This window comes from Hordeum vulgare, chromosome 7H, assembly GCF_904849725.1.
Source record: "Hordeum vulgare subsp. vulgare chromosome 7H, MorexV3_pseudomolecules_assembly, whole genome shotgun sequence".
NCBI lineage: Eukaryota > Viridiplantae > Streptophyta > Magnoliopsida > Poales > Poaceae > Hordeum > Hordeum vulgare.
The window spans coordinates 390,329,410-390,401,498 of NC_058524.1; the positions used below are offsets into that span (position 1 = coordinate 390,329,410).

General features: G+C 44.1%; 1 protein-coding gene and 1 pseudogene across 1 annotated transcript; one reads left to right on the forward strand and one right to left on the reverse strand.

Moving 5' to 3' along the window:
- Positions 1–23,665: 23,665 nt before the first annotated feature.
- LOC123410613 (peroxisome biogenesis protein 2) lies at positions 23,666–29,082 on the reverse strand. The gene is made up of 8 exons (XM_045103556.1): positions 28,974–29,082; positions 28,185–28,298; positions 27,923–28,079; positions 26,214–26,350; positions 26,037–26,137; positions 25,646–25,763; positions 24,873–25,039; positions 23,666–24,059 (listed from the first exon to the last, which is right to left on the reverse strand). The coding sequence occupies exons 2-8, from the start codon at positions 28,293–28,295 to the stop codon at positions 23,954–23,956; spliced, it is 897 nt and encodes a 298-aa protein (XP_044959491.1). The 5' UTR covers positions 28,296–28,298; positions 28,974–29,082; the 3' UTR covers positions 23,666–23,953.
- Positions 29,083–64,001: 34,919 nt separating this feature from the next.
- On the forward strand, positions 64,002–66,088 carry LOC123408945 (annotated as a pseudogene).
- Positions 66,089–72,089: the final 6,001 nt, after the last annotated feature.

Genomic DNA, 72,089 nt, shown 5'->3' on the forward strand with positions numbered 1-72,089 from the left:
AACCACTAGCTGGTTGGCTGCTCCGCTAGAAACTGACACTTGTCATAAGAGCAACCCAATTCCTCAGAGCTTTCGAGAGTAAATCATCAGTGAGGAAATACACCACCCACCGAAACCACAAACCAAACCTAGTGATTGAGCATCACTGAAGAAGTTGTTCCTGTGTGGGACTGAAGCCTTTTACCTTTGAGGACTGTGCATCCTCCAGAAGGTTAGGCGTCATGGTCTAGAGCAATCCAGCAGTCAATTGTGGATCGCCGGGTGACCGAGTTTGTGAGGGTTTGGAAGTCTGCCCTGAAGACTTACCACGAGTGTTGGGCGAGGACTGTGTGTCCTTAGCTCAAGGAGAATACGGTAGGGACTGTGTGTCCCGGGACTGGGTGTCCTTTGGTTTAAATACCAAGCCGCTCCAAACCAGATGTACAACTGTCACAGCAGTTGGAACTGGGTCATCAACAACAGTCTTCACCAAGAATCGGGTTCTAATTCCTCAACTCTTTACATTCTCTGTATTATGTGTTGATGACTTTCACTGTGACTGTTTGAAGAATTTGCTGAAGACTTTCTCTGAATTTCCTCAACCCCAAATTCTTCACTTAAGTAAATCATCATCTGTATTCTGCGTGCCTGCTTGCTGTGCAATCTGTTTTCATAATCTTCACTCTGTAATACTGCTATTGTAAACGATTGCACAACTGATCCTTAACTGTTTCCGCTGTAAGTTAGTCATCAGTGAGGAATTTCCTCAGTGATGAAATTCTAAAAATCTCCTATTCACCCCCCCCTCTAGTCGATATAACGCACTTTCACCTTCAACCATTCCATGGCTAGCATGGAACATTTTATAATCAACTTTTGGCAACATCCCCTTCCAAACAATCAACTTTCTAGGGGGAGTTCTTGTTTATTTATTTTTGTATTATGCAGGACCACGCATCCTTTCTACCAGCCTCTCTCATGCAATGACAAGTGAATAAACACTCAGCATGAGAGTAACCTGCTTAGCATGGAAGATATTGACTGCCCCGATCGCTCCACGAGTGCTATGCGCACACAAAATGGATGTTTATTTGAAGGATTTAGAGGTGGCACATGCAAATTTACTTGGAATGGAAGTTAAATACCATATATAGGTAGGTATGGTGCACTCTCATGGAAGAAACTTGGCTCAAGGATTTGGATGCACAAGTAGTATCTCTACTTAGTATGAAGTTTAGGCTAGCAAAAGGTTCTAAACAAGCACCACATGTTGGAGGATCCATAACAATATAACTTCTATGCAAATATACTGAATCATAACCATTACGTTGTCTTACTTGTCCAATTTCAACTATTTGATCAAGTTTGAAAATAATTAATGGGTACTCACAATCATCAAAGGTGTCCAAGGTAATATATTTGTATGTGAAAGTTCTCTTTCTTATACTAGACATTCATGAATTGCTTGTATGACAAATATTGTTGTCGTCAAACTTCAATAGCTTTTACTTTCTAAACCAAATGTGAAACTATTACTAAGCATTAAGCACATTGATAATTTCAGATTTATGATATTTCATTCATTTACAATTTACTCTTAGGATATAAGTGAAGCACAAGAGTGGTCATCAAACTACTCTTGGCAAGATATAAGTGAACTTCATAGAGAATTCTTCAAATAATACAGAGAGACCAATATCTAAGCTCAAAATATATAAGTGAAGCACGCGACGCATTCCATAAAGCCATACTCAAAAGATTTCAGTGAAGCACATGAGGCATTCTATAAATCAACCAAGGATTATCTCATACCAGAGTGGTGCATCAAATAAAAGGGAATAGTAAACACAAAATATGCTCCAAGATTAGCACATGTGAATGAATGAATACTTAGGATCAACATTGGCTAACCGATAATTGTTGACGAAGAGAGGTGGGATGCGTAGCATCCCCAAGCTTAGATGCTTGAAACTTCTTGTAATATTTACTTGGGATGCCTTGGGCATCCCCAATCTTGATCTTTTGTATCCCTTTCTATCCTCTCATATCCCGGTTTCACCTAAGTCTCAAAAATTCATCCACGCAAAGCTTAAAAAGAACTCGTGAGATAGGTTAGTACACATAAGAATAAATCAACACTTCATGTGCTGCTAAGACAAGTTGTAAAATAATTTCCAAACATTAGGTACTGTGTAATATCATTTTCCACAATTTATATGTACCAATATAAGCCATGAAAACTCTAGGATAAGTAGATAACAAAACTATGACAACAATCTGTCCAAATAGAACAGACTCAAGCAATTCATTTAAAAAGTGTACTTATGTATGTACAAAAATTCTAAAATTTTATGACAAGATAAATAATTTGTATGAAAGTACTGTATCAAAATTTCAAAAACTTTGCATCTTCTAGTAAAATCTCATAATTCAAAAACTACAACAAAACTTTATGTTTTTATACAGCACACCTCACACATGCAATTCAAGAATTCTAAAGGCAATTCTTGGAACTTTTTATTGAAAAACTAGATTGTAAGTAACATCAAGAAAATACTAAAAAAAAATAATTCTCCAAACAAAACACATATTATGTGACAAATAAAAATATAGCTTCAAGTAAGATATACAAATAATGTTGAAGAAGAAAGAGGGGATGCCTTCAGGGGCATCCCCAAGCTTAGATGCTTGAGTTTTCCTTTGATATTACCTTGGGGTCCTTGGGAATCCCCAAGCTTAGGGTCTTAACGCTCCTTATTCTCCTCATCGTTATCTCAACCAAAACGTGAAAACTTCAATCACACAAAACTTAACAGAACCCTCGTGAGATCCCTTAGTATAATATGCAAATCATAAACTTTAGGTACTGTTATAAATTAATTCATATTTAATTATTGCATAAGGCACTGTATTCTAACTTATCCATGGCTTATAATTCCCGATATAATCCATAGCATCATTAAAACAAGCAAACTATGCAAGCAAAAAATAGAATCTGTCTAAAACAGAACAGTATGTAATGATCAGCACAAATACCAAACTTCTGTAACTCAAACATTTCTCAAAAATTAGGAGGACCTCGGGAATTTTTATATTAATGTTGTGTAAAACATGAAGATCAAAAATACATTCCAGTAAAATCACAAAAATTCTGCATTGGGCGTCAAAGTTTTTGTTTTTGCACGTATCAATTCTACTTATCATCCAAATCATCCCAATGGCTTTACTTGGCACATTATTGAAATAAGAGACATAGAAAATGATTACTACAGTAGATTCATCATGTGAAAACACAAAAACAAAGAGGATAAGTGTTAGTTTGTCCCCCAACAAGCGCTTATTGGCATACACGAAAATATGAACCCCATGCTATTGCTTTCCGGCAACGGCACGAGAAAAGAGCTTGATAATTCCTAAGTGCAAGGAATCATCATAGAAATTTTCAAAGATGGAAGTGGTAAGTATGGAGTGTCGAACCCACAAGGAGCTAAAGGTAAGATAAATATTCTCTCAGGTCTTATCTACCACCGATATTACTCTACATACACCGAACGTTTGCTTCTATCTAGTAGCGAGAAATAAAATAGCGTTGTGGGTATAAAGAGGATAGCTTTGCATGATATTGGAGAACAAAAATATGAAAATAGTCGCTGCCTAAATAAAGTTAGAATATATTATATTATATTACAAATAGCGAGTGTTGAATAATGATTGTATGGTGTGCGCAATCATCCTAGGCAATTGATAACAAGATCGGTAATCATTCTTGCAATTTTATATGAGGGAGAGGCATGAGCTAACATACTTTTCGTAATTGGATAATATGAACTTATGATTGGATCTCCAGCAAGCATCCACAACTACTAGAAATCATTATGGTAAACCCAACCACAACATTAAACATCAAGTCCTCATTACTCCCATACGTAAACAACCCCTTTATTCGAGTGTAAGCTTGCGTCACTCTAGCCACCCATTTTAACCAAATCATGAACATATGGCAACACTCTCCAATGTGAATCCTTCGCGTGTGATCCTCACGGAAGTCACCTTAGGACAGCACCAAAATAAAACATACACTCAAACCAATCTAGATCATTAATCAACCCAAAGGACAACATGGATCTACTCAAACATCATAGGATGGCAATACATCATTGATCAATAATATGTGGCATGAAATACCATGTTCAAGTAGGGGATTACACGAGGGTGATGGAGAGTGGACCGTTGAAATGGGATGAGGAAGGTGATGAAGATGGCGATTTCGATGAAGACGATCACCGCGGCGATGGCTCCCCCGATGGCACTCCGGCGCCACTAGAAGAGAGGGGGAGTCTTCCCTCTTAGGCTTCCTCCTCCATGGCATCTCCTCATCTAGGGAGAGGTTCTCCCTCTGGTCCTTGGCCGCCACGGCTCTGAGAGGGGCGAGAGCCCCTCCGAGACTGGATCTCTATCTCTGTTTCTCTCCTGTTTTCACTTATGTTTTCTGACCCTTCATTGTTTCTTAAATATACGGAGATTCGTAACTCGAATCGGGCTATAATTTTGAGGGGATTTTTATCGGAAAATTATCTTTCTTGTGGCTAAAGTAGGGCCTTAACCGACTTAAGGGGGGCTACAAGGCATCAGGGTGCGGCCACCCCCTTAGTTGTGTTATGTTGCCTTGTAGGAGCCTCGGGCATCGCGTAGCGTTTATTCTTCTTCCCAAAATTCACATATATTCCAAAAAAAATCTCTGTAAAATTTTATCGCGCTTGGACTCCATTTGGTATGGATTTTTTGCGAAACAAAACACACACAAAAAACAGGAACTGGCCCTCGGCACTGGATAAGTAAAATAGTCCAAAAAAATAATATAAAATGTTGCCAAAAGTATATGAAAGTTGTAGGATATTCACATGAATACTTCATAAATTATCGACACGTTGGAGACGTATCAATGACCAAGACACCTCTCTGATCAATAACCAATAGCGGGATGAGGATGCCCATATTTGTTCCCACATATTCCACGAAGATCTTTATCTGTCGAACCACGACGTGTAGCAACCCGACTCAAAACGAGTCAAGCTTCTGTGCATATGTGCCATCCCTGGATCAGTATGCTGGCACACAGTACATCAACGTATATATCAAAGTGCATCACATGTAAATAACGTAAAATTGATATATACCTCAAAATCCCAGCGGAAACAGTCAGGGGAGTGGAGTCCCAATAAACACCAACGGCAGGTTGAGTGCAGATCGTAACCCTGAATCGTACTCTTACTCGTCGAAAAAAGTATCTGCAACATAAGACGTTGCAGCCGTGTAGGAAAGCATATTGAATATGTCGGCAAGTCACAAAAGAGAGGGGTGAAAATATCCTCTATACTATATGCATATATGGCAGGTGGGTTGTAGTTTAAGTTTTGCGTAAAGCAAATTTTTCCTACAACAAGAGAGGGGCTAAAAGCAAAATTTACTACATGGTTGCTTGTTAATGAGAAGGTTCCACCAACCATTTCTCATACCCAAGTTATCAATAATACCCACACCATTAAGTTTTTGGTGTTGAGAATTCCTGATAGCTTCAGTTCCTTTGGCTCAAATTGTCCATGACCGTGGACACGGCTAATCGATTAGGTTTGAGTTCTGTGCAGAGTTTTGCACACGTTCCCCACAAGATTTGATCCCCTCCGTTGAAGTCCTCGCACTTCAGGGTGTTTGAGAACCGTATGATCAAAACATCGTCTTCCAAAGGGTTCCTCTGAGACACTGTCGATGCCCATCCAATCCTACTGTTCTTCTACATCTCGTAGCACCGCCCGTCCAGAGTCACCACAATGTCCAACCAAGCCAGAGCCCATAATGACTAGTGGTTGTGCAGGTAAGCCCCGGGTCTTGAAGAATCCATCCATCTCTTTGTGCCTGGGTGAAGCTTTCTGCAAGATGTCATGGCGCTTCCCCATGCATCCCGGGTCATGCACTAGCTTCCCTAGGGTGCCCATCTGAACTGTCCTTCACCCAGAGGTATATTGCATCATGAGATCTTGAAAGTCTTGAAGTCTTCAGGTCTTGATTATTAAGTTCTCACAACACTCATGATAAACACTCAACCAAACCTCATCTACTAGGAGCATAGCAAATTAACGTCCCGGACAAGGTAACAAGGGTTTATGAGTGCCTACCACATGATACTACATCAAGAACCTTGATGGGGTTACAGTCCTAGGATAGGGTCACAGGCATGCCCTATAGGTACTACCGAAAGACTACCCTTCATAAGGGACAAGGCCCTTAGTTAGTTCCAACTGAATTAAGGACTTCCCTTCATCCAGTCGGTGACGATTCCTCCATCATCCAGTCGGTGACGATTCCTCCATCATCCAGTCGGAAATGAGCATTCGGAGTGTATCAAACGTACCGACTGGATTCCACTCTATACATCGTAACCCCCCCCCCCCCTGGAGGGCAACAGTCATACGCTTTCATGTACCTTTATTAGCATTTAAGGCATACGTTACCTGTAACATAGACATTTAATCACCACTACTCTACCCCTGCGCACCGAACCGTTGTGAAGGGCAGCGCACTCTATATAAGTCGCCCTTCCCCACTGGTGCAGGGATTGGCAATTCACTGTAATCCATATTCCACTCAACATCAAGCTCCCAAGAGCACTGAGACATAGGGCTTTTACCTCCACCGTAGAGGGGCCTGAACTCATACAACCTCGCCATAGCTAAGGCTCTGCCCATCCTTTCGTACCCCATACATCTACTGTCAGACTTATACCCACGACAGTTGGCGCCCACCGTGCGGCAGGCGTCTAAGCGACTTTTGGCGAGTTTGCGACTACATCTTTTCATCATGTCGTCCGGTGGAGATTTGTGCATGGGTCATGAGATCCTCTTCGGCGCTCTCTCCTTCATCGTCGACGATTCGGCATGGCTTCGGGATGCTCCTCTCGACATCGAGGCGCTCCCCAGTCGCGGGGCTACGCACTTCCGTGCCGGCACCCGCGGCATCCTTCTTCTCCAGCAGTCGGCTCCGGTGTCGACCTTCGCCCCCGTCACGCGCCACAACAAGCGGTCTCACCGTCCGCGGCTCCAGCGTTGGGTGCAACACGCCCAGGCGCGCCCGAGCGCGTCTTCACAAGTGGCGGTCCTCAAGTCGATTGTAGTTGCGCCGCCGTCCCAGTGCTCGGACTCAGTTCCGACTGAGTTTCCTTCCGAGTACGTGGGTCGCGGGCCTGCAGCCGGAGTGCACATGGCCAACTCCCATGAAAGCCCCTGCCAAACCGGCCGGAACGAGCACGAGGTCGGCGAAACATCCGGCGCTCGCCGTCAGCCCCGCCGTTCTGCCAGTCGGCGCACTCGTCAGAGCAATGTGGAGGTGTTCCGCACACCCGTCCTCAACCTGGCTGCGCCGCCAAGATAGCCGATTCCCTCCAGCCGACGGATTCAGAGGCTGGCAGAGGGATCGAGCAGATCCGTGCCCTGCTGCACACGGTGCGGCACCAAAATTCGGCGGTCTCCCAGTCGCACAACAGGATCCACAATAGTTTTGTTCGTGCGAACACGCATCGGTTAGTTCGCAGCCCCGGTTCTCATCAGCGACACAGGGGAGGCAGTCGTTCCATGAATCCCGAAGATCGTCGCCGTTCATGCACCCCTCCGTAGGGTGGGCCCTACGGGCCCCGACATCATGATGATCGGCGTTCGGTCGGTGACACTTATGATCCAAGGCCTGACGCAAGAGGATATATCGCCCAGAGGAGGGTCGATAGGGGCCGGGCCCACCGCGATGGTCACGATGTAGACCGTCCGAGTGGAAGCAAGACCATCGTCTCTAGCCCCGAGTGCTTCAGTCGAGCCATCCGTTCGGCTGACATCCCTCCCAACTTCCGATTGGCTACGGGGATCAGCAAGTTTATAGGAGAATCCAAGCCAGAAACATGGCTGGACGACTACCGAGTGGCAGTCCAGATCGGCGGAGGAGACGACCAGGTCGCCATGAAACATCTCCCCCTGATGCTCGACGCCTCGGCACGAGCATGGCTAAACTAGTTGGCTCCTTCAAGCATCTATAGCTGGGCAGATCTGGCCCGAGTCTTCATCAGGACCTTCGAGGGGACGTGCAAATGCCCTGCTGTCTCGTGGAGCTCCAGCACTGTGTCCAGAAGAAGAATGAGCCCCTGCGCGATTTCATCCAGCGTTGGACAACCCTCTACCACACGGTGGAGAACGTCACAGAACACCAAGCAGTCTGCGCCTTCAAGGCAGGCGTGCGGTACAGAGATCTGTACCTGAAGTTCGGTCGAACAGGCGACATCTCCACGAGCAAGATGATGGAGATAGCGGCACGCTATGCAAATGGCGAAGAAGAGGACCGCATTCGTAGCGGCAAGCACAAGGCAGCCGCCGATGGAGATGGGAACAGCACTCGGAAGCAGAAGCGGAAACCTCCGTCCACTCCGCGGGTAGAGGCCGCAGCCGTTACCAATGCCAAGTTCAAGGGCAAGGGGAAGGCTCAGTTCACCCCCAAGAAGAAGCAGTCCGGAAACCACATCCTGGACCAGCCATGTCAAATCCACACGAAGATGGATGAAGAGGGCAACGCCATATTCCCGAAGCATACCACTCGGCAATGTCGCCTCCTGATCCAGGGGTTCGGCGAAGCGCAGCCGAGTGAAAAGGACAATGAACAGGATGAGGAGGACAAGGAGGATCCGTTCCCCCAAGTCCATGCCACGCTGATGATTTTTGCTGACGTTGAAAGCAAGAGTCAACTGAAGTTGGTGAACAGGGAGGTGAACATGGCCACCCCGACCAACCCCACGTTCCTCAAATGGTCTCAGACTGTGATCACCTTTGACCAGTCGGATCATCCAGCACACGTACCCACCCCAGGGAGGCAGGCCCTGGTCGTCGACCCGGTGGTGGAAGGAGTCCGACTGCGCAAAGTCCTCATGGACGGCGGCAGCGGCTTGAACATCATGTATGCTGACACTCTCAAGGGGATGGGCATTCCGATGTATAAACTTAGCGAGAGCAGCATGCAGTTCCATGGAGTCGTCCCTGGACGAAAGGCCAAGTCACTCGGCCAGATCGCGTTGGACGTTGTCTTCGGCTCCGACAAGAACTTCCGCAAGGAGAAACTGACGTTCGAGGTGGTGGACTTCCAGAGTGCGTACCACACGATTCTGGGCCGCCCGGCGTATGCGCGTTTCATGGCCCGTCCATGTTACGTGTACCTGAAACTGAAGATGCCAGGCCCAAAAGGTGTGATCACTATCACAGGCAATCGGCAGCGGGCCGAGGAGTGTCTGCAGCAGGGATCGAGGATCGACGATCAACAGATGGCTGTCCTCGAGCTCGACGAGTACAAGAAGAAAGTCGACCCCGATGACTTGATGCGTTCGAAGAAGCCAGCTTCGGAGTCCGCATTCCAGTCGACGGGAGAGACGAAGAAGGTCAGCATCCACCCGACGGACGACACCGCTGCTCCGACGAACATCTCCACCACCCTCGATCTTAAATAGGAAGCCGAGCGCATCCAATTCCTCCGTGAGAACTGGGACATTTTTGTATGGAAGCCCGCTGACATGCCAGGTGTACCCAGGGAATTGGCTGAGCACCGACTGCATGTGGATCCTGCTGCTCGGCCTGTCCGAGAACGCCTGCATCGGTCCGCCGCGCACAAGAGGAAGGCAATCGGAGAAGAGGTGGCTAAGCTTTTGGCAGCCAACTTCATTCGCGAGGTACACCACTCCGAGTGGCTCGCCAATGTTGTCATGGTGCCCAAGAAGGACAAGTCCCTCCGAATGTGCATCGACTTCAAGCATCTCAATAAGGTCTGCCCGAAAGACCATTTCCCGCTCCCCCGCATCGATCAAATTGTCGATTCGACTGCGGGTTGCGAGCGTTTGTCATTCCTTGATGCCTTCTCGGGCTATCATCAGATCCGTCTGTATGGCCCCGATGAATTAAAAACAGCCTTCATCACCCCATTCGGGTGCTTCTGCTACATCACTATGCCATTTGGTTTGAAGAATGCAGGAGCAACCTTTATGCGCATGATCCAAAAATGTCTCCTTGACCAGATCGGTCGAAATGTGGAGGCGTATATGGATGATATCGTAGTCAAGTCACGCAAAGGTTCCGACCTGCTGACTGACTTGGCAGAAATATTCGCCAACCTTCGTAGGTACGATATCAAACTCAACCCAGCCAAGTGTTCATTCGGTGTTCCGAGCGGAAAGTTACTCGGTTTCTACGTTTCCGAACGAGGGATCGACGTCAACCCCGAAAAGATCGGGACCATCGTCCAAATGGAGCGGCCGGTCAGAATACACGATGTTCAGAGGCTCACAGGTTGCCTAGCGGCTTTGAGCAGGTTTATCAGTCGACTCGGCGAGAAGGCACTTCCTCTGTACCGACTCATGAGGAAATCAGATACTTTCGAGTGGAAAGACGAAGCTCAAATCGCATTCGACGACCTCAAAGTTCTACTTTCCACCCAGCCGGTTCTTACTGCTCCGCTCAGTAAAGAACCCCTTCTTCTATACATCGCGGCTACAAATCAAGTCGTCAGCACTGTTCTCACAGTCGAACGCGAAGAAGAAGGCAAAGCATACAAGGTTCAACGGCCAGTGTATTATGTCTCCGAAGTCCTGACTCCTTCCAAGGAGAGGTATCCCCACTATCAGAAACTTATCTACGGGATTTACATGACTGCGAAGAAGGTGGCTCATTATTTCCAAGACCACTCAGTGTCTATCGTTTCTGATGCTCCGTTGTCGGAAATCCTCCACAATCGGGACGCATCGGGCCGAGTGGCGAAGTGGGCGATGGAGATGTTATACTGTGATATCAAGTTCGAGGCCAAGAAAGCTATAAAGTCTCAAGCTCTGGCTGACTTCATAGCAGAATGGGTAGAACAACAACAACCGACCCACATCTACTCGGCTCATTCGACAATGTTCTTTGATGGGTCCAAGATGTTGAATGGCTCCGGCCCTGGCGTTGTGATCATATCACCAAAAGGTGACAAACTCAAGTATGTGTTGCATATACACTTTGATTCCTCCAACAATGAGGCAGAGTATGAGGCTCTCCATTATGGATTACGCATGGCCATCGCACTCGGCGTCCGTCGCCTGATGGTCTACGGCGATTTCGGATTTGGTAGTTAATCAAGTGATGAAGGAGTGGGACGTAAGGAACCCCACCATGACCACATACTGCAATGCGGTGAGGAAGCTCGAGAAAAAGTTTGAAGGTCTGGAACTCCACCACGTTCCGCGACTGAAAAACCAAGCAGCTAATGAATTGGCGAAACTTGGATCCACTCGGAGACCAGTCCCGAGTGACGTCTGCCTCGAGCACCTTCACCTTCCCTCAGTTAAAGAAGATCCTTTCACAGAAGAACCAGTACAACCAAAGAGCTCAACAGATCCGACTGAAGTCGAAGTCCCAGCTGTGGTTGATTTGATCATGGAGATTCTTGCCATCACCCCCGATTGGACTGTGTCGTTCATTGCATACATCCTGAGGCAAGAATTACCAGAAGACGAAGTCCAAGCCACACAGATCGTCCGCAGGTCAAAGTCGTTCACTGTCATTGATGGCCAGTTGTACAAGGAAAGTGTTTCAGGCATCCTTCAACGATGCATCTCCCCTGAGGAGGGACAGTTAATCCTGGAAGAAATTCACTCGGGAACCTGCGGTCATCACGCCTCCTCAAGGGCAATCGTCGCGAAAGCATTCAGAGCTGGCTTCTTCTCGTTGCAGGCGAATGAAATGGCGAAGGATATGGTCGACAGATGCGAAGGCTGTCGGTTCTACTTGAACAAATCCCACAAGCCAACGTCCGCGTTGAAGACAATCCCTCTTGTTTGGCCGTTTGCAGTGTGGGGATTAGATACAGTCGGTCCATTCAGGACAGGCCAAGGGGGATTCACACATCTGTTTGTGGCAGTCGACAAGTTCACAAAGTGGATTGAAGCCAAGCCCATCAAGAAGCTCGACGCCCTTACAACCATCAAGTTTGTGAGGGACATCATCTCCATATTCGGGGTGCCGCACAGCATAATCACTGACAATGGCACAAACTTTGACTCGGACAGATTCAAAGGTTTCTGTACAGGCCAAGGTATCCGAGTGGATTTTGCATCTGTAGTGCATCGCCAAACAAACGGGCAAGCAGAGCGGGCGAATGGACTTATTCTGCAAGGTTTGAAGCCTCCACTCCTGCGAGAAGTGGGACATGCTGCCGGCGCATGGGTCACCGAACTGCCTTCGGTGTTGTGGGGTCTCCGCACAACCCCAAATAGATCTACAGGGCGATCCCCGTTCTTCCTCGTTTATGGAGCAGAGGCGGTCCTTCCGAGTGATTTTCTTCACAATGCTCCACGAGTTGAACTCTTCTCCGAAGCCGAAGCAAAGCAAGGAAGGCAAGACGGAGTGGATCTTCTAGAGGAAGAGCGCGAGATGGCACTGACTCGCTCAACCATTTATCAACAAGATCTGCGGCGCTTTCACGCACGACACGTCAGGAGTCGTACATTCCAAGCAGGCGACCTGGTGCTCCGAGTGGATCAGCACAGACCTCACAAGTTGGCTCCCGCCTGGGAAGGACCCTTCATCATCTCCAAGGTGCTGAACAATGGAGCATATCGACTCTACAACCTCGACAGGGAAACGGACGAGCCGCGAGCATGGAACGGAGATCTCCTGAAGCGCTTCTATACGTGACCGTCGACTGAAGCAATGTAAAGAACAAGTATCGTTGAAGTAATACAAAGCAGATTGAATTTTTTGCAGATTCTTCCGCGTTCGCAGACTCCGGTCTCAAAAAAACAAAAAAACAAACTTTCTCCGAGTGTGCACTAAACATCGCACTCGGGGACTTAGCTGCGATCCAGAATCGCCTAAGTACCAATTTTCTCCGAGTGTGCACTAAACGTCGCACTCGGGAACTTAGTTGCGATCCAGAATCGCCTAAGTACCAATTTTCTCCGAGTGTGCACTAAACGTCGCACTCGGGGACTTAGCTGCGATCCAGAATCGCCTAAGTACAAATTTTCTCCGAGTGTGCACTAAACGTCGCACGCGAGGACTTAGCTGCGATCCAGAATCGCCTAAGTACAAATTTTCTCCGAGTGTGCACTAAACGTCGCACTCGGAGACTTAGCTGCGATCCAGAATCGCCTAAGTACAAATTTTCTCCGAGTGTGCACTAAACGTCGCACTCGAGGACTTAGCTGCGATCCAGAATCGCCTAAGTACAAATTTTCTCCGAGTGTACACTAGACATCGCACTCGGGGACTTAGCTGCGATCAAGAATCGCCTAAGTACAAACTTTCTCCGAGTGTGCACTAAACGTCGCACTCGGAGACTTAGCTGCGATCCAGCATCGCCTAAGTACAAACTTTCTCCGAGTGTGCACTAAACATCGCACTCGGGGACTTAGCTGCGATCAAGAATCGCCTAAGTACAAACTTTCTCCGAGTGTGCACTAAACGTCGCACTCGGGGACTTAGTTGCGATCAAGAATCGCCTAAGTACAAACTTTCTCCGAGTGTGCACTAAACGTCGCACTCGGGGACTTAGCTGCGATCAAGAATCGCCTAAGTACAAACTTTCTCCGAGTGGGCACTCAAATGTCGCACTCGGGGACTTAGCTGCGATCAACGATCGCCTAAGTACTCATTTTCTCTGAGTGTGCACTAAACGTCGCACTCGGGGACTTAGCCGCGATCAAGAATCGCCTAAGTATTAATTCTCTAAAGGTCGCACTCGGAGACTTCTCTGCGATCAAGAATCGCCTAAGTAAACAGCTTCCTTCGAGTGTATCTTAGAGATCCACTCAGAGGCTTAGCAGACCCTCATTGAGACTCATGTAGATGTCAAGACAACTGACAATTACATGAGTAGCAACTCGCTCCGAGTGCGACCTTACGGTCGTGCTTTAAAGTTAGCTGTGATACCAAATCGCCTAAGTAAAGAACTCCCTTCGAGTGTATCCTAGAGATCCACTCGGAGGCTTAGCACACCCTCCTTGAGGCTCATGCAGATGTCAAGACAACTGACAATTACATGCTCCGCATGTTTGCCATTGGCTTCTCCAAGAAACGCCAAACAAAAACCACGAGCCAAAATCGTGTCAACAATTCTTTCGCAAAGGAAGAGCAAAATATTCGGTTCCACTTCAAAGTTGGTTTAAAGATAGTCGGTTCGGTGTAGATCAAGCTTATCCACACCGAACCATGAATGTGACGGCCAACAGCAGTGGCCAAAGTTTGATACAAGTAACACTCGGCATACCGAGGTAAAAGTTTCCTCAAGCGTCGTCAGGACTGGCACTGGGACTGGCAGGCTCCACGAAAGTATCGAGGTCGATCCCGTCTGCGATGCGAGTGGCGCTCTCAAGGAAGGTCTCCATGAAATCTTCGAATCGAAGCTTCTTGGTGTTGGCGACCTGCAGCGCCTTCAGTTTCTCTTCGCGAGCCTCCTTGCAGTGCACTCGGACCAGCGACAGCGCCACGTCCACACCACAGCGAGCAGCAGACTTCTTCCACGCCTGCACTCGGTTCGGGACGTCCTCCAGCCGAGTCATCAACCCTTCCATCTCTTGCCGGGACTCATCTTCGGGCCACAGCTCCTTGTCGATTCGGCCGACGACCTCTCTCAGTCGACCGATGAAAGGTCCCACTTTTCCCAGGCGAATGTGCGCTCGGAGCATGTCTCGATTGGCGTCCTCGCCGAGTGGAACGTTCGGAATAACCGACCGCTCAACGTCAGCTGCTTCAGCCTCCGCATCCACACAAAAATCTGCAAAGACAAGACGAGCACAAAGTAAGCGCAGAATGAAATAAACAGTCAACAAGCACTCGGAAAAACAGAACTTACCACCGAGAAGCGCAATCATCTTCCTTGCCCAGTCACTGACGTACTTCTCCTGTGATATGCACCGCCTGTTCATCACCTTCATCTGTCCCATCAGCTCGGTTCTTTGTTTCCCCATTTTCTCCATTTCGGCCACCAATGCCTTGTTTGCCTCACGGGACTCCTCCAAGGACTTCTCTCGTTCAGCCAGAGCGCCCTTCACACTAGCCAAGTCATGAACAGCTGCCTCCAGTTCCGCAGCAAGTTGAATCTTTTCAGCCTTCAGAGCGTTGTACGATGATCCCATCTCGCAAGTCTTCTGCAAATCAGAGCCCACAGAAGATCAGACAAATTCAACAAGGAAAACAATAAAAGCTCGAAGTTCTTCACACCCCTGCCGATGCAAGCAGTCAACAGCGGCCTCGGGGACTACACCCAATGGGTTCACTAAGAGTGACCCCACTGCCATGAAGCTCAAACAGGTCCGCCCTATTGAGTTAAATAACAAAAACAAGCCTATGAGGTTACTACTACCCGACATGAGTAAAATTACTCTCGGGGACTACTTCCAGTAGGTGCACTCGGAGTGCCCCCACCGGTAACATTCGAACAGATTAGTTTTGATCTGATCAAGTTAAAGAAAATGTATATAAAGACAACTGCCGGTGCAAGCACTCGACAGAAGTCTCGGGGACTACACCCACTGGTTCACTAAGAGTGAACCCACTGCAAAATAATCATACCGCATCCGAGTATATTGCTTAAACACCCACTGGGTTACAAGAGGAAAGTAAATACTTACTAGCCCACTTACTCGGATATCTTCCCGAAGTTCCAAGCTTTGCTTGTACACAGACGCGATGGAGTCGTACGCTTTCTTGGCATCACCCGCCATCAACTCCGCCTGCACCATGGCCCCCTTGGCAGCTCCCACCTGATCTTCCGGGAGGCGTTGGGCGTCGTACTGGACGGTCGACGGACCTGGCACCACAAGAGACTCCTTGGGCATCCCAAGTCCTGCTCCAGTCGGCTCAGGAGCGATGAGCGTCGTTTCAGTCAACGGCATCGTCTCGGCTGGCGGCGCGTCCATGGCAGGAGTAGTAGCAGATGGAACAGCCTCAAGGACAGGCACCGCAGCTTGCTCGGACCTCTTCTAGTCGTCCTCCTCCACGTGAATCACCTCTGAAGGAAGCCCTACTGAACGACGTGAGACCACAGAAAAAAGGCAAGATCAAAGACAGAATTCGCGAAACAATAATTTGGGCTCTCGGAGTCATCACGACGTACCTTGCTGGGATGTAGCAACGTTGTCCGTATCCATGGGATCGTCTTCCTGGCGTGGCAGAGAAGTGGCAGAGGTAGCAGCTCTGTCGAGTAAAATCCACTCGACCAATAAACATGAGTTCAATCAAATACTGAAAGAAGATAAGAGAACAAGACACTTACGCTGAGGCAACGGGAACGGCGATCCTCATCCGCGGCAAAGCCTTCCGAGGTTTGGACCCACTCGGTTTGGCCACCTTGGAAGGTTGGCCCGCAGGCTCAGTAGCAGCGTCCCTGGTCCTCTTTGTGCTCCGAGCACTCGGAGCCACGGGAGTAGCTGGCAAGGCGCTCGGAACCACGGGAGGAGCTGACGGGGCACTCGGGGCCGCTGGAGGAGCCGACGGAGTCACGGGAGCTGACGGGGCACACGGGGCCACTAGAGGAGCCGACGAAGTCACGGGTTCGTGACGGCGCTTAGTTCGAGGCTCTGGTGGTGGGGGTGGCGAGCTCTGCTCCTCACCTTCCCCCTCCTCTTCTTCAGACTCCTCCTCCGTCTCCCCGCTGTCTGAGACATACTCGGCGCTCTCCACGCTGCCTTCCTGGCTGCCTTCCTCTTCCTCAGCCGAATTCCTGTTCGAGGCGGGGGAATACCAGTTGGTCCACGCCTGCACAAGATACAGTCAACAACATCAGACATCAGACAGTGATGCAAGAAAAAGTGGCAAATCTAAGGGAATTGTAAGCACTCGGCAAGGTATTCTCACCTCATTCGGAGGAGGGTTGTCCGCGCGGAAGGGCTTCACTCGCCGGGCTCCTCTAGGGTTATCGTAGGCACCTGTGATGCCGCGGACCCACGCCGTCACAACCTCCCCGGTCACGCACTCGGGGTGAGTCTGAGTGGAGTCCTCAGGCCCCGTGTAGTGCCACATGGCGTGGTGTCAAGCTTGCAAAGGCTGGATACGCCGACCCAGAAAAACCTCCAGCAAATCTATGCCGGTGACTCCCTTGCGGACGACATCTACCAGCGCGTCGACCAGAGGCTGAATCTGGATCTTTTCCATCTTCGTGAGCGCAAGCTGCCTAGGCGGAGCCGGTCGGTCTAAGCTAAAAGGGGGCAGTCCCGTTGCAGCATTCGGACAAGCGACGTCGTGGCAGTAGAACCAAGTCGACTGCCAGTTCCTAACGGATTCAGACAACTGAAGAGCGGGATAGCTACTTTTGCTTTTCTTTTGGAAGCCTAAGCCTCCGCAGAGCTGGAGGAGATGAGTTTTGTCGTCCGACTGGCTAAGTATTTTGATGGTTTGGGATCTAACGGAGAAGATGTGCTTAAAGAGCCCCCAATGAGGAGAGCAACCGATAAAACACTCGCAAAGCACGACGAAGGCAGAGAGATGAGCTATTGCGTTGGGAGGAAAATGGTGGAGCTGCGCCCCGAAGTGGTTCATTATACCTCTAAAGAAGGGATGAGGAGGCAGAGAGAAGCCCCGGTACACGTGACTGAGCAGCAGGACGCGCTCATCCTCCTGAGGCGCCGGCTCCGTCTCGCCCTCCGCCGGCAGTCTCCACGACTTGTTCTCGATCAAGCCCTGCTCCACCAGCTCCAGCATGTCCGCTGCCGTCACCGTGGAGGGGAGGAAATCCCCCTGGATCCAACCCGCCGGCAGTGCTCGCTGCCGCCGCTGAGCAGGAGCCGCCGCCTTCTTTTTCTTCCGCACCTCAAGCTTGCTCGTCTGCCCCTTCGTCATGGTGGAGGTTGCAGATCCGCGGGGGAGGAGGAGAAGGAAGGAGCTTGGGATGCGCAGGAAGTCACGGGAGAAGCGGGGCGAGTGCGAGTTATCAGGCGAGTGCAACGAGAAACCCTCGCTCGGGAGGTTTAAATAAGGTTCCGACTGGGTCACTAGCAGGTGGCCCCGAAATCTTATCCCCCGACCGGTTGCTGCGATATTAGTGGAGGAGATGAAGGCGCGGAAATCGATGCGGCAGATACTACTCGATGACGATGTCGTTATCCCCGTTGAGCGCGCGACAACCGAAATTTGAGGATCCCAGAAAATCCGCCGCTGTCAGTTGACCGGTCACGTCAAAAGATTCCACGGAAACACTCGGTTTCTGACGGTTCGTTTCACAGATATATCCACTCGGATCACTGGTCAAGAGGATAAAATGGATCGAGGCAAACAACGCCAAAGTCGCATCCATACCAGTCGGATCCGTACTCCAAGCGTCGCTTCGTCGTTCCAACCCCGATCCATTCGGGGACTAATGATGGGGTTATAGTCCTAGGGTAGGGTCACAGGCCTACCCTATAGGTCCTACCCAAAGACTACCCTTCATAAGGGACAAGGCCCTTAGTCAGTTCCGACTGAATTAAGGACTTCCTTTCATCCAGTCGGTGACGATTCCTCCATCATCCAGTCGGTGACGATTCCTCCATCATCCAGTCGGAAATGAGCATTCGGAGCGTATCAAACGTACCGACTGGATTCCACTCTGTACATCGTAACCCCCCCCTGGAGGGCAACGGTCATACGCTTTCATGTACCTTTATTAGCATTTAAGGCATACGTTACCTGTAACGTAGACATTTAATCACCACTACTCTACCCCTGCGCACCGAACCGTTGTGAAGGGCAGCGCACTCTATATAAGTCGCCCTTCCCCACTGGTGCAGGGGTTGGCAATTCACTGTAATCCATATTCCACTCGACATCAAGCTCCCAAGAGCACTGAGACGTAGGGATTTTACCTCCACCGTAGAGGGGCCTGAACTCATACAACCTCGCCGTAGCTAAGGCTCTGCCCATCCTTTCGTACCCCATACATCTACTGTCAGACTTATACCCACGACAAACCTACTTTGCATGCACTGGGTGGAAGAGGTTGAACTAATGCAATAAAACCATAGGTAAAAAGATGATCAATGTGAACTTGCCTGGTAAGGTTGATGAAGATAGATATCACTCAGAGAAAATAACTTGATAGAACTATTCGTCACTCTCCGATGAAATCTATATAACCAAACATAGAATTCACATAAGTAATTATACTAGAAATCATTCTAACAATCAATATCACAAACAACAAATAAAATTTACCCAATAAATCAAATCAAACAAGAATCCAAAAGAAACTTCAAAGAAAACTATGGAGTCTTCTACTACAACAACTCCTAATTAATCTTAACAGCAAATCAAACACTAAAACTTTAAAATAATAGAAAATAAAATATAAAATAACTAAGATAATAGAAAGTATTTTCCATGCAAAATTTATTAGCAAAAGGAAGTAGTTGAAAGGTTTTTGTTAAACTCTACTTATGATCAAAACAATGTTAGCCTTGAATTAAATCAAACAATTTCAACTTCAATACAAATAGTTGCTGATCTTCACCCTGGGCGTTTGGGTACCCGAACCCGCTACCCGAACCCGAACCGAATTACCCGAATTGCTGGGTAATTCGGGCATCGGGTAAGGGTTCGGTTCTCATTTCCTGACTATTCGGTTTTCGGGTTAGGGTTCGGGTTCTATTCTGGAAAACCCGAAATAACCATACTACCCAAATTATTCATATTGTCCAAAAATTCCATGCTATTATTATACTAACTTGTTACCCATACTAACTAAAATATCCATATTACCAAAATACCCATACTATCCGAGTTATTCATATCAAAACTTGATGAGTGCTCCCAATATTTTGGGTACCCGAATTACCCGAACCAAAGTTTGGGTAATTTGGGTTCGGGTATTTTTTTTGACAGAAACAATTTTGGTTCCCATTTTCGAATACCCGAATTACCCATAAACCAAACTACCCAAACCGAAATAACCAAAATACCCGAACGACCAGGCTAAGCTGATCTAAACAAAAGTTAACAGAGAATAAAACTCATAAAACAAAATATATAAAGTATTTTCAAATAGGAATTTAACTTGGCAATGAAATCAATTTGCAAGTTATTATTGAACTAGAATTGATTCCATGCAATCAAATAAAAATAAATAAAATAAAATAAAATTGTTGTTGTTCAAAAGTTACTCATAAATAACAGAAAACAAAATATACTTGTCACAATTACAAAATAAAACAAATTAAAAAAAATAATACAAAAGAAATAGCAATAAACCTAAAAAGAACTAAAACAGAATCTGTTTTGCTTAAAACCTTAATTTAAAATATTCAAAAAAATCTAAAATTATACCTACTGATAAATAAGATCACTACTGACGAGTAGCAAAAAGAATCAACTAAAAACTATTTTTAAACTCAAGATATTTAGAAAACAAGATTTGAATCAAATCTGGTTGAATTCGAATTTAAAATATTCAAACATGGTCAAACTTTATATCTACAGACACTAGACAAAATTTGTGACACGATTCAACAAGAATCACTTAAAAACAATAAAAACTCCAAAAGATATATCCAAACTAAATACAGATACTAATCTGTTAAAGAAAATTAAAACAGAAAAGAAAAACTGAATCTAACGGACACGAGGTACACATGGCGTTTTTTGATTGGTCTAAGGGTGTTCGCGTGAGGGCTAAACGGACGAACGGGCACATCTTACAGAAAAACGGTTCAACAAAAAAAAAAAAATCCGTGTTCTAATCTAACACAATGGATCTCGATCTAACGGTGGAGGAGGAGGTGCTCACAGGTGGTTGTCGGCGATGGTGCTCTCCGGCGAGGGCTCGACGGCGGCGGCGGCTCGGGCGTGGACGTGGGTGACATTCCAGGGGGTCTCCGACGATGGTGATGGCACCGGTCGATGCAGGCGAGGACGGCGAGCACGTAGGTGGCGCCAGGGGAGGTCGGGGATGACGGGGGTGACGACGACGAGCTCCGGGGCGGCGAGGCGTTCGGGTGCTTGTCGGGGAGGCGTCTCCCGTGGCTCTGGCAAGTGGGCTAGGAGGTGAGGGCGAGCGAGGTGAGGTCAGTGAAGTTGCGAAGGTGGCTGGGGAGGTCGGGGCCGAGCGAGGCGTTGACAATGGCGGGGTGGTAGTGGGAAACTTCGGCGAAGAGCTGTGGCGGCGGGAGGACACGGAGATGGGGCTTAGGGGGAAACGGAACGCGGGGGCCTCGGGCTTTATAGCCGCAGGGTTAGGGACGAGAATAGGAAGGGGGCGGGAGGGAATCAGCTCGGATCCGACGAGCTCCGACGAAGTATGGAAGGAGGAAGAAGAAGGAAGGAGAAGACCGTGTGGTTGGTGCGGTCGGCGGTGGGGCCTACTGCTAGAGAGAGACGGCAAGGAAAAAAGGATCGAGCGGCCGATCTGGAGTGGCTGGGAGATCTGGGCCGATTCGGTCTATGGGCTGCATTGCAGGAAAATTCCTTTTAAACCTTTTTTTCCTTTTATTTAAAAACAGGAAACTAAAACATAAAAAAGGAATTAAAATATACTCCGAATATAGGAGTATTATATATAAAAATTATCAAAAAAATAAATCTAATAAGATGAACATGTTTCCACGGCCAAAATAAATACTTCAGAGAAAAAGTATTTTCAAAAAATTGCCTAAATGATTTGATTCCTTTTACAAATATTTTTCAAATGACCCCCTAAGGTTTAGGGTTCAAATATTTCTCAAAATGCCCCTGGTTTGGAGGGATATGTTCCTCCTCTCATATTATTTTAATATTTGAATTCATTTGAACTTTTAAAATAGAGCCAAGTAATAAATAGAAAATTTTCAATTCCACTTTTCAAATCCTTTATTTTGAAGAAGGCATGTCATCTTCTCTCAATGGTTTGGATTGGATGAAATTGAAATTCAAAAAGAAAAGGGAAAAGTCATTTTATTCCCTCTCAGTTTTAAAGTTTCAAATTTCACTCAATTTTAAATCACTCAATCAAACAATCAATCAATCTAGTAATTATTATAACATGCCAAAATTTGGCATGTTATACAACGTCAAGGATTCAGTCAATCCCATATGCAGTTCTCTTTGTCCAGTGGTATGTTACTTGCCCGATATTCGATCGTCGTTATCTCCATACCTAGTTCAATCTCGTTACCGGCAAGTCTCTTTACTCGTTTCGTAATACAAGATCATGTGACTAACTCCTTATTCACATTGCTTGCAAGCTTCTTGTGATGTTGCATTACCGGGAGGGCCCAGAGATACCTCTGTCATACGGAGTGACAAATCGCAGTCTTGATCCATGTCAACCCAATAGACACCCTCGGAGAAACCTGTAGAGCACCTTTATGATCATGAAGTGACGAAGTGATGTTTGATACACACAAGACATTCCTCCGGTGCCACGGAGTTGCATGATCTCATGATTTTAGGAACATATATTGGACATGAAGAAAGCAGCAACAACAAATATGATCATATGCTATGCTTTCAGTTGGGTCTTGTCCATTACATTCTTCTAATGATTTGATCCCGTTATCAAATGACAACTCATGTCTATGATTGAAAAACCTTAATCATCTTTGATCAACGAGCTAGTCTAGTAGAGGCCCACTAGGACACAATGTTGTTTATGTATCCACACATATATCTAAGTTTTCAGTCAATATAATTCTGGCATGGATAATAAACGTTTATCATGAACATGGAAATATGATAATAACCAATTTATTATTGTCTCTGGTGCATATTTCCAACAGGTGGGTTGCCCGAACCGTGGAAGGGGTGAGTATATGTCCTTGGACCAGGCCAGAAAGGTAACTGAATGACACAAGCCTCAAGTTAGCCCCCCTCGTGTCCGAGATGTGTTGTCCTGGGCCACGACTAACATGCCACATTCTGCCTAGCGATGGTCGAACCACCGGGGCCGTGCCTGGGCCCATGATCGCCCTCTGCTAGGATTTATTGATTCATAGCTTCGTCTACCGATCCACACGGGCCACCCAACAACGATGATGGAGAAATCGTTGGTGTTGGCAAAGCCTGCCTTATCACCAGATCAGTTGTTGGCTTCGACGTCAGGCTGTCACCTCCTACAGAATTAGAGCCCACTCATCATCGCCCCTCAACAACCTACAGCTAGTCCCTGCCCTACCACGCCTAATCCGAAGACCCCGGCCTTCACCCAGGGTGAAGAATTGTTATTCTTCAATCCCCCCCCCCCCCCTCATCATTGCACCATATTTCTACATCCCATAGTTATTGTCTTACATCATAAGTAAAAAAGAGAACGTAAGAAAATATATACAGTTTGTAAAAAAAAATTGTTAGGCAAAATTACAAACGTAAAAACATAATATATAAGCATATAAAAATGTAATTCTATAGACTTATGACTTATATTTTTGTTTTCTTATGTCATATTTTACGTAATAAATCCATATGAATCTAACTATTGATATACCAAAAAAGAAAAATTATTAAAATAACTTATTTTACAGCTATTTTGGTGATTTTGTGTACTTGTTTAAAAGTGGTCTCTTCCAATGGTTTATAAACCCATAAATTTTCATAAATGATTTAGAAATCAAATCACGGCTTCTAAGGGTTTTGGATACAATTTGAAGTACCTCTTGACTATTGCCATCAAAATATATAGTACCCAGCAAAACTGCAAATCACCAGAAAATTACTATATTCCACAAAAACAAACTACATGCTTCTTCCTCAAAGAACATATTTTTGTCTGCACAGACCCAGAATTCCATCTCACAGACTTCTCTATAGCTTCTACAAACAAAACATGACGTTTTACACCACCAATATCCATACACCAATTTGTCTTTGCTTCGGGTCTATAATATGTAGACTGGAGCTTCAAAAATCTGATGGTAGTGGGCGAAGAAGCGTTCTAGTTTACAACAGAGGGTGCGGGTTTGTGCAAGAATTCTTGAGTCCAAGTAAAACTAACTTGATCCATGTCGCTGAATCGCAACGACAACCTCATTACAGCGTGCACATCTGTAAGAACTTGTAGCTGCAGACCGCGTTCGTAGGCAATAATAACAATACCTAAAAGCAACAAAGAATTTTCCTATTAACAAAAAGCTAACACAAAACATGTTGAGATACAAGAAGACTGGCATAATGATCAAGGTGACATGTTGTTCAATAATTTGGTGGGAAACAAACACGTAATAAGATTTTGTATGCTGCGTACGAGTGCTGCCTCGTATGAAAACAATATTTCACTAAAGTATGACTGGCCACTAGCAAATACTGCCACATGGCAGCAACTAATCTAAAGACCAACCTCAAGACAAGAAGGATTTTACAGTGCCGAGTACTGATGTGTTTATTTATAAACTCTTTAACTAATATTTTGTAAATTTGACATCAATGCCTGGCGGCTTCTGTGTCTAAGGTTTTAAGGTTTAACTGCAGTCATTGTTGAGGAAATCGTTAGCTGGTAGCTGCTCGGTTGGCTGGCAAGTAGGGGGGTAATAGGCTAATAGGCAAGTTAATCGGATGACTTATCAGTTTATTGGCTACTCGGTGACCCTACGAGTAGGGATTAATTGGCAAGTTAACTGGTTAATCGGCTGAATTCTTGAACAGGGGCTTCAGCGCCGTAATACAAATTATGTAGGCACTTCTGGCTAAAATGTGGTTTGGGGCTGCATAGGTCCATTACAACCAGCTAATTCAATATGGACAATGTTTTCTCAGGATTATATGTGTGACCCAAAGGTGAAGTGCGTTAAATGGAAGTAGTTGGCCGTAAAGACTGTCAACTTAATATTCAAGATGAAATCAAACAAGTGTATCAACTATACCACAAATGGAATATATGAAAAAGACTAGGGGCAATAAGGAGCAGAGTACCTGTGTTGGCATGGGAGAGCTACAAAGGGAATGCTAGGACTAGAGACACATATAGGACAGTTTGCTTCATCACCAGAAGAACTTGCTGATTTATCCTTAGAGAAAGGAAGGAGGAACTTCTTTACTGAGGATGAATTTAAGAGGGGTAGAAGCAAAAGCAACATTTCCTGCACAAAGTAAGCAATGTTAGCCACTGTTTGGAAGTATACCATGAAACGTCCTACTGAATACCAAACAAGTCATTTGAAGTTCTACATTCTGGCATCTAGATTCATTCCATTGGGAATAGGAAGCGTGCAATGAAGGTTCCATGAAACATTTTAACACTAGCATCCTGGTATCTCAGGATTCGAGTAAGCACAAGCATTTATATAAAGTTGGATGGATGAGAAAATGTTGGATAATTAAATACTTACAGAGAAGCGATACATCCATTAATTTTGGTACGTAACACTAATTAGACATGCAGAAAGCATGTGAAGTGTAAAATTAACTGCATTGACCGCTAGAGTAGAAATACTGAATTATGGAATTAATCGTAGGTTTTCTCGAATTTACTTTTTATATGTGATAGGAACATTAGAAGTTTAGAACTTCCGAAGAATTTCAGAAATATATGTAACCTACATTAGCTAGATGTAAGGTGTCATTTTGCATACCCTAATTCAAAAGCCTTCATCTAGGTAGTGTGTAATACATTATACATCACAGCATAAGTGAACTTTATAGTTAGCAACTATTTGTCAGATAGGCACATGCAAAAGGAGATTTACCGAAAACTCATTCCAGACCAGCTGCCGATTCATGTACTCAAAGCTTACGGCTCTGTTCATATTGGGGCTCCCATACACAAGTCTTGCTTTCAGAATCCTTTCCACGAGAGTTTTATATCTGTATAAACATACACAGAAAAGCTAATAAAACATATTTACAATGAATAAAAAACTAGCAGGATGATCCTATAAAATCTTAAATGGCTAGCCAATTCTTGAAGTATGCTATTCCAGCTCATTCAAGTACATTATGTCGTCTATAATCTTAGTGGAGTGCCTGTGTTCACAATACTAAAACTGTTCCTCAATTGCAAAAATATACCCTCTGTGTTAACATAATCACAGAATATACAAAGTAATGAACATAATTAAAGAGGTAGAGAAATGATACCTTCCACCATAAAGAAATGACAACAGATTAAAGAATGAAACAGCTCTGTACAGTCCTTCGGCATGCTGCACCAAGCCCCAAGCACGACGTGCTAGTGGTCTCTATGATACAAAATATGAGTTATTAGCATGATCGAAAAGAATTTGAAATTTCCAGAAATAATTTTTGAAAGGTAACCTGTTCAGAATCACCCCAGCGACGGAAAGCAGAAAAAGATTGCAATCGGGACAATAAGTATTGGCCACCAACAGTGCTAATACAGTACAAGATCTTTTGAGAAACTGAAAGTCCAGGTCCTTCCAAACCTGTTCTGACTGAAAAATACGTGGAATTCATCAGTTATTGCTCAGGTAATATGACAAATAATCAAGTAGCTAAAGCGTTAACAGTTAACAAAGGGAAATCAATTATTTGCCCTCCACTTAGATTGCAATCAAGGATTAACCCGCATACCCAATGTAGTTGATTCTTTAACCTGCTTCAGTGTAATCTGTTCAATGATTTTCCGTTACTTCTTTGACTTTCCATCCTTAATCCCCACCAGAAGGCATTTTTTCTCTTCGCACGAAGTCCAAACCAGGGACTGGTTCAACTAATCCTCCCCTCCGAACCCTGTACACCTCCCATGCCACAGACAATCAGCCACAGCTAGCAACGGCAAAGACTACGAGCAGTAGTGCTGCATGTCACCATGCCAACTCACTGCCCTGACTGAAAGCTCACGAGCCCATTGGCATCTACTCCATCTGCATCGTCCAGGAAGGGGTTGTCTAAGGGCGGTCTCATAAGTCTTTGCCCCTCCCTCCTAAACTTTTACCGCATCAAAATTGCTTCTTTGTTCAATTGATCTTTCTAATTGGAGGGCTTAAGTGTGTTGTTTTGTGCTCAGGGAGATAAGGAAGTTAGAGATCGGTGTATCACTTGGGTGCGACCTGGCACTCGATGCGGAACTCAAAATGAAAGCAACCAGGTGCAACAACAATGAGGCAATGAGTGGCAAAAGAAAAAAGGCACCAAATAGGCCTCCCCCCTGGTACCTGTCACCACTCATACTCAATAGATCGTGAATTAATAACGTAAACTTTCTGAGCTAGCTGGCAATAAACATGAGAAAGCCTTAGGTTTTGTCCCTTGTAAAAGGTTGATTTGGTTGAAATATAGTTTCCTAACTGACCAAAACATTAATATGCCAGTAACAGCAGAATTTTCATCAACATATTTTATCCAATGATAATTATCATCTAAATACTTTAAGTTTATGTCTGAGATTAATGATTCTTGGGCAAGAGCGCCTTTACTTCATATCTGAGGTCACTTCAGATCATAAGCGTCAAATGTGCCTCTCACATTTGAATACATTGGGAAAACCGGAAAAGGATATATAGGAAGTGTCAAACAACATGTATCTACACACTGTACCTTGTTTGCCCAAAGGACATGATATGGGACAGGAGGCAGCGATGGGGTTTGGTACATCACAATCTACTATTCTACTGGTAATGAGAATTTTTGTAGGTGCAGTCATAGGATGTTTCATTGTGTTTATGCTCAATGGATATCATAGAATCCAAAACACACATGCGATGAGTTAGCTGCAGACAAGCTCACACCTAAGGATGCTGGCCGAACCCAACTTCAACGTCATATACTCATATATGACTCAACTGAAGTTATTAAAAGGGTATTCTGATGCAAGGGCAATGCACAGATCAGAATGCATTACAAGCAGCTGGTAGCTCTGTACACACTAGACAAGAATCTAAGTTATGTTGAGAACAATTCAAATTATGTTACAACTCTAATCAGCATAATCACCAAGAACAAAGGCACAAAAACATGTCATACACAAATCAGACCACAGTTGAGAAAATTGTATGGTTAAATACCCTCTTTTCCTGCGATGGGTGCTGCCCGTTCATCTCTATACCTCAAGTTCATCAGTGCATTCCCTGGGGTTGGCTTGTCTACCCAAATTGAGAACCTCCAGATGAGGAACTCGAGGAACGCATCGAGTTCAGGCTCATACTGAAATAAGAGTCCTGGCTGATACCAAAGAAAAACATCAACACTGAAAGCTATAAGCAGCATGCACTTATGTGCAAGCCATGGGAGGAACACCCAAATCAAGATGATTGCTGTAGAAAGTACCTTCATCAAAGAGAATACTTTGACTAGCTGCTCTTTCAACATGGCGGACATCTCAACATCAAGCCTCGCAGCATCAAACTGGTTGACTCTAGATATTGTAATTGGGATCATGGTCTGCATTTACACAAAGATATTACAACTTATTAGCCTCACGCCCTCACGGAGTAGTGACTCTTATCCTGCCCATTCTGACAAACAGATAATGAATCTGCTCCTTGTTAGGAGAGTGATTATTGTTCGGCTCAACTGGTTCGGAAACCAGATGTGTGTTCGTCTTTTGAACTGGTGTGGAAAATAAAACTGAATCTTATGTTTGCAGTGCAACACAAGAAAGATGGGCAAAGACCCAGATATCGAAAAACGGGTTCAGCAATATCAGTTCCAGCCTAAGCAAATTTAACATGGTGCATGGGGGTTCATCTGTACTCCCGAATTTCAGGAGAGTAAAAAAGATTCCCAAAAGGATAAGACCAGGGGCAGACCTAGCAAACGTGGGGGGATGGGGGACTCAGCTGAAGACCCAAAATTATGGAAAATAAACTGCTTCTGGTCTATGCTCCACCACGCAGCAAACAAATCAACCACGAACTGGATGGACTAGAAGGAAGGAGAGGTAGATTTGGATGAGATCGGTCGCAGCAAAGTGAAGGTACCCCATCCCACGACCACGAGGAAGATGACGAGGGATCTCCGGCTAGAGGACAGTCACCGCGCGGGATGCCGTGGAAAAGGGTTCTGAAGGGCGGCGAACGGTCGGAAAAAAATACGGGAAGGGAGAGGAGAGCTCACCGCGCCGGCGCTCCGGCCGCCGGAGAAGCAGGAGGTCTGACGAAGAAGAGAAGGGTGTCCGCTTTCCACCTCGTGGTCGTGGACAAGGAGGTTTTCCCCTTCTTTTTCTCCGTTTTTTTTAAGGGATGCTCGTTTAGTTTTTCTTTAGCCATATTGGTGAATTGAGAATTTGTTCGGTTTAGTAGGGATGAGCTCTACGGAGTCTAATTTTATCTCCCTGCGCAATGCATGCATGTAATGACGTCATCAAAATTCTTTCTATTACCTTAAAATTTTAAAAAAATTATCTTTAAAACCGTTAATTTAATTAACAATCTGTTTTTACCGTTGGTTTTGTCGTGATGAAATCTTCAAAACTAGACCCCATGTCGACATGTTTTAAAAACTTTTTTTCTCCAACCATAATTGCCACATTTTTAGACTTGCTTGTCGTATTATTAGTCACTTATTTGTTCGAAAAAAATAAATTAATTATAATGTTTTCTCGATGTGAATCATGTACCGCATGTATCCATATTGCAGCACACAACAGCGTGGACTAGAAGAATATGCAGATGACATCACAAAAATATGCATTGCATGCAAAGTGTCACATAGAAAATCGGTATAAAAAGTGTCACACACAAAACATGTGTTGTCAAACCTTATTCACTAACTAAATGCATCTGGTTAGTACTAGTAATACTACTAGTAGTTTAAAATTGCATATTTGCCAATTTTACAAAACCTTAGTTGTCAAGATGTTAGTTCGACTATGTCGAGTTGTCATATTTACAAATGATGACCAAAAAGATTTTTTTGTGGTCACCAGTTTTAAATATGCTGAGTTGTCTATAATCGCCTAGAAAACGTTGTCTGTGCTTGTCATTTGGATTATGTCGAGATGTCATATTTATACGCAATTTCCAAAAAAATGGCGATTAAGTATTTTTTTATCAGACAAGTAAGTACTTACTAATATGACAAGTAAGTGCAAAAATGTGGTAAGTATGAGAAAAAAATTTGTCAAAACATATCGACATGAGACCTTGTTTTGAAGATTTCGTCAAAACAAAGTCAATAACGAAAACGGATCATCGATCGAATTAACGGTTTAAGAGATAAAAGTTTATCAATTCCCATCATTTAAAACGAATCTGATGACATCATTGCATGCATGCATGCATGAGAAAAAGAACACATAAGCCGCCGCACCGGATGTCCACGGTACGATGCTTCTAGATAGAACTTTCCATGTATAAATACATTGAAACGAGGTGTCGATCAGTTTGCAAATCAAATTATTAATGCAATTAATTACCAGATTGTTAATTATGTGCGTAATTAATTAGGCCCATTTAGATAGATAGGGATGTTTGCTCATATATGGGGAGTATGTTGTCGGTAGGTTTAGTTACTGTAAGTGCATCTAGTGTTTTTAGTGATTTTGGTGGTTTCAAGACTTATAGGTTAAGTATCTAATGTGTTCATGAGTGTATACAGGATCTTTAAGTCGCTGAGGAGTTTGAGTTATACGATGAATATCGACCCCTGAAAATGTATATCTTCGGCTGAAGAAATTGGTCTTATGATGAAGATTTGGATCGCGATGAAATTAATATTCCTCATGAAGATACTGAAGATGAGGAAGTCGGTGTGTCCTGGAAAAAAATCGGTCCAAAGACTTTGAAGCGTGAAGATTTATTCTTTCTATTTCATTTTCTTCACTCTTGAGTCATAGGAAGACCGTGCTGTTAAAGGGGGTCAAGGTAATACTACGGAATGAATTTCCTCATGATGCTCAACCCAAGCCTAATCCTACAAAAGTCTCAAGTGAGGAATATGAGAGACATAAGGACTCTCACAGTTGAGAGTTCTGACCGTTGCCGCAATTTGCGCCACCTCACCGATCTTATCCACACCAACGGTCATAATATTTAAGAGCATTTATGTCAAATCATGTCGGGATGCTCCCATGCTATAAATATCCGCCCCCACAACCATTAGGTGGTTGGCTGCTCCGTGAGAAACTAACACTTGTCATTTAGAGCAACCCAAATTCCTTAGAGTCTTCGAGAGTAAATCATCAGTGAGGAAATACCCCCAAACACCAAACCACAAACCAAAAACCAAGTGATTGAGCATCACTAGAGAATTTGTTCGTGTGTGAAACTGAAGCCTTTTACCTTTGAGGACTGTGCATCCTTGAGACGGTTAGGCGTCATGGTCTAGATTCGAAAAATCTGTTTTTCCTCAGTGTCTATCAGCTTCGCACACTCAATTCCTCAAACACTTGATGAATTTCACTAAGCCACTAAAATTCTTCATGTGATTCCTCAATTGTGCAAATTTTCGAATCTACACAACTCTGGAACCCAAGATCAAAATGCTTAGTCAAATTCCTCAAACCCACTAGTCAAGTTCCTCAACCCACTGGTCACATTCCTCAACTTTAAAATTTCAATTTCTTCAAATCTGAGAACGCATATGACCTCTCCAAATTCCTCGCACCTATACTCTGTTCACAGGTACAAAATGTCAGTTGATGAATCTCTAGGTTCTCATCAACCTAACTCATTTGCAGCGTTCCTCGAAGAAACTTTGCTAGTGTCATCAGAATCTTCAAGAGTGCAAATTCGTCAGCAAAAGCACCAGTTGAAGAAAATGGAAGATGACAGAAAGCAAAAGGGTGAAAAGAAACTTGAACATAACACTTCAGTCGATATCCCTGAGGATATATACACTGATTACTGCACGCCAGATGAGGAAACACATGGAAAGGAACCTATGGCGAAGCGGAAAATTAGGCTTTAGAAAATAGAACGCAGGTGGACTAAGGAGTGGAAGGAATATCGCTTCGTCACTCCAAAGTATGCGAAGAAATTCGCTCTCAAGCCACCTTGCAAAAGGCCTCCTCTTGGTGATCAACAGGTTGCACATCCCTCAAGCGTCAAAACAGTTGAGGATTACCCTGAGGAAAAAGACAAACACTTGTCTAAACTTCATAAGAAAGCAGAAGCTGCAGTGAAGAAATTCAATGGGGAATCTGCTGCTGCCACTGCAGCCACCTCTTCTGCTGCTGAAGCTTCTGGTACAGCTATTCCTCAAGTGAAGACCATGCCAAAGAAACCAAAGGCCTCAAAGCCTAAAGAGCAATTGCCTCAGAAGGCTGCACCTGCGCCAAAACCTTCATCAACAACACATGCCTCAAAGCCTGAACAAAAGCAGATTGTCAAGTCTTAGCCTGCTCACTCCAGCTCCTCTGTACCATCTGCCACGAGCTCAGCGACAAAGTCTTCACCAACACCCTTGAAGACTAAAATGACCGTTGGAAGGGGCATCAGGCCCAGCCCAAGCAAAGTCATCAACATCCCTTTTGCATCAGAAGGGAGTGAGGAATTCGATGATGAAACTCTTCAAGCCATCATCAGAAAACAAGCAGGAACAAGTTGCACAAGCCTCAGACAGCTATATTCCTCTTGCCATGGACCCCAAGGTTCTGCTAGACTTCATCAATGTCTGGTATGAAGATCCAAGCACCCCCATTGATGACTTGAAGCTTCCCCCAGGTCTCAGTCATATGGTTGCCACATTCATCAATGAGGCTAAATGGAAAGAGACGCAAGCCAAGCAAGCAAAGGCTGCAAAACTGAAGAAGGAGAAATTCCTCAGGCAGAATCTCCTCAATCTGACGCCTGAAGCTCTTGTGTCCACCCACGCTGAACTGAAGACTTTGACTGACAAGTACACAAATCTATCTGATTGTCAAAGTCTCAAGGTAAATTTCATCAAGTTTGCAACTGATGCAGTTGATTAATATAACAAGAAGGCTGCTCCTCCAGTGAAACAAAAGTTGTCTGAGTCCAGCTATTCGGTTCAGCTGACCGAAGAAGATGAAGCTGATGAACCTGTAGTTGAGGAAATTCCTCAAGATACTCCAGCTGATGAACCTGTTGTTGAGGAAATACCTCAAGATACTCCAGCACATGAATCTGCTCCAGCTGAAGAAAATGCTTCAGCTGAGGAAACTGCCAGGACTGATACTGCACCAGCTCCTGAAGAGAGAATTCCTTCACCTCAACCCTCAAAGGTGATGAAAATGGTTCCATCTACATCAGACGTGAAGAAACCCAAGGCTGCTGAGAAAGAAGTGAAGAAAATAAAAGCTTCAATGACCTCGGAATCATCAGAGGCCAAGCGCCCCAAGTCAACTTAGATAGAGTCTTCAACTGCTCCAGTGGATGCTATGCTTCTGAAGGTAGCTCCATCATATGCACTTATTCCCTTCGGAATTGACTATGTCATTGCTGAAGTAGATGAGGAAATGAAAGATGCTGAATCTGAAGAAACCATGGATGAGGAAATACAAATTGATGATATTCCTCAGTCCTTCATTCCTCACAAGACATCTGATGAAACTGCTCAAGGATCAGCTGCAATAGCTAAAGGCTTTGCCTCCTCCACCAAGCAAATTCCTCAAGCTGAGGAAAATCCTCAACCTGAAGAAAATCCTCAACCTAAGGAAAAGGCTGAAGAAAATGCTCCTGCACCCAATACCGAAACTGCTATTGTTGTGGTCAACACCAAAACATCAATGATAGTATCTCCTCAAGAAGAATAGCATAATCTTCAACCAAAGCAAAATCAGCCTTTTTCGAAGAGGCCAAAGTTTAAAAAGGAAGCGTTCTATGAAGAACGGATGTATTTCATCGGCGACAATCCATATGACAAGCTTCGCATCAGGCACAGGAAGTTTTGGACAAGGACTCAGCTCAACTACTATGCCTCTGTGCTCTATGGGAGGAACAAAATATTTCAGCACAAGCATATTCCTCATGTTGAGATGGAAGAAATTCCTTGCTTTGCCCCAGTCCTCAATGTTCTTCATGAAGCTGGATTGCTGCCTCTCTGCACTGATATAGGTGATTGGAATAGTGATATAATTCTTCACTTCTATGCTACTTTGCACATCTCTGGAGACCCGAAGGATATCAACACTTGGGTGCTAGATTGGATGACTCATCACACTCACTACAAAGCTCCTGACACTGAAATGCTGCGAGTGCTTCCAGTCTCAATTCCCTCAGAACAAGCAGTGTTGTTGTATGATGAACGGGAGCTACCCAACAAACCGATGGAAGTCCTCATGAATCCTTTGGCCAAGAATCAACCTCCAAGGACTCGCTTTCTGGTTCAAGACTTGAAGTATGAACCACGAACCGTTTACAGAATCTTGGCCAATACCCTTGCACCTATCAAAGGCCATGATGATGAGGAAGATGTAGTAGGCACCATGAAGAATATCCTCTTCAACATCATCCATTGCATACCTATAAACCTTCATGATTTCTTCCTGAGGACTTTGGCTGATAATGCAATGTTTCCATTTGACATGAGGATTTATGCTCCATGGATCGTGAGATTCATCAGACGCAGGTCAGGCATCAACTATCATGCTGATTTCAACAATCACATTGGATATCTGCCTCCGATCAGAGTCATCAAGAAGACATTTGAGCTTGTTGAAGGAAAAGGAAAATCTATCATCGATGAAGGAAATCGGCCCCTTGATGGCCAGTTTCGCGAAGCAGAATCATATTCTTCATATGATGACACTACTACTCAGGATCCGTCTAGCCCTGTTGCCCCAAGGATAATGACTAACAGAGAACTACTCCTCAGTATTCATCAGAAGGTCGATCGCAATCACAAATGGGTAAAACGTCAATTCATGCCATTGTGAAAACCCTCAACGAGACTCAAAATGCAGTGAAGAAAAATCACTACTATCTTCATGAGGTGTTTGATCGTACCTGGGCCACTCTAGCTCATATGAAGATTCAAGAAGAACTTGATGAATTGGAGGTCACTCAGGACTTCGACTGGTCGTGGCCTCCCAAGAAGAAACTCAAGCCAATTCCAGTTCCAGACCTTGAGGACGGTTCTTTTTCTTCATTCTGCACTGTAGAGTTTGATGAAGAACCAGAAGACACTGCTACTGGACCAAGGAAAAAGCCCGTCGCCAAGAATCCTCACGCCTCTTCATCAGCCAAGAAGTGAAAGTCTTCATGGGGCATTAGTCCTCAGTTTTGTCCCTTTTTGTCACTTGATGACAAAGGGGGGAAATCTGAGTTAGTATTCACGCGGGATAAATTTTGGGGCTTATAAACTTTATTAAGTGACAAACTCTTGGTTCTTCTGAAGTGTTTTTTGTAATGAGTTGTAACTTAAGCCCGATGATACTCTGACACTTTTGAACGTTTTTCTTCGCATGCTTATTCCTCAAAATATTAATGCACGCATGCTGAAATTCGTCAGACCATTTCTCATCATGCATTCTCAAATTCCTCATATTATATGTCATATGTATGCATGATTTACAAGATACAGGGGGAGATCTCCATGATATAAATCATCAATGTGCATTTGTTGTGAAAAGCAAATTCCTCAAAGTATGCACATCTTCAGGGGGAGTTCTCAGTATCTTGTTTTCAAATTCCTCAACTGAGTATTTACACTTCATATTTTTATCCCGGTTGAGAACTTAACCTAATTGTCATCAACCACCAAAAAGGGGGAGATTGTAAGTGCATCTAGTGCCCTTAGTGATTTTGGTGGTTTGAAGACTTATAGGTTAAGTATCTAATGTGTTCGTGAGTGTACACAGGATCTATAAGTCGCTGAGGAGTTTGAGTTACGATGAATATCGACCGCTAAAACTGTATATCTTCGGCTGAAGAAATTGGTCTTATGCTGAAGATCTGGATCGCGAAGAAATTGCAATGAATTTGATATTCCTAATGAAGATACTGAAGATGAGGAACTCTGTGTGTCCTGAAGAAAATCAGTCTGAAGACTTTGCAGCGTGAAGATTTATTCTTTGTGTTTCATTTTCTTCACTCTTGAGCCATAGGAACACCATATTGTTAAAGGGGGTCAAGGTAACACTACGGAATGAATTTCGTCATGATGCTCAACCCATGCCTAATCCTACAAAAGTCTCAAGTGAGGAATATGAGAGACATGAGGACTCTCACAGTTGAGAGTCCCGACCGTTGCCGCAATTTATGGCACCTCATCGATCTTATCCACACCAACGGTCATAATATTTAAGAGCATTTATGTCAAATCATGTCGGGATGCTCCGAGGCTATAAACAGCCGCCCCCACAACCATTAGCTGGTTGGCTGCTCCGTGAGAAACTGACACTTGTCATTTAGAGCAACCCAAATTCCTCAGAGTCTTCGAGAGTAAATCATCAGTGAGGAAATACCCCATACACCAAACCACAAACCAAAAACCAAGTGATTGAGCATCACCTAAGAATTTGTTCCTGTGTGGAACTAAAGCCTATTACCTTTGAGGACTGTGCATCCTCGAGACGGTTAGGCGTCATGGTGTAGAGCAATCCAGCAGTCAATTGTGGATCGCTGGGTGACCGAGTTTGTGAGGGTTTGGAAGTCTGCCCTAAAGACTTACCATGAGTGTTGGGGAGGACTGTGTGTCCTTAGCTCAAGGAGAATACGGTAGGGACTCTGTGTCCCGGGACTGTGTGTCTTTTGGTTTCAATACCAAGCCACTCCAAACCAGACGTACGACTGTCACAGCAGTTGGAACTGGGTCATCAACAACTATCTTCACTGTGATATGGGTTCTATTTCTTCAACTCTTTCAATTCCTCAATATTGTACGTTGAAGACTTTCATTGTCTCTGTTAGAAGAATTTGTTGAAAACTTTCTCTGAATTTCCTCAACCTCAAATTCTTCACACTAGTTAATCCTCACCTGCTTACTCTGTGCCTGCATACTATGCAAACTGTTTTTCATAATCCTTATCGAGAAAACTGTTGTTGTAATACTTTGCACTCCTGACCCTTTGCTATTTCCGCTGCAAGTTAATCATCAGTGAGGAATTTCCTCAGCGATGAAATTCTAAAAATCTCCTATTCACCCCTCTAGTCGATATAACACACTTTTAGTTATGTTAGTCGCTCGATGGAACGAAGGACATCCCACTTTCGTGGATCCTTTTACAAAGTATAAGCCCATATTGTCTGATTTCCTTCCAACGAGAACTGGTCGATATGCAATCTCTCTAATTTTTGGTGCTCCTTCCTCCCGTGAGTCCTTTTAAGGAAAAAATAGGCAATTCCTCCTTCTAAGTGAAGCACGTCTTGACCAAGGAAATAATTGAGGATGCAATTCCTCTAATTCGATCATTAACCGTAGATGGGCCTGCCTATTAGAAGAAATGAGTAGACACTACTAGGAAAAACCCTAGTGGTAGGGTTGGTTAGAAGCCTAGCAGTAGCGCGGGCAGCCGTGTTACTCCTCACGTTTAGCAGTAGCGTCGGTTGCCCATCGCTAGAACTAACTCTTAGCAGTAGCGTCTGTTACTCAGTGCTACTCGAAACTGATTTAGCAGTATTGTGCTTTCTTAACCCGCGCCACTACTAATTGTAAATATTTTTTTATATTTATATTGTATTGACACACGGTTATACATATTAATATACAACAAGAATAACAATTGTGCAAAAAACAACATTTAGATTAAAGTGGGTGGATGCGAATGGTCAAGTTGGGTTAGAGGGAAAAATATGATGTTGCGAATTACAACATCATATTTTCCTCTAATTCAACTTGGTTACTTGCATCCATCCACTTTAATCTGATATCTGTCATATAATGTATCATCCTCTTGATCATCTAACAATTCATCATCCTCTTAATCATCTAAGAACTCATCATCCTCTTAATCATCTAACATCTCATCATCATCTTAATCATACCAAGTTAAAAATATCATAAAACAGAAAAACACCATAATAATCATCATCCTAATCGATCATGCCAAGTCAATATATGTCATAGGACCTAGTCCTCTCTCCTAGGTAAAAAGTCATAAAACGGAAAAACATTAAGTCTCTGAAGGAGTCCGGGAATAGGGGGTCCTTGGGCTGCTTACCTATTTCTATGGCCGGAATCCTGGGTCGTCCTATTATTATTATTGGAATCCAGACAGATAAGGCGATGTTATATCCAAGATGGAATCTTTCGAAGACTTGGCGTGCATCCCACGGCCACGTGGTAATTAGCATGTTTTCTCCTTGATGTAACCAACATTGTGTAACCCTAATACCCCTGGTATCTATATAAATTGGAGGGCTTTAGTTCATAGGATAGGTTAGGATCATTATTCCTAGGGTTTAGACCACAACATACATTCTCGTGGTAGGTCAACTCTGTACTCGTTACCCCATCATCAATATAAACAAGAGTAGGGCGTAAGGTTTTACATCCATCAAGAGGGCCCAAACTTGGAGTGTAGTCTCGGAGACGAGGATTTCATTGTCCTCGAAGACCCGCTAGATTAGGAACGTTTCAAGCGCAACTCATAGCCACTCCTCGAAGCCTCAAGATAAAACAAAAACAAATCAAAGCCGAACAAGACTCCATCAATGGTAGATGGAACCAAATCCTAGCCGCTGAAGAAGGGTACGGCAAGGAACAGCAGGGTCAAAACGGAAGTTACCCGCGCCGACGGCTATTGCTAGAGTTTGAGGACGAGGCCTTTAAGCCCACACTCCCCAGACGCACTTAGGGCGACCAGCCAGACCGCCCCCTCGAGGCCGGGACAGGACGATTGGAGGCGTTGGGGAACGACCCGAACACCCTCGTAGAGGAGGGAAGGAGTCGGCGCAGCCTGGAGACCCATTTGACCTGCGACACGATTTGAATAGTAAAGCAAGACACACAAGATTGATCTATGGGTCCAGAGGGCTCACTCTCGCTGGACGGGACGGGTACCAATCCCGATTCAATCATAATGATAGAGTTCGGGAACCACCCCGAACAGGGCTTCATCCGACCTCCGGCACGATATGGCTCGGGTCAGAGGTGGCGCTAACCCAATGTGTTTTACGAATGAGGTGATGCAGCACTAGTTCCCTGAAGGGTTCAAACCCATAAATATAGAGCAATATGACAGGACGGCGGACCCGGTCGTGTGGATCAAAGATTTTCTTCTCCACATTCATATGGCTCGAGGTGATGACCTCCATGCCATTAAATATCTACCATTAAAGATCAAGGGACCAACAGGACATTTGCTGAATAGCCTCCCCGAAAACTCCATTGGGAGTTGGGAAGAGCTCGAAGATGCTTTTTGAGCTAACTTTCAAGGCACCTATGTTCGGTCGCCGGGCTCCGATGACCTGAGCCACTTGTCCAACAAGGTGGTGAGTCAGCCCAACAGTTTTGGAATCGATTCCTCACAAAGAAAAACCAAATTGTCGAATGTTCGGACGCCGAGGCACTCACCTCCTTGAGAAGCAACATTCGGGATGAAGGGCTAGCCCAAACGCTCGGGCAAGATAGGCCAAGAACAATGGCAGATCTTACGTCCCTTATGACCCACTTTTGGGCGGGCGAGGATAGCTGATTAGCCCATTGGAACAATCCTCCTGCAAACCCTGGCACGTCCAAAGTTCAGGAGGGAAACGGGAAGCCACGACACAACAAGAACAAGTGTCGGCATGACACCGATGAAACCTAAGACACGACAGTCAAAGCCGGATTCAGCAACTACAGGTCCGGACCGTGAAAGAGACCCTCTAAGGGGAATTAGGATGGACCGACCGCACTAGAAAAAATACTGGACAGGCCCTGCCACATCCACGACACTCAAAATAAGCGTGCTACTCACAATAATCGTAACTATTGGGTAATCAAACAGGCGAGCAAAATAATAGCCGAGGACCGGGGCAAGAGTCCCCGTAGCCACGACGACGAAGAACCTCGCAGGCCGAACAATGGAGGCCAAAAGCAATTTCCTCTTGAGGTGAAACCGTGAACATGATCTATGTCACACATATACCAAAAAAGGAGAGTAAACAAGCACTTCGGGACGTATATGCCATAGAACTAGTAGCTTTGAAGTATAACCCATGGTCGGCATGTCCGATCACTTTTGACGACACGAAGCCTTCGTACTTGACCCCATTATCGATCGGTACCATCTCACTAGAGTCCGTATGGATGGAGGCAGCAACCTCAATCTGATTTATGCTGACACAGTGAGAAAAATGGGTATCGATCCATCAAGGATCAAACCCAGTAACACCACCTTCAAGAGAATAGTTCCTGGCGTCGAGGCCCGTTGTTCGGGCAACATAACTTTGGAAGTAGTGTTCGGTTCACCTTCAACTTCCACAACAAAGACTTGATCTTCGACATTGTCCCTTTTCGCATCGTCTATGCACTCCTCAGTCGTACAACATTTGCTCGCTTTAATGTCATTCCACATTATGTATACCTGAAGCTGAAGATGCCGATACCCAAGGGTGTTATTACCTTCAATGGTAACACTGAGCGATCCCTCCAAACCGACGAACATACTGCAGCAATGGCAGCCGAAGTACACGCCGACAATACGAATCTAAAGTCCCAGCTCACCATTAAAGAACAAGGGGAAAACAAATGAGGACGAGTCCCGCCATAGTTCCTGGATCCTTCTCACGCTCAAAATAAATAGGGATACGCTCCCCACAACAGAACCTTGCTAGCAGTAAAATACGTACCTCGGAGGCACAATTTTTCACTTAAAATACCATGGTGTGGGAACACAGTACATGGGATCAAGTATCTGGCTAGACCGAACTATGGTCATTACACATCTTTAGACAAATTCGGGTACAATAAAGGACCTACTCAGCGTCAAGCTATACACACCTCGACGACTTCTCAAGACCATCTTTGTCAAAGTTCCGCTCGCCAACTATTCCCCCTTTAAAGGAGCACTTCCCGAAGAGCAAATGTGCAGACATGCAGCAGGGCGCCGTAAAAGACATCAAGTCATCCACAAGAGACCCTCTATAAACCTTTCCTCTCTAAGTTTATTTTTAATATTCATAACAGTTGTTTGGGCAGTTCAGATTATACAAATAGAAACCACAAGTTAATCGAAAATAAACACCAATATTTACGGTTCAATGGCAATCATTTATGTTGTATAGCGTTTTCTACTTCTTGTTTCCCTTTTTCCATCTTTAACACCAGCACAATCATGTTTGATACACATGTTAGATGCGATTTGCTAATCGAACGGGGGATTGGCTATTACGCTCACCCTAAACATCATTCTGACACCATCTTTTATCTCGTGTGTTCGGCGTCTTGGATATTGCGTTATATGCATCGATGCCGAATTATGTCTTGGGTCAATAGTTGGGTTGCCCCGCTCCTGTGCTTACCCCTTTATGTTTTTCTTGTTCGGCTAAAGGGGTACAGGGAGAACTGATGTGATTTTACTTCTAGCTTGTCTAGTTAAGTACCTCAGTGGAGAAAGCCGAAAACTGACTGTCATAATAAGCGAGAATTGGTGTGCGATCCGATGACAAGTATTAAACTAAGAACCGCTTGAGGTTCACCATGTTATGTGGAGGGTTTGAAGTTACACAAACCAAGTGATAATGGTTCTTTACACCTCATTATGTTCGAACATTACAAACTACAAGGGAGCTCTTAACTAGTCCATAAACTCAAGCTCCTATGGTTAAGTGAAAGAATTAAAGCCACATAGTCTGATTGCCTTGTTTCCTTCCGCACTACCGCCTCCAATCACCAAGATGTTGGCTAATGGTAATAGTGCGGAAGCTATAAAAAACCCTGATAGCATATATCAGGGGTTGAAGTCGACGTCTCGAAACTTTCAAGTTAAAACAGACGCGCAGGTGTCAAGAGTAAACAAAATAAGACATGGTATACCATGCAAAGCAAAAAAGCATTGTATTACGCTGATACGTCTCCAACGTATCTATAATTTTTGATGGTTTCATTCTATTATCTTGTCAAACTTTGGATGTTTTGTATGCCTTTTATATCTTTTTTGGGACTAACTTATTAACTCAGTGCCAAGTGCCATTCCTGTTTTTTCGATGTTTTTGACCCTTTTCAGAGGAGGATTTTAAACGGAGTCTGATGACCCACAAGTATAGGGGATCAATCGTAGTCCTTTCGATAAGTAAGAGTGTTGAACCCAACGAGGAGCAGAAGGATCTGACAAGTGGTTTTCAGCAAGGTAAAATCTACAGGCACTGAAATTGTCGAAACAAGTGATTGTGTGGTGAGATGATTCGTAGCAAGCAACAAGTAACAAAAGTAGCAACGATGCAGAAAAGTGGCCCAATCCCTTTTGTCGCAAGGGACAAGCCTGGACAAAGTCTTATAGGAGGAAAAACGCTCCCGAGGACACACGGGAATTTCTGTCATGCTAGTTTTCATCATGTTCATATGATTCGCGTTCGTTACTTTGATAGTTTGATATGTGGGTGGACATGTGCTTGGGTACTACCCTTACTTGGACAAGCATCCCACTTATGATTAACCCCTCTCGCAAGCATAGACAACTACGAAGGAAGAATTAAGACAAAGTCTAACCATAGCATTAAACTAGTGGATCCAAATCAGCCCCTGACGAAGTAACGCATAAACTAGGGTTTAAGCTTCTGTCACTCTAGCAACCCATCTCCACTTACTACTTCCCAATGCCTTCCTCTAGGCCCAAATAATGGTGAAGTGTTATGTAGTCGACGTTCACATAACACCACTAGAGGAAAAACAACATACAACATATCAAAATATCGAACGAATACCAAACTCACATGACTACTATTAGCATGACTTATCCCATGTCCTCAGGAATAAAAGTAACTACTCACAAAGCATAATAATATTCATGACCAGGGAGGTAATGAGTAGCATCAAGGATCTGAACATAACTCTTCCACCAAGTAATCCAATTAGCATCGACTACAAAGAGTAATCAACACTACTAGCAACCTTACAAGTACCAATCGGAGTCGCGAGACGGAGATTGGTTACAAGTGATGAACTAGGGTTTGGAGATGAGATGGTGTTGATGAAGATGTTGATGGTGATGAGTCCCCTCCGGTGAGAGGAGTGTTGGTGATGACGATGGCGACGATTTCCCCCTCCGGGAGGGAAGTTTCCCCGGCAGGATCGTCCTGCCGGAGCTCTAGATTGGTTCTGCTCAAGTTCCGCCTCGTGGTGGCGACGAAACCACGAAAAAGCTCCTCCTTGATTTTTTCCTGGACGAAACCCTTCATATAGCAAAAGATGGGGGCAAGTGGGCCAGCAGGGTGCCCACAAGCCCCCATGGCACGGCCTGGGGGTGGCTGCACCGTGCACGCTGGCCACCCCCTGGCGCTTCTTCTGCCCAGTATTTTTGATAAATCAGGAAAAAAAATCCTTGTTGATTTTTACGGCGTTTGGAGTTGCGCAGAATAGGTATCTCAACTTTGCTCCACTTTCAGGCCAGAATTCCAGTTGTCGGCATTCTCCCTCTTCATGTAAACCCTGCAAAATAAGAGAGAAAAGACATAAGAATTGTACTGTGAAGTGAAATAACAGCCCAAGAAGCGATAAATATCAACATGAAAACATGATGCAAAATGGACGTATCAACTCCCCCAAGCTTAGACCTCGCTTGTCCTCAAGCGAAAGCCTAGCTCACTAAATATGTCCACATGTTTAGGGAGAGAGGTGTCGACAAAACAAGATACGAACATGCACGCATCATGATCATGATCAAAACAGCAATACCAACATATAATCTCTCATGCTAAAGTGCTAGTTCCTTCACAAAGTAAAGCATGGATCAAGAACCTTACCGAGAAGTAACAACCAATAGCCTTTAGTCATTGAAGCAATTGCAATTTATCACAACATCAGAAAGAGTCAAATAAGAGCTTGTAAAGCAAATCCACATACTCAATCATTCTTTCGTTCTCTACAATTGCTACAACTCACGTGGTACTCATGAGATCAAAGTTTCAGCTGGACATTGAGAAAGATAGGGGCTTACAGTTTTGCCTCCCAACTGCTTACCTCAAGGGTAATGTCAACAACAATAATTCATGAATACTTACCTCCAAGTTGACATATGAATATAGATCTTTCCCAAGCATATGACGTTAGCCAAGATAAAGGCGAAATAGGGAATTGGTGAAGATCACCATGACTCTTTCATGGGCAAAAAGTAAAGGTACAAGATAAGCCCTTCGCAGAGGGAAGCAGAGGTTGTCATGCGCTTTTGAGGTTTGGATGCGTGTCCTCTTAGTGCGGAGGAACGTCACTTTATATTGCCTCCTGTGATAAAGAACTTTATTATGCAGTCTGTCGCTTTTATGTCTTCCTCATCACAGGTTCGTACAAAGCTTATTTTCCACACACTAATAGATCATACATATTAGAGAGCAATTTTTATTGCTTGCACCGATGACAACTTACTTGAGGGATCTTATTCAATCCATAGGTAGGTATGGTGGACTCACATGGCAAAACTGGGTTGATGGTTTATGGGTGCACAAGTAGTATCTCTACTTAGTGCGGGAGGTTTGGCTAATGTGAGGTGGAAGCAATCGTCACATGCTAAGGGATCTCTAATCATATAACATTGTTCGGAGCCAAGAAAACACAATTCATTATGTTGTCTTCCTTGTCCAACATCTACTTCTAGGCATGCAATAGTTTAGTGAGTGTTCACAATCATAGATGGTGTGAGAGATGATATATTTATATGTGAACCTATCCTTCTTTATCACCTCCTATTAATTGCAACCATGACCAAGGTCTACGTTTGCCTACCCTCAACAAGTTTCAATCCTCATTCTTTTTATATGTGAAGCCATCACTTCCCATCAGATCATTACATGATCTTTCATGCTTTTTTTTCTATTCTCACTCTTTTGATCAAGGCAAGAGGCAAAGCCCTTCAACTAAGACACTCTTTATTATATGGCTCACGAGCTCGAATACATCGGGGGTGACACAAAGCAAAACTCAAGACTAAAACACTAAGACTTTTAATCTACAAGAGAAAGAGAAAACTGAAAAGGAAAACTAAAACAAAGGTAAAGGCAAAAGATGTGATGGTGATACGATACCGGGGCAACTCCCCCAAGCTTGGCACAAGCCAAGGGGATTGCCCATACCAATGCTCAGTTGTCTTCCTTTGGTGGTGGTGGAGGAGTTGTTGCAACATGGGTTTGATCCTCCGTCTTCCAAGGCATAGGTGCCCCATCATGGAAATATGAACGAGTCTCCGGAATCCTCAAATCTGCAGCCAACCGTATTGATTTAAATCTATAGTCATACTCACAATTTTGGTTCTGCAGGTCATAGATCTGGACCTGGAGTTGATCAATCCTGTCATAGAGCCTGGAGAGGTGCTTCCCAATGTCATTGGCATCAATCCTGTGCTTGTTGGTGAACTCCGTGATCATCATGTGGTTGGCGTTGAGTCCACGCTCCACCATCCCTTGGCACTTGAAGACTTGTTGCTCCATTTCTTCGAGCCTCGTCTCTATGCTTCCGGTGTTCTTGGGCCCCTCAACATCATGGATGTGCAACATCCCCTCAGCATCTCGATAGATTGAGGGTGTTGCAGCACTCCCGTGAGGTAGGGATTGATGACCTTCTCGAAGATCTTGTCCTTCGGAGCTTTTGGGGAAGTCATAGCGATCTAGATCTGCAACAGAAATAGGCTCGAAACGAAAAACAGAGGAAATCTGCGTGATGCAGGGGTCAGACCAAACGGGAGTATATATAATGATTTTTTCCAGACCAGAAGGAGTACCCTGCACGAAAACGGAGTCCGGGAGGCGCACGAGGTGGCCACAAGCCCTCACGGCGCGGCCAGGGGGTGGGCCCGCGCTGTGCAGGCTTGTGGTCTCCTCGCGCACTTTCCGTACTGCTTCCAATTTTGTATTTTTTCAAATATTCCAAAACGGAGAAAATTTCCTACTGGAAAAAGTTTTGGACTCTGTTTTCTTACCGAATCACATACCTCTTCGTTTTCGGAGTCTGAAACAGGCTGATAAATATACCTTAGGTATTCTTCCGGAGTTATGGTATTGATAATATTGCTTTCAACATTTATGGGAGTACCTGAGATATAATGCTTGATTCTTTGCCCATTTACCACTCTCGGTCAATTACCTTCCGTGTTGTTGATCTTGATAGCACCGGAACGATATACTTCCTCAACAACATAGTGACCTTCCCATTTAGAGAGAAGCTTGCCTGCAAAGAATCTTAAACAAGAGTTATATAGCAAGACATAATCACCTACATTGAACTCATGGTTTTGTATCCTCTTATCATGCCACCTCTTAACCTTTTCTTTGAACAACTTGGCATTTTCATATGCGTGAGTTCTCCATTCATCAAGCGAGCTAATATCAAATAACCTCTTCTCACCGGCAAGTTTGAAATCAAAGTTGAGATCTTTGATTGCTCAATAAGCTTTATGCTGTAGCTCAAGAGGTAAATGACATGCTTTACCGTACATCATTTTGTATGGAGACATGCCCATGTGATTCTTATAGGCAGTCCTATAAGCCCACAGTGCATCATCGAGCTTCTTAGACCAATTCTTTCTAGACCTATTGGTAGTCTTTTGCAGAATTAGTTTAATCTCTCTGTTGCTTAGCTCTACTTGACCACTGGACTGAAGGTGATAGGGAGACACAATTCTATGGTTGACATCATACTTAGCAAGCGTTTTATGGAAAGCACCATGAATGAAGTGTGAACCACCGTCGGTCATTAGATATCTAGGGACTCCAAATCTAGGGAAGATAACTTCTTTAAGCATCCTGATAGAAGTGTTGTGATCAGCACTACTAGTGGGGATAGCTTCTACCAACTTAGTGACGTAATCAACAACAACTAGGATATGAGTATACCCGTTGGATTTGGGAAAAGGTCCCATATAATCAAAGCCCGAGACATCAAATGGTTCAATGACAAGTGAATAGTTCATAGGCATTTCCTGACGTTTGCTAATATTACCTACTCTTTGACATCCGTCACAAGACAAGACAAACTTACGGGCATCCTTGAAGAGAGTGGGCCTATAGAAACCTGATTGCAATACCTTGTGTGCAGTTCTATCTCCCGCATGGTGTCCTCCGTAGGCCTTGGAGTGACACTTCTGTAGGATCTGTCCCTGTTCATGTTCAGGTACACGACGTCTAATAACACCATCTACTCCTTCCTTATAAAGGTGAGGATCATCCCAAAAGTAGTGTCTCAAGTCAAAGAAGAATTTCTTCTTTTGCTGGTACGTGAAACTAGGTGGTATATATTTGGCAACGATATAGTTTGCATAATCAGCATACCACGGTGCACTACGTGAAGCATTGATGACATTCAATTGCTCATCGGGAAAGCTATCATCAATAGAAAGCTATCATCAATAGGTTGTGGGTCATCAAGAACGTTCTCCAACCTAGACAAGTTATCTGCTCCTGGGTTATCAACACCCTTTCTGTCAACAACGTGCAAATCAAATTCCTGTAGCAAGAGAACCCATCTGATAAGTCTAGGTTTAGCGTCCTTCTTCTCCATGAGGTACTTAATAGCAGCATGATCAGTGTGAATAGTGACTTTGGAATCAACTATGTAAGACCTGAACTTTTCACATGCAAACACGACTGCTAAAAATTCCTTCTCCGTAGTAGCATAGTTTCTCTGGGCACTGTCTAGAGTTTTACTAGCGTAGTGAATAACATTCAACTTCTTACCAACTCTTTGCCCTAGAACAGCACCAACAACATAATCACGAGCATCACACATGATTTCAAAAGGTAAGTTCCAATCAGGTGGTTGAACAATAGGTGCAGTTATCAAAGCCCTCTTAAGTATTTCGAAGGCTACCTCACAATCATCGTCAAAAACAAAAGGAATATCCTTTTGCAAGAGATTGGTAAGAGGCCTAGAAATCTTAGAGAAGTCTTTAATGAACCTTCTATAGAAACCAACATGACCAAGGAAACTTCTTATACCTTTGATATCTGTGGGGTATGGCATTTTCTCGATTGCATCAACCTTAGCCTTATCGACTTCAATACCTCTTTCAGAAATTTTATGTCCTAAGATGATGCCTTCATTAACCATAAAGTGGCACTTCTACCAATTCAAGACAAGATTGGTGTCTTTACATCTGTGTAAGACTCGATCAAGGTTGTTGAGGGAATCATCAAAAGAAGACCCGTAAACGGAGAAGTCATCCATGAAAAACTTGACAATCTTTTCACGAAAGTCAGAGAATATAGCCATCATACATCTTTAAAAAGTGGCAGGTGCATTACATAAGCCAAAAGGCATACGTCTATAAGCAAAGGTACCGAAAGGGCAGGTGAAAGTGGTTTTCTCCTGGCCAGATTGCGCAACTGGTATTTGGGAGAAACCAGAATAACCGTCTAGAAAGCAGAAGTGTGTGTGTTTAGACAACCTTTCTAGCATTTGGTCGATAAAAGACAGAGGGTAATGATCTTTCCTAGTGGCCTTATTCAATTTCCTAAAATCGATCACCATCCTATAGCCAGTAATAATCATCTGTGGGATCAATTCATCCTTATCATTAGGGACAACGGTAATGCCTCCCTTCTTAGGGACGCAATGCACCGGACTCACCCAATCGCTATGAGCAACATGATAGATAATTCCCGCTTCCAGGAGATGTAATATTTCTTTTCTTACTACTTCTTTCATCTTAGGATTCAATCTCCTTTGATGATCAACAACTGGTTTGAAATCAGGATCGGTTTTGATCTTGTGCTGGCATAGAGTGGGACTAATGCCCTTAAGATCATCAAGAGTATATCCAATAGCAGCACGGTGCTTCCTCAGAGTTTTTAATAACTTCTTTTGTTCATGCTCTGAGAGGCTAGCACTAATAATGAGATAGCCATACTTAAGAGTATCAGGCAACTGTTTAAGCTCGAACACAGGATCACCCTTTGGTGGGGGTGGATCCCCAAGCAGTTCAACAGGCAGATTATTCTTAAGAATAATATATTGTTCTATGACAACTCTATCTATTTCATCCCTTTCATCCATATGCATATCATTTTCATACTCAAGCAAGTATTGCTCTAAGGGATCAGTAGGAGGAACGACAATAGAAGCTAAGGCAATAGTTTCATCCTTACTAGGCAACTCCTTTTCATGAGGTTGTCTACCAAACTTGGAGAAATTGAACTCATGTGACACACCTTCAAAACCAACAGTGACAGTTTGCTTCTCACAATAAATATGAGCATTGACAGTATTGAGGAAGGGTCTGCCAAATATGATGGGACAAAAGCTATCTTGTGCGGTAGCAAGAACGAGGAAATCAGCAGGATACTTTGTTTTACCACACAAGACTTCAACATGCCTAACAATTCCCATAGGGCAGATAGTATCTCTATTGGCAAGCTGAATAGTGACATCAATAGGCTCTATCTCAACAGGTGCAATCTCATCTTTGATTTCATCGTATAAGGATTGATGTATTGCACTAACACTAGCACCCACATCACATAAACCATGATAACAATGATCTCCTATCTTAACAGAAACCACAGGCATGCCAACAACAGGCCTATGTTTGTCTCCAGCGTGAGGTTTAGCAATTCTAGCAGCATCTTCAGAGAAGTGAATATTATGTCCTTCAACATCGTCGGACAGAAGATCTTTGATGATAGCAATGCTAGGTTCAACTCTAATTTGCTCAGGGGGTGTAGGTGTTCTAATATAGTTTCTACGTATCACAGTTGAAGCTTTAGAATGATCCTTTATCCTAACAGGGAAAGGTGGTTTCTCAATGTAAGTACTAGGAACCACATGATCATTACAGGCAATGACTCTCTCTTCAACTGGATTGGGTTTAACTACATTGACTTCTAAAGGAGGATGATATTTAAACCACTTCTCTTTGGGGAGATCAATATGAGCAGCAAAAGATTCACACAATGAAGCTACTATCTCAGAGTCAAGTCCATACTTAGCGCTAAAGTCACAAAAAGTATTTGTTTCAACAAAGGATTTAACGCAATCAAACGTGAAATTCATACCTGACTCCTTACCTTCTTCAAGCTCCCAATCTTCAGAGTTGCGTTTAATTCTCTCCAATAAATTCCATTTGAAGTTGATATCTCTCTTCATAAAAGAACCGGTACAAGAAGTGTCAAGCATGGTGCGATCATCATGAGAAAGCCGAGCATAGAAGTTCTGAATGATAATTTCTCTCGAGAGCTCATGATTGGGGCATGAATATAACATTGATTTAAGCCTCCCCCAACATTAGCGATGCTTTTTCTGTCACGAGGCTAAAAATTATAAATAAAATTCTGATCACGATGTACTAAATGCATAGGATAAAACTTTTGATGAAATTCCAATTTCAACCGATTGTAGTCCCATGATCCAGTATCATCACATAGCCTATAGCATGTCAACGCCTTATCCTTCAAAGATAAAGGAAAGAACTTCTTCTTGAACTCATCCTCGAGCACACCTGCAAGCTTAAATAAACCACAAACTTCATCTACATAGATGAGATGCAAGTCTGGATGTGATGTTCCATCTCCTGTAAAAGGATTAGCCAGCAGTTTCTCAAGCATACCCGAAGGAAATTCAAAGCAAATATTTTCAGTAGGTGCAGCAGGTTGAGGAGCAACTCTTTGTGCTTCCATTCTAGGTGAAGATACCTCGAACAAGCCCCTCAAAGGATTAGTATCCATAGTGACAAGTGACAATAAATTTCAGCACACTATATGAATGTTTCCTTACCAAGTTCCACTTACCAAAGGCGATTCACTCCCCGGCAACGACGCCAGAAAAGAGTCTTGATGACCCACAAGTATAGGGGATCAATCATAGTCCTTTCGATAAGTAAGAGTGTCGAACCCAACGAGGAGCAGAAGGATCTCACAAGTGGTTTTCAGCAAGGTAAAATCTGCAGGCACTGAAATTGTCGGCAACAAGTGATTGTGTGGTGAGATGATTCGTAGCAAGCAACAAGTAACAAAAGTAGCAACCATGTAGCAAAGTGGCCCAATCCCTTTTGTAGCAAGGGACAAGCCTGGACAAAGTCTTATAGGAGGAAAAACGCTCCCGAGGACACACGGGAATTTCTGTCATGCTAGTTTTCATCATGTTCATATGATTCACGTTCGTTACTTTCATAGTTTGATATGTGGGTGGACCCGCGCTTGGGTACTGCCCTTACTTGGACAAGCATCCCACTTATGATTAACCCCTCTCGCAAGCATACGCAACTACGAAAGAAGAATTAAGACAAAGTCTAACCATAGCATTAAACTAGTGGATCCAAATCAGCCCCTTACGAAGTAACGCATAAACTAGGGTTTAAGCTTCTGTCACTCCAGCAACCCATCTTCTACTTACTACTTCCCAATTCCTTCCTCTAGGCCCAAATAATGGTGAAGTGTTATGTAGTCGACGTTCACATAACACCACTAGAGGAAAAACAACATACAACATATCGAGTGAATACCAAACTCACATGACTACTATTAGCATGGCTTATCCCATGTCCTCAGGAACAAAAGTAACTACTCACAAAGCATAATCATATTCATGACCAGAGAGGTAATGAGTAGCATCAAGGATCTGAATATAAACTCTTCCACCAAGTAGTCCAACTAGCGTCAACTACAAAGAGTAATCAACACTACTAGCAACCTTACAAGTAACAATCGGAGTCGCGAGGCGGAGATTGGTTACAAGTGATGAACTAGGGTTTGGAGATGAGATGGTGCCGATGAAGATGTTGATGGTGACGAGTCCCCTCCGATGAGAGGAGTGTTGGTGATGACGATGGCGACGATTTCCCCCTCCGGGAGGGAAGTTTCCCCGGCAGGATCGTCCTGCCGTAGCTCTAGATTGGTTCTGCTGAAGTTCCGCCTCGTGGCGGCGGCGAAACCACGAAAAAGCTCCTCCTTGATTTTTTCCTGGACGAAACCCTTCATATAGCAAAAGAGGGGGGCAAGTGGGCCAGCAGGGTGCCCACAAGCCCCCATGGCGCGACCTCGGGGGTGGTCGCGCCGTGCAGGCTTGTGGCCACCCCCTGGCGCCCCTGTGGCGCTTCTTCGGCCCAGTATTTTTGATAAATCAGGAAAAAAATCCTCATTGATTTTTACGGTGTTTGGAGTTGCGCAGAATAAGTATCTCAACTTTGCTCCACTTTCAGGCCAGAATTCCAGTTGCCGGCATTCTCCCTCTTCATCTAAACCTTGCAAAATAAGAGAGAAAAGGCATAAGAATTGTACCGTGGAGTGAAAAAACAGCCCAAGAAGCGATAAATATCAACATGAAAACATCATGCAAAATGGACGTATCAGAGTCCAAATGGAACGAAACTTCAAAAAAGATTTTTTCCGAAACAGAAGATTGGGAAGCTTGAGAACAAAGTCAGGGGGCCTCGAGGGACCCCACAAGCCACCTAGCCACGGCCAGGGGGGCCGCGCGTCCCAGGCTTGTGGGCTCCCTGGGCCTCCCCTGCCCTAGGTCTTTCGCCTATATATTCCCAAAAATTCCAGAAAAAATCAGGAGATCATCGAAAGTACTTTTCCGCCGTCGCAAGCTTCTATCTCTGCAATATCCCATCCGGGGCATGTTCTGGTGCCCTGCCGGAGGGGGGATTTGGATACGGAGGGCTTCTTCATCAACACCATGACCTCTTCGATGATGCATGAGTAGTTCACCATAGACCTACGGGTCCATAGCTAGTAGCTAGATGGCTTCTTCTTCCTCTTGGATCTTCAATACAAAGTTCTCCATGATCTTCATGGAGATCTATCCGATGTAATCTTATTTTGCGGTGTGTTTGTCAAGATCCTATGAATTGTGGATTTATGATCAGATTATCTATGAATATTATTTGAGTTTCTTCTGATCTCTCTTATGCATGATTTTATATCCTTGTAATTCTCTTCGAGTTGTGGGTTTTGTTTGGCCAACTAGATCTATGATTCTTGCAATGGGAGAAGTGCTTGGTTTTGGGTTCATACCGTGCGGTGACCTCACCCAGTGTCAGAAGGGGTAGCGAGGCACGCATTGTGTTGTTGCCATCAAGGGTAAAAAGATGGGGTTTTCATCATTGGTTTGAGATTATCCCTCTACATCATGTCATCTTGCTTAAGGCGTTAGTCTATTCGTCATGAACTCAATACACTAGATGCATGCTGGATAGCGGTCGATGTGTGGAGTAATAGTAGTAGATGCAGAAAGTATCGGTCTACTTGTCTCGGACGTGATGCCTATATGTATGATCATTGCCTTAGATATCGTCATGACTTTGCGCGGTTCTATCAATTGGTCGACAGTAATTTGTTCACGAACCGTAATATTTGCTATTTTGAGAGAAGCCTCTAGTGAACACTATGGCCCCCGGGTCTACTCCACACCATATTTTCAGCCTTACTCTTTTACTTCATTGCACTTTCTGCCTTGAGATCTCACTTTGCAATCAATCTTGAAGGGATTGAAAACCCCTTTATAGCGTTGGGTGCAAGCTCGTTTGTGTTTGCGCAGGTACTCTGGACTTGACGAGATTCTCCTACTGGATTGATACCTTGGTTCTAAAACTGAGGGAAATACTTACTGCTCCGGAGCTACATCACCCTTTCCTCTTCAAGGGAAAAATCGACACAAGCAAGTCTCCATCAACGTGTCAATCTCTGGCGCTGTTGTTTGAGAAGTAGAAAGAAGAATTTCTGGCGCCGTTGCCGGGGAGGATCAAGTCAAGAACTCATCCAAGTAGGTGTCGCAAACTCATCTCTTGCATTTACTTTTTTGCCTCTCGTTTTCCTCTCCCCCACTTCCGCAAAAACAAAAATTTACAAAAAAATATTTGCCTTTTTGGTTTGCCTTTTCGTTCGCCCTTTTCTCTCGCTTGCTCTTTGTTTGTTTGTGTGCTTGCTTGCTTGCTGAAGTCACCATGAGTCCATGACTGAAAACACCAAACTTTGTGACTTCTCGAATACTAATAATAATGATTTTATTAGTACTCCGATTGCTCCCGCCACTAGTGCGGAGTCATACGAAATCAATGCCGCTTTGCTGAATCTTGTTATGAAAGAGCAATTCTCCGACCTTCCTAGTGAAGATGCCGCATACCATCTTAATACCTTCATTGAGCTTTGCGATGTGCAAAAGAAGAAAGATGTGGATAATGATGTGATTAAATTGAAGCTTTTTTCCTTTCTCGTTGCGAGATCGAGCAAAAACTTGGTTTTCGTCTTTGCCCAAAAATAGTATCGATTCTTGGGATAAGTGCAAAGATGCTTATATATCCAAGTATTTTCCACCGGCTAAGATTATCTCTCTCCGTAATGATATCATGAATTTTAGGCAACTTGATGATACGTCTCCGTCGTATCTAGTTTTCCGAACTCTTTTGCCGTTGTTTTGGACTCTAATTTGCATGATTTGAATGGAACTAACCCGGACTAACGCTGTTTTCAGCAGAACTGCCATGGTGTTGTTTTTGTGCAGAAATAAAAGTTCTCGGAATGACCTGAAAATTTACGGAGAATTTTTCTGGAATTAATGAAAAATACCTCCGCAAAGATACGCCGGAGGAGGTGAGCAAGTGGGCCACAAGCCCAGGGTCGCGGCCACCCCCTGGCCGCGCCGTGAGGGCTTGTGGGGCCCACGATGCTCCACCGCCTCCAAACTCAGCTCTATATATTCCGTTTCTCCCGGAAAAAAAATCAGAGAGAAGGATTCATCGCGTTTTATGATACGGAGGCTCCGCCACCTCCTGTTCTTCATCTGGAGGGCAGATCTAGAGTCCGTTCCGGGCTCCGGAGAGGGCAAATCGTCGCCATCGTCATCATCAACCTTCCTCCATCGACAATTCCATGATGCTCTTCACCGTTCATGAGTAATCTCATCGTAGGCTTGCTGGAGATGATGAGTTGGATGAGATCTATCTTGTAATCGAGTTAGTTTTGACGGGGATTGGTCCCTAGTATCCACTATGTTCTCAGATTGATGTTGCTACTACTTTTCCATGCTTAATGCTTGTCACTAGGGCCCGAGTGCCATGGTTTCAGATCTGAACCTATCATGTTGGCGCCAATATATGTGTGTTTTAGATCCTATCTTGCAAGTTGTAGTCACCTACTATGTGTTATGACCCGGCAACCCGGGAGTGTTACGAACGGGAGCTAGTTATTTATCTCTCCGTGTTATAGCTGTTACATGATGAATCACATCTGGCATACTCATCCATCACTGATCCACTGCCTACGAGTCTTTCACTACTGGTCCTTGCTACATTACTTTGCTGCTACTGCTGTTACTGCTACTGCTGTTACTCTGTTGCTACTGCTGTTCCTTGCTACTGCTATCACTACTGCTGTCACTTGCTACTTTGATGTTACTTGCTGCAACACTTTCACTGGCGCCATTGATACAACAAGTTAGGAATAGTCTGCCGTCAACAGACCTGTTTCTGGCACCGTTGCTATCATACCACTTTGCTACTGATACTTTGCTTGCAGACACTAATCTTTCAGGTGTGGTTGAATTGACAACTCAGCTGCTAATACTTGAGAATATTATTTCACTTCCCTTTGTGTCGAATCAATAAATTTGGGTTGAATACTCTACCCTCGAAAACTGTTGCGATCCCCTACACTTGTGGGTATCACTTGATCACGAACATGTTGCACAATCTTGGGAGAGAATGAAATTGATGATTAGAAATTGTCCTGCTCATGGCTTGAGTCTTTGGATGATTATACAAATCTTCTACGCTGGCTTGAATTTTGCTTCTAGAAATATCTTGGACTCCTGCTCAGGTGGAACGTTCATGGAAATCACGTTAGGAGAAGCCACAAAACTCCTAGACAACATCATGACGAACTACTCTCAATGGCACACTGAAAGGTCACCTACTAGTAAGAAGGTACACGCTATAGAAAAATTAACTCGTTGAGTGCTAAGATGGATGAGTTAATGAATTTGGTTGCTAGTAGAAGTGCTCCTTTAGATCCTAATGATATGCCCTTGTCTTCCTTGATTGAGAGTAGCAACGCTAGCTTGGACGTTAATTTTGTTGGCAGGAATGATTTTGGCAACAACAATGCTTTTAGAGGAAACTATGTTCCTAGGCCTTTTCCTAGTAACCCCTCTAATAACTTTGGCAACTCCTGCAAAAATACTCATGGAAATTACAATAGATTACCCTCTGATCTAGAGAGTAATATCAAAGAGTTTATCAACTCGCAAAAGATTTTCAATGCGTCCATAGAGGAAAAACTACTCAAAATTGACGATTTGGCTAAGAGCGTTGATAGAATGTATAGTGATATTGATGATTTGAAAGTTAGATGTGCTCCTCCCAAGATCAATATGGATGAAACTTTGAAAGCTTTGCGTGTTTCCATGAGTGAGAGCAAAGAAAGAACCGCCTAAATTCGTGCTAGACATGAATGGCTTAAAAACGCGTGTTCTCGTGATAAGAATCACGAAGATCTTAAAGTGCTTGGTGTGACTCCCATTGAATCTTTGTTTTCTTGTGTCAAACCTAATGATGATGGGGCTGGATATGAATCCACTTTTGTTGAAAAACACCCCAATGATTCGGAGTCCATCTATCTTGATGCTAAAAGCATTGAAAGTGGAGTAGAAGATATTAAAACTTTGAGTAGTAATGAAATTACTACTTTGGATTTCAAGGAATTCAATTATGATAGTTGCTCCTTGATTGACTGCATTTCCTTGATGCAATCCATGCTAAACTCTCCACACGCTTATATACAAAACAAGGCCTTTACCGATCCTATCGTCGAAGCTATGATAAAATATCTTGAAGAGAAACTTGAATTGGAAGTCTCTATCCCTAGAAAGATTCATGATGAGTGGGAACCTACTATCAAAATCAAAATAAAAAACTATGAATGCAATGCTTTGTGTGATTTGGGTGCTAGTGTTTCCGCGATTCCAAAGTCTTTATGTTATGTTCTGGGTTTTAATGAGATTGAAGAGTATTCTCTTAATTTGCATCTTGCGGATTCTACTGTCAAGAGACCCATGGGAAGGATCAATGGTGTTCTTATTATTTCAAATAGGAACTATGTACCCGTGGATTTCATTGTGCTTGACATTGATTGCAATCCTACATGCCCTATTATTCTTGGTAGACCTTTCCTAAGGATTATCGGTGCTATCATCGATATGAAGGAAGGGAATATTAGATTTCAATTTCCTTTAAAGAAGGAAATGGAGCACTTACCTAGGAAGAAAATAAGATTGACTTATGAATCCATGATGAGGGCTTCTTATGGTTTGAGTACCAAAGACGACGATACATGATTCTATCGCCTTATGCCTAGCTAAGGGCGTTAAACAATAGCACTTGTTGGGAGGCAACCCAATGAATTTATATTTTTCTTTCTATTTTGTTGTGTCCACACCATCACAATTTTGTTATGATTGTGTCTTTTGTGTTTATTTTTGTGTTTGAGCCATGCAAAACCTTTATGACTAGTCTTGGTGATGGTTGTTTGATCCTGCTGGTAAAAGGGTAAAAATCCGAACACATATAAGGGAATCTTATCGGTCCGGGAGCGTTAGTAACATCGATGCCGATGTCCTCCTCTTCGGTCGGCCAAGTCTTCTACGGCTTGAACAACACCTTCCACAACTTCTTGTGGGTGATGCGGAAGAGGTTCTGCAGAGTGGTCGGGTCACCGAGACTATAAGACCACATCGGAGCAACCCGATGTTGATAGGGGAGGAGGCGGCGATGTAGCATGACTTGAATTACATTGGTTAGCTCGATTTTATTTTCCAGCAAGATGGAGATACATCTTTTCAACGCCTTCACCTCCGCAGCCTCCCCCTAGTCGAGGGACTTCTCCGTCCAGGACACTAGTCTGGTGGGAGGACCAGATCTGAATTCAAGAGGTGCTGCCCACACCGCGTCGCGTGGCTCGATGGTGTAGAACCACTCCTTTTGCCATGCCTTGACAGTGTCTATGAAGGTACCGTTCCACCATTGAACCAGGGGAGCTTGCTAATCATTGCTCCCCCATAGTCTGGCTGCTCGCCATTAACTACCTTTGACTTGACATTGAGGATTTCAACCATAAGCCGAAGTGGGGGTGGACCTGCAAGAAGGCCTCACGAACTATGATGAAGGCCGAGATGTGCAAAAGGAATTTGGGGGAACATCATGGAAATTTAACCCATAATAAAACATTATACCCTGAACAAAGGGGTGGAGAGGGAAGCCAAGGCCCCGGATAAAATGGGGGATAAAACAACCCTCTCACCTTATTTTGGCGTAGGGATGACTTAGCCCTTCTACGGAGCACAATGGACGATGTTTGCCGGCAAGTAGCCAGCACTCTTGAACTCCAAGATGTCCTTTTAAATGGCACATGAGGCCTCCCACTTGCCTTTCGAGCCCGAGCTAGCCATGGACGAACTAGGGAAGGGGTTCGAGGGGATTGGGGAAAGGACAGAGCTTGGATGCTAGAGATGTGAGGATTGGGAAAGGCAACGGGGATATGCGATCTCGAAAGCATAAGGAGGTTGCACTGGCGTTTCCTTTTTATAAGCCATTGTAATACCAAGAACCCCTGTGTTGTGCCGTGAAGTTCACCATTTCCCGATAGACCGTGTAGTTATGTGTGCATGGGATATCTCAAATCATAAACCACATCCCTTGAACAAGGGGACACGATCTCCATGTTGATGGAACATGTCAATGAAAAGTGCCTCGAACCACGTTTCTGTAACGGGTCATTGGTTTTGACCCGCCGCAACCTTTCGTTAAAAAGATTGTCATGAAAAACATTGTTCGCTATTGAACGGTCGTCGGAGGAGGATAAATTCTATCTTTATGAATATATGTATATATATTGTTCAGAAACAGGGAGGTCATTGATGGACAAACTATAATCGGCTGGAAATAAAGGGGGGAATTCGCCCCGCAAGCCAGAGTCTTTGGACGCATGAAGCAGCTGGAAGTCAAGAGTACGTCATTGGAGGCCAGTCGGGGGCTACTGAGGGAGTCTGGGAATAAGGGGTCCTCGGGCCGCTTACCTATTTTTGGGGCCGGACTCCTAGACTGTCCTATTATTATTATTTGTATCCTGACAGATAAGGTGATGCTATATCCAAGACGGACTCTTCTGAAGACTTGGCGTGCACCCCACAACCATGTGGTAATCGACATGTTTTCTCCTTGATGTAACCGACATTGTCTAACCCTAGTACCCCTCGTATCTATATAAACCGAAGGGCTTTAGTTCATAGGAAACATTAAGATCATTATTCCTAGGGTTTAGACCACAACATACGATCTCGTGGTAGATCAACTCTGTACTCGATAACCCATTATCAATATAAAGAAGATCAAGACGTAGGGTTTTACCTCCATCAAGAGGGCTCGAACCTGGGTAAACATTATCTCCTTTGTCTCCTATTACCCATCGATCCAAGAGCCACAGTTCGGGACCCCCTACCCGAGATCTGTCGATTTAGACTCCGACAATCTCCATGATGAAGTAAAGAGATCCAACGGTCTCCAACTTGTGGCTTGCGATCCTTCTTTATTTCTCTGGATGCTTCAATTTGGATATTTCCTCGTGGTTTGCGCTCAGTCGAGTATTTAAAAATGAGAGTGACACACATACAGCTTTTAATTGCCACCTCACCTTCACCATGCATCAACGGAGGCACAACATCATTTGGCAGTTTCCTTAAACAACATAATAGTAACCTAGTTAGCCATGCAAATTACATAATACTTGCATAATTAGCAATGTAATTTACGTAATAGTAGTGTAGTTAGAACCTCTTACCAAGATATTTGCGCGAATGTCATTAGCCCTCAACCTACGCACTAGTGGCATGTATAATGTATAATCTCGGCCAACTCCATAACTCGTGTCGTCCCTAGTAGATAGGCAACCATTAACAAAGGTGACAAGAGAATCCTTCTCCTCCCAAGTTAGATGTGATCCATAAGTGTAGTGTGTCCTGTCTACTATCTTCTGTGTTTGAGTCGAAGACAGGAAATAAGTTGTCAATTAAAAATAAACAAGTTAAGTAGGGATGAATACCAACTATTTATAAACAAACAATGCAATTTACTTAACAAATATGGTTGGCAAACTCACATGGAGGTAAAACTGGAAGCATATCGACATCCACCCAAATGTTGATATTACCTTCAGTATCATCTTCACGACGAATATGGAAGGTTATTTCCATATCCTCGTGAAATCCATATGCCTTGCCTAGAGCTTCCCAAGTTGAGCAACCAAAATGTGAGCGATTAACTGCATTGTATAATTTAACCATAAATATGAAACCATTTTTAGTCCTCAGGTGAGCTCTCTTCGTGTCCGTATTCTCCATTTCTTCCAAACCGAGCTTCTCCAAGGCATACCGTCTTGCATGGCAGGGAGTGCACTAGTCGAATTGTAAAAAACAGAAATGACACGTTGAAGCAAAGAAACACAAAGCAAAGAAGCAAAAAATAATGGCCATCGTTGTGTACCGTAAAAACATCAAAAGTCTCGTCAAGCTTGATGGTGTAGAACCTGCAGTTTCGCAGGTGAGGCCTGTCGCACACACCCCAATCGTCGCTGCAATAATCACACTCAAGGATCCCCTCGTTGTTAGATGACATTTCCTGTGTTCATGATTCAAATATTAAAAATCAACGACAACTATTGGTGTATATGAAAAATTAGCATGGGTTGAGTTTTAGTGTGTCGAGACTTCCTTTGAAAACATGGGTTACACATTCTTTAGTTTCGGTGTATGTTGGTGGACACTCCCTCACACTACTATTTCGACCGTTGGTGATGATCGCTCCTCCCTTCGTTCCCGCGTGCATTACCAAAATCTGTAGCACAAGGAAATGAAGGAGAAAGAACCCCCAGGACAACAGTTGGGATTCTTCCTATGATATTTCGACCGTCGGTGCTGGCCATTTCCTCCTCTTCTTCTCTCTTTGCGCATTGTACCAAGTTATATACCGCAAGAAGAGAAGAAGAGGAAGCTCCCCCACGGCAATAGTCGGTATTCCTCCGTCAAGAACATACTAAAGGTCACACAAGGAGCTTTGAGAGACTGAAAGTCAACCCTATAACCATTAGTCATCCGAGTGGAAAATGAAAATAAAATTGTGAAAATGAAAATGTGAAAATGCAAATGAAAATTAAAATTTAAATGAAAATGAAAATGAAACATGTGAGTGGCCTATGTTTGGCAAAATCACGGGCACTCGATATTTTCTACTTTCTAGCACAAGTCACAAGTCATGCCAAAATTTTGGCATGACCTTTTCCAAAAACAAGACATATCGAGCGCCTCAAATTTGCTAGAACGGAAATGAATCAACATTCCGTAGAAACAGAGGCCATTCGGAGGTGTTCCCTACAATAACATACACACACGTCCTAATATACCTATTTTTTACTAAAAATTTCTAGACCTATTTTTTACTTAAAATTTCTAGACCTAATAGTTTTACTACAAATTTATATTTGTGAATTCGTAGGAAGTTTTGAAAGCACATATGCTCCCTTGGTGGTTTTGATAATTCATGACAACATACATTTTCTCTTGGACTAACACTTTTACCTAGATATTTTAGGTTTAGTCCATGGAGAGCTTTGGCTAAAGGTTTATGTGGAGAGGTCCCTTGATGCGAGAAAGGAATAGGATTGACTCAAGCTTCAAGCTAGAAGACTCTTCATTTTACATTTGTGAGAAATCACTTTTGAGTCCATAGGAAAGCCAATACTATAAAAAGGGGGCGTGGTAGTAAAATGTACTGATTGCTCAAGTGCTCAAAGTTAGCCACCAAAATACTCAGTCATTTTCCCACATACCCATTCTGTCAAATTCCACATGCTCAAATTCGGTGTCACCAACTTCCACATTTCAGACCCACCGAGTTTGACCTCAGACAGAAACCCTAGCCATTCCCACCAAATCGGTGCAACCGAATTCATATCGGTGCTACCGAGTTCAGTGTGACCAACATTCTATTGCCAAGATACACAAAATCGGAATTTCTGAGTTTGAGTATAGATGCCACCGAGTTTGGTCATTTGACCGTTAGCCACCGTTTTGGTGCCACCGAGTTGTGTATATCGGTCCCACCGAGATTCAAAAGTTCTGCCTTTTGTGCTAATCGGTACCACCGAGTTTGTGACTTTTGTGTCACCGAGTTTGCTACTTTAGGTGTAATGGTTGGATTTTGTGTGGTGCCTATATATACCCCTTCACCCACCTCTCACTCATGGGAGAAGCACTCAAACACACACTTCATTGCCAGATCCATTTTCTAAGAGAGAACCACCTACTCATGTGTTGGGACCAAGATATTCCAATCCAACCATTTGAAACTTGATCTCTAGCCTCCCCAAACTGCTTTCCATCGAATCAATCTCTCCTACCCATGCATATTCTATGAGAGAGTGATTTTGTGTTGAGGAGACTATCTTTAGAAGTACAAGAGCAAGGAGTTCATTGATCTAACACATCTATTACCTTTTGGAGGGTGGTGCCTCCTAGATTGGTTACGTGTCGCTTGGGAGCCTCCTACTTTGTGTTGTGGAGTGGAACCAAGATGTTTGTAAGGGCAAGGAGATCGCCTACTTCGTGAAGATATACCGTGAGTAAGGCTAGTCCTTTATGGGTGGAAGCCGTGGTGGAATAGATAAGGCTGCTTCTTCGTGGACCCCTTGTGGGTGGAGCCATCCGTGGACTCTCACAGCCGTTACCCTCCGTGGGTTGAAGTCTCCACTAACATGGACGTACGATAGTGTCACCTATCGGAACCATGCCAAAAATCGTTGGGTCAACCTTTGTGTTTGATCTCCTAATCTCTACTCCTTTACATGTGCAAAGTCTTCACTTTTCCGTTGCCATTTATAATGACTAGCATGTGTAGGGTGCACTAGACTTGTTAGAACTGCTGGATTTCTGCCTTCCTTGAAATTGGGTTAGGCTAGGAATTTTATCTTGACAAGTAGTCTATTCACCCCCCTCTAGACACATCTTCTATCGATCCCTCAAGTTTGACACCTAAAACTTTCTCACATACCATTCCAATTCATTTCTTAGTGAATTCCTAGGAAATTTTATACCTAAAATTTTCTATTCTATACCAAAAAAACGACATTCTACAAGCAAGTTCTACCAATTAAAACAAATAAGAAGAGAGGTAGAGGGTGGGGGGTTACCTATGGCGGACGGGAGGCTACCTGCGGCGGCGGTCGACAGCCGGGATGGGGAAGGGTCGTGGCATCGGGAGGGCCAGGATGGGAAGGGCGACCACATGGGGAGGGCGATAGCGTGGGGGAGGGAGGTCACGCATGCAGGGGCGGGCTGACGAGCGTGGGGAAGGGTGCATGAGAGACTGGAGAGGGAGAGAGTGAGTAGAAAGTGAGAGGGGCGGGGGAAAGAAGAAGGTAAGTGGATAAGGTACGACTTAGCAGTGGCATGTGTTGGGGACATGCACTACTGCTAAGTTGGGCAAGGGAGAGGTGGGCCTAGTCTAGCCACAGTAGGAGCGCTGACCCATGACTAGTGCTATTGCTAATACAATTAGGAGAAGCGCCAGTCATGCCCAACACTACTACTGTGGCTAGCCCCATGCGTACGATGTGTCTCACATATTAGTAGCGCTAGATAAGGGGGGACTCGCTACAACTATGACTTACCCGTAGTGCGTGTTTCGGCCTAGCGCTACTACTAATTAATAGTAGTGTCGACTGTATTACCACCGCTACACATAATATTCTACCTATAACCTTTTTCCTAGTAGTGAGAGTAATGCCTCCTGCTAGATCACACCATGCCATCGGCCACCCTGTGTCTCCCGTGTTAGAGCATGGCATGGCGCTATGGTCGTCGTGTATGCCATCATGTCGTCGATGGCCAGTCTTGAGCGCCTTCCCTCTCCAAAGTTCCCCTTTCTAGCCTGGAGAATGGAGACACGCAATTATGGGTCACCGATGCCACTATTTGGTCCTTCCCCACCTCCTCGTCATCGCCGCTTTGGGTCACCATCGCTGCTTCGAACTCCGAGCACTCATGCGTCATACAATAAATCCACCACCACGCAGCCCAATGGGGAGCCAACCCGAGCCGCAATCCCTAGGTCGTTCCCTCCCTCCCTGTCTGCCGATGCAGATGGATGTGGGGGTGATTGGTGTGGCCCTCGACAACCGTGGCGCCGTATCGGCGTCCTACCACGAGGAGCAGCAATAGTCCCACATCCGCACCATCGTGCACCCCATCATCGACGGCTTCATAGGTGTCGTCGGCAATACCTACAATGCGCCCCTCGGTCGCCTCACCATCCTCTTCGAGGTAAGAGCAAGTACAATAGTAGAGCTGGCTGCCGGCTGTAAGCTCATGCAATGTCACCTATAGCCCATCTTATAGCCAACATGTACAATAGTTGGTTAGAAGAGTGTACTGCTTATTTATTATATGACCCACCTTTCATTCTCACAAAGTGCCTAGGAGCACGTGCTAGAGCTGGCTCTTAACTAAGGGCCCGCTTACCTTCTCTCTCCTCCAACTAAGAAAAATATACTACTTTATTCCTTATAGCCAGCTGACTCAGCTCTATTGTATTTGCTCTAATAGACTTTCTGCCCCCTTTTTTTGTCTCACGTGTTCTCATGTGCACAGATTGGGAGCTCGGAGCTTTGGCAACTACGAACGAATTTCAGTGGGTAGGTAGCATCGGCGAGGACCAATTAAGCTTCTATTTGATTTTCCGAGATTCTATGTCTAGGGCATAAATTGACAAGCAGGAACCCTCCTGTAAATGTGTCCCAACCTTTGATAAGGAACTGGGAGCTAATAAAGTATGGGGAAAACCTCAGTTTGTAGCAGTTAATGTGGTTATGGGACCTCGAAGGAAGATTTTTATTCTATTTTGTGGTCCTAATGTGCTCCTTCTGGCTTCACATTGCACATATATAAATTCTTCTAATGAATTCAATGCTGATAATATTAACTTAGTTCCCTGAATGCGATATATATATTCTCCTCGCTTTGAACTGATTGCCCCAAACTATATATCCTTGGTTGACACTCATGACCCGTTATTATTGTTGTTAATTTAAAACACTTCGCTCATGTATTTTCCAATCACCATCAATTCTTGAACCTTGGTTGTGGATTTATTGTATGTATGCTATAGTGTTCATACCTACAAGATTGCAATCATGGAAAATGTTCTTGAATACAAATCCATCAATAAAAAAATTTCATATAACCTATGGGTTAATGATAAAGTTTGTTATTTGAGGTTGTGACATACTGATCCGACAGGTGACAGGTATGCATTTAGATGCTGCATCTATGAGGAAGTGTATTATATTACATGAGGCTCCATGAATTATTCGAGAAGATGGGTTTGGGGCATTTTGGGAAGGCAATCTTGGGACAATTGTACATTGATTGCCTTATTCCTTCATCAATTTCTATATATATGAGCAATACAAAAAGGTCGGCACTGACTGTTAGTATGTTTAACTTGTAATATTTTTCATGACTATGTATTTTTGTTATATTCTTATGAATTTTGAAAACTAATTGCAGCTTCTCGGAATGGTGCCTTGCTTGGACGACCCAAATTATGTTACTCTATTTACTTGGTGGTGGTCTAGCAAGAGTGATACCTGTATCTGTAACTTACCCATTAGATGTTGTTCGAACTTGCTTGGGAACACATGTAATGATTTTCTTCCTTTTGTGAATAACACTTAACCAACCAATCACTCAATCTAATTTCCAGTTAGAACTTAGAGTATCCTTAGACAAAATTTTCGTGCAATGCAACTTTATATTCATGTTGATGTAATAGTATAGATGTAATTTGTTGTCAATTCTAAACATTTTGGTGCATACTACCTGCACTTCCAATTTGACAATGAATTTGTTTTAGTAACATCCTTGTAGTTCACCATTAGAATTTGCACATTTAGTCTTATTTATAATATGTTTTTTTGATTTTTGAATTCTGAACTGATTCATGTGAGTAATGGTACTAGCCAAGTGGAATAAAATATTGATATGGTATGGATCCATGTTCTGATTCTTAGTGAAAAGCTTCCTTGCTCTCATATCAATCATCTCATGTTCATTTTAAGGAAAAGTTCACTTTCTTAAAAATTTTCATTAACACTGAAACTGAAATGTTTGCTCTATTTACATGACCTCCACAGCTGTATAGGGAAACCATGACACCACTGTAGGTGAGCTCTTAGTGGTAGCACAAACTGCAAGGCATGATGACTCACTCATGTTGGCTAAGCGCTATGGCCTCTTTCTGATGAAGATCGAAAGTTTTGTGTGGGTTATATTCTCCAAATTCTTCATGTACTACTAATATTACTACATTTCAATCATGACATTTAGTTCTAGAAAAAAAACTACACATACTGTAAAGTGGTATACTACTAAAAGTCGTGGTTTGTCGCCGGATGATGTTTCATGGTCTATAATATTTTGAGACTCCCCTCTCTTTAAGAACAACTACAACATGTCCGATTATATGCATGTACGTTTTGTAGTTACGAATGGATTCCATTACCCATCAATCATCATAAAGCAGCATCAGAGTTGCACTTGATTCTTGGCTGAAAATAAATTGAGTCGCTCCAAAAATTGCAGCTGGAATGATGCTTAGCACGATAACACAAAGGTCGGCAGGACCAACTTGGCATTAATCTTCTCTATATAATCCATACAAGTTTTTCTTAGATTCAAGACCCAAGCCTAATCAACAAATTATATTTCTAATCATACTAAATGTTAAAAGGGTCAATCTACATACTTATATTCCCCTTATTTCCTTTTATTTTTAAACTATGTGCATGTATTCTCCCAACGGTCATTTTCCGCATTTGGAAAAGAAAAGCAATTTTGCTATATGAATTATTATGTTGTTTCACATTCCTTAAGAAATTGTGTCTATAATATATTATGAGTCATCGATAAATGATGTACTCCTTTGATCCAAATTAATTGACGCGACCTCTGTACAATGTATTTCTTACATTGTATAGAGGTTGCGTCAATTATTCCGAATCGAATGGAGTACATGATTTTCTTCTAAAACAAGACTCATCTTGTGCAGATCCGGTTCCTAATGTTTCCCTCATGAAGATATGCATTGGTCCAAAATCCTACTCATAGATGTTCATTCATCATTTATTTTCTTCTATAAAACTCAACTATCTTTATATACACGATTCAATACACACTGCTTTTTTTCCTTGAAATAGTTAACCAGAAGTTAAATTTAATCTTGCACATCAGTTATCAAGTTAAAGCCTATCCACGGTGGTGATGATTTAGGTTGTTCTTAATATGGATATGTTTTCATTTCTTGGCAGTAAGAAGGTAATAGAAAGGTGCATCTATAATAGATGGTATTTCCAAGTGAAACAAGTATGTGAGGGAGTGGTCGATTGAGGATACTATTGCATTTAGACATGGCATGTCTCATTGTGTTGTTTTCTTAAACTGAAGAAGCATGTCACTTCCTGAAGTAGGGTCTTACATCGCCATTGTGGAAGGTTTTCCATATTAGGCGTGGAAACATCAAAATAGGTACACATAAAGGGAAACTACTTTCCTCTTGCTGTAATAGGATACATGTATTTTATTGTCAATATTGTTGGGAGATCTTTGTCACGCCCAAGATGCGACCTTATCCTCAATTTGGCACGAGGGCCTCGTCAGGGATAGAAGCGCATCTCGTCATGTCGCAAGAATGGATATCGTTACAAGTACATGTACTGAAAAGAAGATATATATATAGAATTGGCTTACACTCGCCACAAGCTACATCAGAGTCACATCAGTACAATACATAATCATCATGAAGAAGAGCAGGGTCCGACTACGGACGAAAGAAAACGAGAAAAGAAGAACAACGTCCATCCTTGCTATCCTAGGCTGCCGGCCTGGAACCCATCCTAGATCGATGGAGAAGAAGAAGAAGAAGCAACTCCAAATGAACAATCAACGCGCTCGTGTCGAGTAACCTTTACTTGTACCTGCAACTAGTGTTGTAGTAATCTGTGAGCCATAGGGGACTCAGCAATCTCATTTCCAAAGGTATCAAGACTAGCAACGCTTAAAGGGTGAGGCATGATTAAGTGGTGAGGTTGCAGCAGCAGCTAAGCATAATATGAGGTGGCTAACTTACGAGTACAAGAATAAAGAGGGGATGACCTACGCATAACGGATGTGAACTACTAATGATCAAATGAATGATCCTGAACACCTAGTTACGTCAGACATAACCCCACCGTGTCCTCGATCGGAGAAGGAACTCATGAAAGAGACAATCACGGTTACGCACACAATTGGCATATTTTAATTAAGTTAACTTCAAGTTATCTAGAATCAATGTTAAACAAAGTTTCCACGTTGCCACATAACCGCGGGCACGACTTTCCGAAAAGATTTAACCCTGCAGGGGTGCTCCAACTAGTCCATCACAAATTACCACAAGCCGCATAGAAATCCTCAATCACGAAGCTCGCGATCTCATCGGATTCCCTTGTAGGAAACCTCAACTCTGAGATTACTCAAAGCATCACCGGAATCCCGATGCACAAGATATTTCGTCACACGTAAAACTAATCCAGCAAGGCCGCCCGACGTGTCGACGATCCCGATAGGAGCCGCGTATCTCGTTCTCAGGACACGACGGATGGGTCACACTACGAGAAACCAAACCTCGGGTTGCCCCGCGGTGGCCCCGTAGTGTGCCAATTTGGACCAACACTCATGAAGAGCACTGGCCCGGGGGTTGATTAAATTCCTCGGGTTAATTACTCCCTATGTAGTTTATTAGTTATTAGGCAAATGTAGTACCAAAGTTGGGCCTTGCCATACCAGCTTTAATCTAAAACGAATTATCAAGGGGGTCCCCATAACAACCCCGATCGTGTTAGGAGCGCTCAAATATGGAACATAACACCGGTAGCCAAAACTAAGGGGGCAAAGGTGGAACAAAACACCACGCTAGAAAGGCCGAGCTTTCCACCTTTTACCAAGTATATAGGTGCATTAAGTTAAATAGCATTAATAGGGTGATATAACAAGGAACCCATGTTATCACATGGGAGCAACTGCACCTGCATCTAGCAACGCTAACACAAGGATAAGCAAGCGGTAACATAGCCAGTCAGTGGTTTGCTAGGTTGAACAGGTTGAAGGTTTCATGGCATTGTTGAGAGGCTCATATATAACATGTAATAGGCAACGAGACGTAAACGGTAGAAACGGTAAAACTAGCATGGAAATGATAGTAATGGTGTCTGGGGAAATGGTCATCTTGCCTGAGATCCCGCTTGGAAGAAGAACAACTCTGTGAAGTCGGCGAACCAACATAGTCGAACGGGTCCTCACATTCCGACACGCATGCGGAACTCTATCGAGACGGAGTAAACCGGAAACAAACATCAACAATGATATTCACCACACGATGCACAACATGATGCACAATCAACTATGATGCATGATCAGTTCACTGATGCAAGGCATGGCATGGCAATTCACCTCACACAAACACTACACATTAAGTGAAGCTCGAGTTGCATATCGACGAAACTCCATGATTAATTATTTAGTTCACTCCCATTTATTTACTCCAATATTAATTTGTTGTTAACATGGCAAGGCGTGAAGCGGGTGATTCTACAAGTCATCCTAGTCGGTTAACACGCCAGACTATGGAAGTCGCTACGTCAGAAGAAACATGCAACACAAGATATCATGCCATGAATGCATCATGCATGCAAGTTCATAACAACACGGGCAAGAAGAGAAAGAAGCATGTGTCGCCACGGCGAGCGAAAGGGAACCATGGCGGCAAAACGGAAACGATGCCACGACAACGTTCCTATCCCGATAACTCAACGAGAAATCGGTGCCAACAAATCGGAAGCGTGTGCGTGGCAAGCCAAATAAAGATGGGGTGATCCCGTTTATCGGGTTCCCATGTGTCGGGGGTACAACAAAAGAGGGTCAACGCGCAACGGGCAACATATATGGCGCAAACATACGGTTACATCTCATACATCACAAGCACTCGGTTCACGACAACGTCCCATCGGTATACCTTCGAAGCATGCATATCGACGCGGTTCAGTTTGTTGCGGTGAAAACATAGGTCGTCGTGGAAGTTGTGGTACTCGGGTCTCGTCGATGGTAGTCGTACTCTTGGCGTCGGTACACGGGTCTTCGGCGTCGGTAGTCGAACATGGGTCCGTAGATGTTCGGGGTCGCCGAGGACGTCGTGGTACTCAGCGAACTTGTCGGATCCGCGGAGGCGGGGATGGAGCACGCGGTCTTCGGCGATGGCAACCAGCGACGGCAGCAACAAGCAAGCAACACGGCATGGCAAGCATCAGCAACAACAACAACTAGCAGCCACGACGGCAAGCGGGAGCAAGCAGCAAGTATCATCACGTCACGCAACCGGCAGCAACCAGCAGCTAGCACAGCAACTAGCAGCAAGCAAGCAGCCTAGCAGTAACTAGCTGGACAGCGGCATGGCAACTACCGGCAGCAGCAAGGCAACACAAGTAACAACATCCAGCATCGGCTAGCAGCAACAGCTAGCAGCAGTATCACAGGCAGGCAAGCACAGCAAGCAGCAACAGGCAGCAACAGCACGCGGCAACAACAGCGAGCAGCTTCACGGCAGGCAAGCACAGCAACATCCGGCCGCGGGCAACATCAACAGCAAGCGGCTGCAGCTTCAGCAAGCAACGGCAACATCAGCAGCAGCTAGATGGTAGCGGCCGACAGCAACAACAACAACTAGCTTCGGCGTAGGCAAGCAGCACAAGCAGGCAACAGCGACAGGACAAGAAGCAACATTCTCGGCGAGCTCGGCATGGGGAACGGTGGCAGGGCATGCAACGAGGAGGAGGAGGTCGGGGGCCCTGGAGGGCTTGGCGCGGGGAGGCGAGCAACGAGGCGGCGCCGGCGGAGGGCTCCGAGGAGAACGACCGGCGGCCATGGCGCAGGTCGCGCGGAGGAGAGGGAGACCACGACACAGGGGCGAGCCGGTGGCGGGGAGAGGCCAGGGGCGGCTCGACGCTGGGCATCTCGGGCAGAGCTCCAGGGAGCACGATGGGGCTCTTGCAGCAGGCGAGCACGGGAAGCCAGGGGCGACGCGAGGCTGTGGCGGCACTGGGGAGGAGAGGGATCGGGCGGAGGCTGCGCAGGGAGGAGCTCACGCGAGGGAGGGAGGAGGGAGACGGCGCTGCGGGATCGGGAGGAGGATGGGATCGGGAGGAGGAGCTCGAGGAGGGAGATGAGATCGGGCAGAGGGGAAACGGGGGAGGACGACGCGCAGGGGAGTAGAGAGGGATCGAGGAGGGCCTCCCGTGTCGCTAGGGTTGGAGGCCGGGTGGGCCGACTCGGCCTTGGCCCAACTCGGCCACAGGCTGGGCTCCTCCACTCCCGAAGCACAAAAAAAACATTAGCCGGTTTTCTTTTTAAAAAAAATAGCACAACCAAAAGAAAAGGAATTTTTTAACTAAAACAAAAATACTTTTAGGCTCCTTAAAACATGCCCCAATAAACAAAATAGTTTGGGACCTTTTGAAGAATAAAATAAAACCCCTTTTTTATAAATAAAATGAGACTCTATTTTTGGAATAAAACAAAAGGAGAAATAAAGGAAAACCCAAGGGGTTGCCCCCACATTTAATAAAAGGATTTTTTAAAAGAAGACGAACTTTTATTGGGGTTAAAATTGAAACTCTAACACAACCACAAAAATAAAATAAGAGGGGAGAGAAGGTTTTAGGTCCATGGTGCAACAAGGGTTTTTGAAGTGGCCCTTGTTGCACCCACTCTCATCACACCAACAAAACAAAGCCACTCTCACAATGCACTAATGCTCCAACAACAAGGAGCAACACAGACAAAGAACACATTTGACATGATGCCATGCATGATGCCATGATGCAAACTAAAAGATGATGCAACAAATAAAAATAAACACACGACGGAAATGGAATAGAAGGGGAATCTTCTGGGGCGTCGGCATCGGGCTGTCACAATCTTGTTCTGAAATTTTCATGGAACATTTAGTTTGTGTTCTTCTGTTTTGTATAGAAAACATGTACATGTATTCTGGTCATTTCATAAAGCACCATTGATTGCATGGGTTTGTCCTTTTTGTACATATGAGACCCGACAATGTATTTGGAGCATTGAGTT

Bases quoted from the DNA above. Each gene is read 5' to 3' on its own strand.
- LOC123410613 (XM_045103556.1), bottom strand. From the start codon at position 28,295: ATGATCCCAATTACAATATCTAGAGTCAACCAGTTTGATGCTGCGAGG. The intron at 26,138-26,213 runs GTTACCTTTCAA...TTTGTATCATAG, and splicing joins GCTGGGGTGATTCTGAACAG to AGACCACTAGCACGTCGTGC. The intron at 24,060-24,872 runs GTACTCTGCTCC...TGTTGCTTTTAG, and splicing joins GCTCTCCCATGCCAACACAG to GTATTGTTATTATTGCCTAC.